The sequence below is a fragment of the Coregonus lavaretus genome (genome assembly GCF_964263955.1).
Source record: "Coregonus lavaretus genome assembly, chromosome: 4".
Taxonomy (NCBI): domain Eukaryota; kingdom Metazoa; phylum Chordata; class Actinopteri; order Salmoniformes; family Salmonidae; genus Coregonus; species Coregonus lavaretus.
In genome coordinates, this window is record NC_139991.1 from 21334629 (window position 1) to 21397764 (window position 63136).

Sequence of the window (63136 nt, forward strand, 5' to 3'; positions counted from 1 at the left end):
CCACAAATTCTGACAAACTCCAAGCATTGATTATGCAAGAATGGGCTTCCATCAGTCAGGATGTGGCCCAGAAGTTAATTGACAGCATGCCAGGGCGGATTGCAGAGGTCTTGAAAAAGAAGGGTCAACACTGCATATTTAGACTCTTTGCATAAACTTAATGTAATTGTCAATAAAAGCCTTTGACACTTATGGAATGCTTGTAATTATACTTCAGTATACCATAGTAACATCTGACAAAAATATCTCATAACACTGAAGCAGCAAACTTTGTGAAGACCAATACTTGTGTCATTCTCAAAACCTTTGACCACGACTGTAGGCCTACCTGTCACAAGAAAAAAAGTTACCATTATGAGATGATACTCTAGGTCTACATGCATTCTGAACTGTGCTCCATACTGAGATGGGCTGTCTGTCCCCACCCTGAGCATTGATTCATAATGCAGAAACCCGATTTTGACATCACATATAGCCTAATTTAGCAGTTCCATTTCATGCCATGCTGTTCATATAAATAAGTTATTATAATTTACCAGTACTCGTAGTTATCCCGGGAAAAGGGAGTGGTTTTGGGCGGTAAATCCCGGTAACCGGGTTCCCGCCATTCAACCCTAGTTAAGATGTGGTTGGAAAAACTCAAACTGGTACCCATGGTTGCAGAGTGGTCACTAGCTGGTACATCCACAATGTCATAAAATCAGATGTTAAACCTAACCTTAACCCTAACCTTAACCACACTGCTAACCCTAATGCCTTACCCTAACCTTAAAATAAAGACCAAAAAACACATTTTTGTTTTTGTTAATTGTTACAATATAGGCAATTTTGACTTTGCAACTGGCCCATCTAGTGGAAATCGCTCAGTTATGCCGCAAGGACAAGACTCATCCCAATAAACGTCAACCTGCTTAAGAGGCATTAGAAGAAGACAATAATGAATATTACCAATTGAACTACATCTATTGCAGGATAAATCAATGTTAGAGTTTACATAACTGGCCATAAGTGGTGTTGCATTTTACTTTATGGGTTGGTTATGTTGGCTTCTTCTAACCCATTGTTTTCTACTACAGATAATAATATGATTAGGCTATATCTTTACATAAAGAAACAAAGTCTGTCAGATTTTCAGTCATTCCAATAAATGTAATACTCCTTGATATTCAAGAATAGGACTTGGAAATATGGAAATATAGATTAGCCAAATTGTTTTACCTGAATATAACCCAAAAACAAAGGACTTACTAGCCTATTCTGTTGTCACTGAGGACTGATTGGGCTCATTGCTTCGAGTTTAAAAAGAAATGCTGCTCTCGGAATGGCATGCTTTGAGTACTACCGAAAAGTGCTACTGTATTTCATGTGAAAAATGTATGGCATATGCTGCATTTGCTACAGGCCTATATATTGTTTTCACTTTTGTTGGTGTCACTATAATATCTTAATATTTTGCAGGTGTTAAGTCTATCAAAAGTGTGTGAGTTAGAGCATGTGTCCATTCCCACTGGGCAAAAACTGGTTGAATCAACATTGTTTACATGTCATTCCAACCAAAAAATTCAATGTGATGATGTTGAATCAACATGGAAAACTGATTGAATTTGCAAAAAGGCATGAATGTAATGGAATTTAGCCTTTTTTTCACCTAACTTTTAACCTAACTCCAATGACATGGTGAATTTTGGGGTTGATTTGACATTGAATTCACGTTAGTTGACAACTCAACCAAATGTAAATCACAACTAGACGTTGAACTGACGTCAGTGGGTTAGGCCTACAGTATAAAAATAAAACAATTCAGCATGCATTAGGTTGAGCAATAAAGCCCCATTCGTGGTCTTCTTAAATTAAACTTGTTTTTGACAGTATGGAGCAAAATACCACGGGGGAGGTTAAAAGAGAGGAACTCCCTCAAACTTTATTTAGGCTGGGATCCGCATTATGCAGCTGTTGCAAGAGCTGTTTACAATTCAACCACTATTGGGTTAAAATACACATTGTGAACAGCCATCCACAACAACCACAATCCATAAGGTGCAAATAGATAAATGAGAGAGCAGCAGTGTGATTCACATTAATGCACTATGTAGCCTAGATATCAATAATAAGTGAAATCCGTATCGCCCGTAGGCTACACCACTGCTGTCGTCATTACCTCCAAGTGTTTATTCAAGTTGGATAATCTTTGGATGCCGACAGCTGTCGCACCATTGGAAGACATATGGACTATAGCCTACCAAAGCTTATTCCTGCTCTTTTCCCGTGATCCATCAAACACATTTGGTGTGGTCTCTAACTTGTGGTCCGACTAGCTCAGGCAGAACAAATTTAAATTAGCGAGATAAACAAATTATGCTGATTTCAATGTCATTGAGAAAACAGAAAGGTGTCAAACATCCTTTCAGAATGTTTAAGTAATCCTAGAAGTAATCATCTAGTTTTTCAAAAGTGTCTGTAATCTGATTACAATATTGAGAATCCGGGAATCCAAGTAATCAAAACAAAGAGAAACAGAGCTGTCTTACTCTAATATGGGGTTTAGGGGAACATCTGCCCCAGCCCTGGCAGTCCCTCTGCCAAGTTGTGCCAACCCATTGACAACCCATGTCAATGTACCTAATTTGATGATCTTAGGTCAGGTTATACCCAGTGTCTGTGTGACTCTCCAATCCACTCTCCCTCTTCCTCCCCTCCTTTTACTTCCATCCTCAGTAAACATGACCCCATTGGCCAAATGTATTTGTATTTATTAAAGATCCCCATTAGCTGCTGCCAAGGCAGCAGCTACTCTTCCTGGAGTCCAGCAACATTAAGGCAGTTATTTACAATAAAAATATATTACATGACATTACATTTCACAACACTTTTAAGGCAGTTATTTACAATAAAAAATATATTACATGACATTACATTTCACAACACTTTTCACAACACATTAAGTGTGTGCCCTCAGGCCACTACTCTACTACCACATATCTACAAAATCAATGTGTACGTGTGTGTAGAGTGCGTGTGTTAGCATGTGTATGTGTAGGCGTGTGTCTGTGCCTGTGTGTGTGTGTCTCTTCACAGTCCCCGCTGTTCCATAAGGTGTATTTGTATCTGTTTTATTTATTCTGATTCTACTGCTTGCATCAGTTACCTGATGTGGAATAGAGTTCCATGTAGCCATGGCTCTATGTAGTACTGTGCGCCTCCCATAGTCTGTTCTGGAGTTGGGGATTGTGAAGAGACCTCTGGTGGCATGTCTTATGGGGTATGCATGGGTGTCCAAGCTGTGTGCTAGCAGTTTAAACAGACAGCTCGGTGCATTCAGCATGTCAATACTTCTTACAAAAACAAGTAGTGGTGAAGTCAATCTCTCCTCCACTTTGAGCCATCAGCGATTGACGTGCATATTATTAATGTTAGCTCTCCGTGTACATTTAAGGGGCAGCATTGCTGCCCTGTTCTGAGCCAATTGTAATTTTCAAGTTCCTCTTTGTCGCACCTGAGCACACGACTGGACAGTAGTCCAGGTGAAATAAAACTAGAGCCTGTAGGACCTGCCTCGTTAATAGTGTTGTTAAAAAGGCAGAGCGGCGCTTTATTATTGACAGACAGTGTTATGAAATGTAATGTCATGTAATATCTGTAATTGTATACAACTGCCTTAATGTTGCTGGACACCAGGAAGAGTAGCTGCTGCCTTAGCATCAGCTAATGGGGATCCTTAATAAATACAAATACTGTTGTATCGACATGTTTTGACCATGACAGTTTACAATCCAGGGTACTCCAAGCAGTGTACTCACCTTAATTTCCACATTATTCATTACAAGATTTAGTTAAGGTTTAGGTTTAGTGAATGATTTGTCCCAAATGCAATGCTTTTAATTTTTTTAATATTTAGGACTTATTTCATGCCACCCATTCTGAAACTGACTGCAGCTCTTTGTTAAGTGTTGCAGTGATTTCACTCACTGTAGTAGCTGACGTGTATAGTGTTGAGTAATCCACATACATACTGTAGATACCAGAGATGTTCACAAGTCTTTGGGGTAGAGTCCAAGTCAAGTCTCAAGTCTTTTAGGGCCAAGTCTAAGTCAAGTCACAAGTCCCTTTTGGCAATGGCTTTCTGCTTGCTGTGGGTTAGGTCTATAAACCTTGTAAATTATTTGAAGAGACTCCCTTCATTAGTCCATACTTGTATGAAAGAAAGCACATCAGGCACTATTTAAATCAAAATAAATTTTCTTTTAAAATGTAGACAGTTTACATGAATAAAAGTAACTGTACCGGATATGAAAAAAAGCTAACATAACATTTTAAAGTACATGGTATTTTGTGGTAGACATTGTCTATATTTCACTTCAGTCTGTCACACAAACAGAACATCTGTAGGTGAGGGAAGATAAATGACAAGTGTAAATGTAAACTAAAATGACTGACAACTGTTCAATAACTGCACTACTAAAGTGTTCTATATATCTAAAATATACTTACTGACCTGGACACTTAACAACAGAAACACCATTTCCTGTAACAAGTAGCAAATTACATCCTGTGCCCTAAGACAGAGAACATTTCTGTTGCAGACAGGTTACATTTCAGAAAGATCAAATCTGTCAGCGTTCTTGCGCTGAGCCTGGCACGATGAGGGCGCATGATGAGGCCTCCATGACTAAACACTCTCTCCACAGGGGCACTGGTGGCAGGCACAGCCAACACTGTCATTGCTACCTGCTTGAGCCTTGGAAAGTATTTTGCATGGATTCTCCAAAAAATCCAACAATCAACTTCATTTTCATCAGAAGATACTTGAATGTAGCGAATAATCTCTGCTCTGACAGATGACTGTATGTCTCCTTTCTTCTTGCTGATCTTGTTGCGGTAGCCAGAGAACAGTCTGGAGGTGTTGGCAGGTGGTTGTTCTTCTTCTTCTCCACTACTGCTCTATGTAACAGTGACTTTCCGTGCCTCAGTGAAAACAAGGTCTGAAAAAAATTCATAAAATGATGTATATAATCAAGAATATAACAGGATACATTATACATGAAAACAAATCATTATTATTTGAATGCAAGTGGCATAGATAACGTTGCATGTTGCAATGCATTGTACCTACCAATCAGACTCTCCTTCAATTCAGCTTCATCTTCATGTGGTATGAGGACATCATGATCAAGCCAGAACAGGCAGAAAGATGGGTCCAGCAGTGCAGCCATTATGTATACATTGTCACCAAACTGAAGTTTTGTTGCCTGTTCATCCGAGTGCTCTATTCTGACATTCACAAACACCCCATGGAATCGACGTTTGAGGGACTGCTGCAGTGCTTTTACTAGACTGACTAGGTGACGACTTGTGCTCAGTATACTTTGCAGATGATAGTTGAGTGACAGTACACAAGGAAGGGCAGCACTGAGAGTCACCACTTTCTCCCCTTGAGTAAGGTCGGTGGCCTGCACAAAAGGGTCCAAAATGTCCACTAGCTCCAATAGCTGGCTCCATTCCCTTGGTGATAAGCAGAGCTCCTTGTGTCCTTGGGCCTCAAGTAGAGTATTGAGGCTTTGTTGATTCAGATTGGTGAGTGTTTTAACAAGCCGGAGGATGGATTTCCATCTGGTAGACACAGCAGCAGGGATACTACGATTGGCTCCGAACTCAGCTTCAAATGCTTCTTTCAGACCACAGGTAGTATGTAGTAAGCTGCAAAGTTTAGTTACCTTAGCCATCACACTGTTTATGATTTTTGTTTCCTTTAGTCCATCTCTAATCACCAGTTGTAATGAATGGGCAAAGCACTGTAAGCGCTGTTGCCTGCAGTTGGTTTGGATAGCTTCAACATCAGCATTGTACTCTTCACCAAATTCTTCCCATAGGCTGGGGTTATCCACATCATCATCATCATCATCATCATCATGATCATTGCTTGCTTTGGGGAAACAAACTGTAAAGGCCATTTTCATATTTGCAGCGTTATCACATATGAAATAATCTAATTTATGTTTTATGCCAATATTATCACATATTACTTCAAATCTATCACTGATTCTTTCCCCAGTGTGTGACCCTGTGAACCTATCACATCTCAACAGAACTGACTCCAGTCTGGGAGTAATTTTCTCTTCCATGGCCATGTAATGGGCCGTTACTCCCATGAAGCCCCTCATGGTCCTGTCAGTCCATATATCTACAGTGACAGACACTGATTCTGTCTTCTCTAGGGCACTTTTGATTGTAGCCTCTTTGTTCAGTGTTAAGTCATGTAGGCGCCTGGTCAACGTGGGCCTACTTACTGGTCTATATTTGTCATCTACCACTGACATGAAATGCCTAAAATGAGGGTTGTCCACTAAGGACATAGGCAGGTTGCAGGAAATGATCAGGTCTTGCAGTATAGCCTCTGTTATGGCCTTCTGCCTGGGGTGGCCCTGGCTGTACACATGGATACCTGTGGTGGTCAAGAATGAGTCAATGCTGCTCTGTCCTTCTGTCCCTGTGCTGGCCACCTTTGCTTTGCAGAATTCAGTGAACCTGCAGATGAACAACATGATGGATAGTTGTTGCTGACTTGAGATGGAAGTACAAGGACACAAACAAATATATATGGTCTATGGGACATTTCTGCAGAAATGTCCAAGAAGCTGCATGCTTTGAACTCTCGTTTTATACTAAGTTACTTCCTAGGACCATGCTACAACAGAAAGTATATTCAATCCCATAGTGATATGCATATCGCTGAGATGTAATTTAATAATCTCTGCTAACAAGTAGGCCTAGCTATCTGACAACCCACCTCTTAACCATCCGAGAAATATTAGACAGTAATACATTTCCAGTTAGCTACAAGATGACACACAAGAAAGCTAGCTATATCAAGCTGGCATCTGCTAAACAGGCTATTATTAGTCTAACCACATTGTAACGTTGTTAGCTAGCTAGCCTAACTGACATTTCGCGGTGAGTTTTCAAATGTTAGATGAAGTTAGATGTAGTTGCACCAGCATCTTTAATGTTAATTCCACAAGTTTTGCAAACAGCATTTCGTTTTTTGCCACTGGCATTATACTGCAGGTTCTTGTAACCAAATTTAATAACGAAAGCCTCACCACCTGATGACATTGTTTCTGATTACAATTGTTTAGCTGTAGTACTACAGTAACGTACAAATGACGCAGCCGTTCTAGAACGCATTCAGCCCTCTGTATTAAACTACTATCTCTATGTTACAATGCCACCTGTTCCATGTTATCTGACAGAATGCACAACAAAAACTCATCCCAGTACAGACTTGCATTGTTCACGAGTCTCTCATCTAGAGTCCAAGTCAAGTTGAAGATATGGCAAATAGGAGTGGCAATATCGTCCACTATTATCCTCAGTCATTTTTCATCCAAGTTGTCAGACCCAGATGGCTTGTCATTGTTGATAGACAACAATACTTTTTTCACCTCTTCCACACACAATGCTTATCTTTCATAATTTGGTCAGTTATACTTAGATGTGTAGGGTCGGCATTTGTTGCTGGCATGCCATGCCTAAATATGCTAATCTTGCCAATTAAAAAAACATTAAAGTATTTGGCAATATCAGTGGGTTTTGTGATGAATGAGCCATCTGATTCAATGAATGATGAAGCTGAGTTTGCCTTTTTCCCAACATTTAATTTAAGGTGCTCCAAATCTTATTACTATCATTCTTTATATCATTTATCTTTGTTTCATAGTATAGTTGCTTGTCACATGATTTCTCAATTTTCAGTACTTTTGCCAATCGGTTGTGCAACCAGACTTATTTGCCATTCCCTCACAATCATAACATTTTTCTAATCCTTATCAATCCATTCATTTTCATTATGGGTGCATGCTTATTACTAACTGGAATAAGCAATTTTATAAATGGGTCAGGTGCAGCATCTGGTTGCTCCTCATTACACACCACAGACCAGCAAATATTATTTACATCATCAACACAGGAATCAATACAAAACGTATTGTATGGCTTCTTATGCTCTATTCTAGGCCCAGCCTTCGGAACTTTGGTTTTCCGAGATATGGCTACTATATTGTTATCACTACATGGATTTGGATACTGCTTTAAAGCATATTTCTGTAGCATTAGTAAAGATGTGATCAATACATGTGGATGATTTCATTCCTGGGCTGTCTGTAAATACCCTGGTAGGTTGACTGATAACTTGAACCAGGTTGCAGGCACTGGTTACAGTTTGAAGCTTTTTCTTGAGTCGGAAGCTTGATGAAAGCCAGTCAATATTTAGGTCACCCAGAAAATATACCTCTCTGTTGATATCACATACATTATCAAGCATTTCTTACATATTATTCAGATACTGACTGTTAGCACTTGGTGGTCTATAGCAGCTTCCCACAAGAATGTGCTTTAGGTGAGGCAGGTGAACCTGTAGCCATATTACTTCAACAGTATTTGACATGAGATCCTCTCTAAGCTTTACAGGAATGTGGCATTGAATATAGACAACAACACCACCCCCAGTGGCATTCCTGTCTTTTATGTAGATGTTATAACCATGTATTGCTACCACTGTGTCATCAAAGTGGGTATTCAATGGGCAAGGTGGGCACAGTAGCCCACACCAAGCCCAAACCAGCCCAACATGGACTAGCCCACAACAAGCCCAACACAGGTTAGTCCAGATCAGCCCAACACAGGCCAGCCCACACCAGCCCAACAAGGGATAGCGTACACCAACCCATCACAGGCTAGCCCACACCAGCCCAAGATGGGCCAGCCCACACCAAGCCCAATGCGGGTTAGCCCACACCAAGCTCACACCAGCCCGACACGGGTTAGCCTAGAATAGCCAAACACAGGCTAGCCCATATCAGCCCTACACAGGCCAGCCCACACCAAGCCCAACAGGTGCTAGCCCAGACCAAGCCTAGCACAGGATAGCCCACACCAAGCCCAGCTAGAGGCGGGCGCTCATTCAAATTTTGGGGGGTGTGGTTGCACACAGTTATTTTTGTGCAACCATTACTGAGAATGTCGTTCCAGTTTTTGTATTTTGTGATCCCCATTTGTTTACATTTTTAAAAACTCAACAGTTTCAGTAAAAATGTATAATAGTAACAACTTGGTTGTCTTTCTGATACAATGTATCAAATTCCCTAAATACCTTTAAGGCTTGAAAATTATGCAATTTATGCATTGAATTAAATTGTAATGAACAAATTCTAAATAAATAAGTTCCTATTAAATAGACAAAAGCTCATTGGCCCAAAGTGAGCAGTATACATAAGGCCAATATTTAGCCTGCATTGGGCCCACATCGTGCCAATGTGGGTATGTCTTTTGGGCTTATTTCAGTTAAAGTGAGGGTTGCCCACCAGATATGGGTTGCCCACACTGAGCAAATGGCTTGGTTGCCAACGTGGAGCCGATGCGCAAAGGCGCATTGGCCCAATGTTGGCAGCCTACATGGGGCCAATATTTTAGCCCACATCGTGCCAATGTGGGCATGTTTGCTGGGATCCCTTCCCTCGCTCTCTCCCCCTCTCTCCCTGTCCCCTCTATTCCTATCCTCCTGTCTTTCTTCTTTAGTCTCCCTCTCGTCTCTCTTTCTTCCTCATCACTCTCTCTCCCCTACTCTCTTTCCCCCCTCCTCTCTATATCTAGGGCAAATGCCTAACTAGTAACTGTATTTTTATCCCAGTGTCTCTGCAGTCATAATGATTGTCTACCTGGTTTGGCAGAGTTGAGAGGAGCAGGGCCCAGATTAAATTAGGCTAGCAGCTATAATGAGATTAGGAGGCATCAGGGGCGTCTCTCTCTCTCTCGCTCTCGCTCTCACTCTCGCTCTCGCTCTCGCTCTCGCTCTCGCTCTCACTCTCACTCTCTCTCTCTCTCCCCCCCCCCCCCCCCCCAAGTGAACGTGGTGCCTGTGGTTACTGTTGCCATGGTTTTACTCACACACAGATCTGGAATCTCTGAATGGATGAGGTTTCCATGGTTACTAGACCAAATTCACACCGTCACAACTGTATTGTGTTATACTGTTGTGTGTGTGTGTTAGAGCACAGATATAAACTCAGTCTTTCAAAGATAATTAGTACAAATCCAAATAACTTCACAAATCTTCATTGTAAAGGGTTTAAACACTGTTTCCCATGCTTGTTCAATGAACCATAAACAATTAATTAACATGCACCTGTGGAACGGTCATTAAGACACTAACAGTTTACAGACGGTAGGCAATTAAGGTCACAGTTATGAAAACGTAGGACACTAAAGAGGCCTTTCTACTGACTCTGAAAAACACCAAAAGAAAGATGCCCAGGGTCCCTGCTCATCTGCGTGAACGTGCCTTAGGCATGCTGCAAGGAGGCATGAGGACTGCAGATGTGGCCAGGGCAATAGATTGTAATATCCGTACTGTGAGACACCTAAGACAGCGCTACAGGGAGACAGGATGGACAGCTGATCGTCCTCGCAATGGCATCCCACGTGTAACAACACCTGCACATGATCGGTACATCCGAACATCACACCTGCGGGACAGGTACAGGATGGCAACAACAACTGCCTGAGTTACACCAGGAACGCACAATCCCTCCATCAGTGCTCAGACTGTCCGCAATAGGCTGTGAGAGGCTGGACTGAGGGCTTGTAGGCCTGTTGTAAGGCAGGTCCTCACCAGACATCACCGGCAACAACGTCGCCTATGGGCACAAACCCACCGTCGCTGGACCAGACAGGAATGGCAAAAAGTGCTCTTCACTGACGAGTCGCGGTTTTGTCTCACCAGGGGTGATGGTCGGATTCGCGTTTATCGTCGAAGGAATGAGCGTTACACCGAAGCCTGTACTCTGGAGCGGGATGGATTTGGAGGTGGAGGGTCCGTCATGGTCTGGGGCAGTGTGTCACTGCATCATCGGACTGAGCTTGTTGTCATTGCGTTACAGGGAAGACATCCTCCTCCCTCATGTGGTACCCTTCCTGCAGGCTCATCCTGACATGACCCTCCAGCATGACAATGCCACCAGCCATACTGCTCATTCTGTGCATGTTTTCCTGCAAGACAGGAATGTCAGTGTTCTGCCATGGGCAGCGAAGAGCACGGATCTCAATCCCATTGAGCACGTCTCGGACCGGTTGGACCGGAGGGTGAGGGCTAGGGCCATTCCCCTCAGAAATGTCCAGGAGCTTGCAGGTGCCTTGGTGGAAGAGTGGGGTAACATCTCACAGCAAGAACTGGCAAATCTGGTACAGTCCATGAGGAGGAGATGCACAGAAGTACTTAATGCAGCTGGTGGCCACACCAGATACTAACTGTTACTTTTGATTTTGACCTCCCCTTTGTTCAGGGACACATTATTCCATTTCTGTTAGTCACATGTCTGTGGAACCTGTTCAGTTTATGTCTCAGTTGTTGAGTCTTATTATGTTCATACAAATATTTACACATGTTAAGTTTGCTGAAAATAAACGCAGTTGACAGTGAGAGGATGTTTCTTTTTTTGCTGAGTTTATAAATATGTGTATTGTAAGAGTGTGTGTTGTGTGTGTTGTTAGGTGAACCAGGAGAATGTGGTGAAGGTGGGCCACAGGCAGGTGGTCAACATGATCCGTCATGCAGGGAACAGCCTCATCATCAAAGTGGTAACGGTCAGCAGGAATATGGACCCTGAGGATACCGCACGCAAAAAAGGTACTACACCCCTACACCACGTTATGGTAGAAAAAGGTACGCACCACCTCGGTAGTAGCACAATGCTGCCCCAACAACCAACGCTATGCAAAAATGCTAAATGGATTTTGGGTGTTGAAATGTGCCAATAAAGGCCAAATTCCTTTGTTATGTCTCTGCCTCTCTCTCTCTTTATCTCTCTCTCACTCTCTCTCTGTCTCTCCATCTCGCTCTTTCTCTTAGCCCCCCCACCGCCAAAGAGAGCCCCCACCACCGCCCTGTCTATGCGCTCCAAGTCTATGACCTCTGAATTGGAAGAACTAGGTAAGGAGCAATCTGATAGGCTCTCACAAGCCTCTCTAACCACGCCCTCTTATCGATCTTTCCCTTCTGTTCCTATTCGTTTGTTATTTAGTGGGAATCAGTAAAGGTAAGGAGTGGAGCTGAACATACAGTATGTCACATACTGGTGTGGGAAGTACATCTAATATTCAACTAATTCAACATGCTGATTCATTGACGTTTTATTCATCTTTTGAACCTGTGAAGCTAAGCTGTAGTGTCAAGCCCATTGGTTCAAACCAAGACATGCTGTTAATTATGTTAACCATGTATTATTTTAGATTGTCATATTTTTGCTATTATTTATTACGGATTTCTCCCAGTGATTTGCTGCGTCATTGCATGAGGAGTGGTCGTTTGTGAAAATACCTCCACAGATTTTTTTAGCGTAACTACCATGGAAACGAGGAGCTGGCTATTTGTAAAGATGGCATTAGAGTTGCATTAGTGTCTTCGAGTTAGAAACACAGACACGGTTGTGTGTGTGTGTGTGTGTATGTGTCTGTGTGTGAGAGCGTGCATCTGCGTGTGTGAATATGTGTCTGCGTTTGTGAGTGTGTGTATGCACGTGTGTATGGGTGAATGTGTGGTGGCCTAAGATCTTATTTGAGGGCCCATGTGTGGAATGGGAGTGCAGTGTGGTGGTAATGTGTTCTGACAGAGGGAACAGTCAGCGCTTCTGAGACGGGTTGCTCTAGAACACTGGTGAGAGGAGGAGAAACTGGTGGGCAGCTAGGGATGCACGCTACGCTATAGCACCACCCTGCTAACTCAGCTAGGGGAAAGAGAGACAGAGAAAGAAAAGGAGAAGGAGGAGGAAGAAAGAGAGAGGAACAGAGAGGGAAAATGGGAGGGAACCAGGGAGAGAGAAAAGAGAGCGAGAGGAGACCAGGAGGAAAGACAGGGCATAGGGAGAGAGAGAATCAGAGAGAGGGAGAATGGGGATGAAATTTGCAGTGTTAATTTTGGCCGCTATTTTAGATGTAGTTTTAGTCTTAAAATACCTTTTAGTCTTAGTCACGTTTGAGTCATTTCATCTTTCGTTAGTATTAGGTAAATTCGGGACAATTTTAGTGTAGTTTTAGTCACAGCCATTTTAGTCACATAATAGTCAGTGCATTTTTATCTATTAAAGCTACAATATGTAACTTTTTGGGTTACCTGACCAAATTCACATAGAAAACTGAGATATAGATCTGTCATTCGCTTTGAAAGCAAGTCTATGAAGCAGTAGATCTGTTCTGTGTGTGCTATTTCTATGCTTCCCGTTCTTAAGTTTAGTTTTTGCATCTTTTGCTTTCGGTTTTGTACACCAGCTTCAAACAGCTGAAAATACAATATTTTTGGTTATGGAAAATATATTTCACAGTGTTGTAGATGGTACAATGATTATCTATACTATACTTACTTGTTTTGTCACATAAAATGAAATTAGGCAAACTATTAGAATTTTAGCAACCAGGAAATGGCATAGTGCACCTTTAAATAATGAATATTGAGGCTACCTCTAACTTCCATCATGTGCACATGCAGATAGTCTTGTCCAACTAGGCCTACTATCCCCTTGTATAACTTAGCTGGCAACATTGATATTGTGGCAGATTGTAACCAATGCCATTCATAATTAACCATATAGGCTATAAAGCCTTGGCTACAGGTTTAACAATTTACAGCTCTGATTTTGTCTCCATCATAACTGTCAAGGGGGTAAATAACAGAGGTTTCCTTGAAAAGGGAAGAATGAGCTTTACAAAAATGCCAGAAGTATTACTGTACTCCTAATATTCAACAATTAGCATTTGTTTTTCCCATAGGAAAAAAGCAACCGCAACTCGCATTTGCGGACCGTGGCGCAAGAGCTGCAGCACAGATGAATGAATAACAGCGCACATGGGAAAATAGATCTTCTGATGTGATCAAAGCAAAAATAGTCTACATGAAAGTAAGAGAGAGAGTAAACATTGTTTCTAATTTAGGTTACTTACAAGTCAAGTGTCCTTGCTTCGCATCAGTTCAAAAGATTGACTAATGACTGAAGTGACCGCCTGGGAGCTGTGTGGGAGAGCCAGGCAGATCAGCTCAATCAGACCGGGCAACTGAAAGATGTCAATTCTACCAATGAGAGGATTGCATGAAATATGATGTATGCATGCATGCTTAGGATTGGACAAAACATACAGTATAAAACTGAACTTCATGTCAAAATAAATGTCCATTAGTCTCACGTGGAATTCTCATCTCGTCACATTTTCATTGACTAAAATGAAAAGTAACTTGTCATAGTTTTATTCCAGGGCCTCTTGTCTCGTTATTGTCATAGTTTTTGTCAGGAAAATAGGTAGTTGACAAGTGTTTTTCATCATAGTTATTGTTGACGAAATTAACACTATGTGCAAGGTAGGAAACAGGAGACACACTTTACACATCAATAACACTACTGAATGAACACAGTGGGAGGAAAAGAAGAGAGAGATCGAGAAAGAGAGGAGCAGATACATGAAGGGACAGGGGAGCTGTAGAGATAGAGAGAAGAGGAGAGGTGAAGAGAGAGCGAGAGAGAGAGAGAGAGAGAGAGAGCTCTTGCTGAACTGAAACGTGTCAGGCCAATGTCACTATTGTACATGTGTCCCTGATCTCAGTTGACACATGCATGAATTCGACTACTAATTTAGCTGTTTATTGCTGTCATGTCAGTGTATGGCTGCTCATTACAAATGTGGTATTTTGATTTTCATGCATATACATTTACAAAATGCTAATACTACATTTACAAAATGCTGCTCGACATTTACATATAACATGCTTGTCATGCAGATAATGTACACTATATGGCCAAAAGTATGTGGACACCTGTTCGTCGAACATCTCATTCCATAATCACGGGCATTAATATGGAGTTGGTCCCCCCTTTGCTGCTATAACAGCCTCCACTCTTCTGGGAAGGCTTTCCTCTAGATGTTTGAACATTGCTGCGGGGACTTGCTTCCATTCAGCCACAAGAGCATTAGTGAGGTTGGGCACTGATGTTGGGCGATTAGGCCTGGCTCGCAGTCGGCATTCCAATTAATCCCAAAGGTGTTCGATGGGGTTGAGGTCAGGGCTCTGTACAGGCCAGTCAAGTTCTTCCACACCAATCTCGACAAACCATTTCTGTATGGACTTCGCTTTGTGCACAGGGGCATTGTCATGCTGAAACAGGAAAGGGCCTTCCCCAAACTGTTGCCACAAAGTCACAGAATTGTCTAGAATGTAATTGTATGCTGTAGCGTTAAGGCCTAACCCGAACCATGAAAAACAATCCCAGGCCATTATTCCTCCTCCACCAAACTTTACAGTTGGCTCTATGCATTCGGGCAGATAGCGTTCTCCTGGCATCCACCAAACTCAGATTAGTCCGTCGGACTGCCAGATGGTGAAGCGTAATTCATCACTCCAGATAACGCGTTTCCACTGCTCCGGAGTCCAATGGCGGCGAGCTTTACACCACTCCAACCGACGCTTGGCATTGCGCATGGTGATCTTAGGCTTGTGTGCGGCTGCTCGGCCATGGAAACCCATTTCATGAAGCTCCCGACGAACAGTCCTTGTGCTGACGTTGCTTCCAAAGGCAGTTTGGAACTCGGTAGTGAGTGTTGCAACCGAGGACAGACATTTTTACGCACTATGCGCTTCAGCACTCAGCGGTCCCGTTCTCTGAGCTTGTGTGGCCTACCACTTCGCGGCTGAGCCGTTGTTGCTCCTAGACTTTTCCACTTCATAATAACAGCACTTACAGTTGCCCGGGGAAGCTCTAACAAGGTAGAAGTTTGACGAACTGACTTGTTGGAAAGGTGGCATCCAATGACGGTGCCACGTTGAAAGTCACTGAGCTCTTCAGTACAGGCCATTCTACTGCCAACGTTTGTCTATGGAGATTGCATGGCTATGTGCTCGATTTTATACACCTGTCAGCAACGGGTGTGGCTGAAATAGCCGAATCCACTAATTTGAAGGGGTGTCCACAAACTTTTGGCCATGTAGTGTACTTTTCATCAGACCCGAGTCTAATACACATATCAAATACAGAGCACTCTTTCTCTATCCCTCCCAAGCCACACTAAGGAAAAAGACAGGTGGTAAGTTACGTAGGCATGTTTCACACAAAGTCCAGTATGTTGGATGGATGACTTGAGCACTAACCCACAAATCACTGACTTGTGTCTTGGTTTTATTGACTGTATTAACAATATTTTGTTATTATATTTACAAAGTGTTTTTGTATAATTTACAAATGTGTTTTCCCCCTGAGAAAGATACCTACTCAGTATGTCATTGTCTGGTAATATTTGCATGATAAAGTTGGTACAACAAGCAGGGTTTGGTGTCAGTTCCATTCAAATTGTGCTAAACAAGTTAAATGTCTTATCTGTGATTCAATGTTTTCTGCACACATTGCAATGTGTAGCCTACTTGGACACCGCGTCTCCACATTTCCCACTGTCTATTTCCCTACGTGGGAGCATTACGAAACCGCAGGTCGGGATTTTTGACCTGGCTACATGTACTGTGAACAGCACAGCAGCTTTTCAGCATGTTTTGTTATTTCTGTATAACAAAAAATCAACATCGAAGCTGCCTCTTTTACAATGGGGGTCAATAGGAAAGAATGTTGGTTTACCCCAATTTGTGGCCGTGGTCGAGGGGAATTTCTGATTATTACGTGAATACCGACTGACTATTCAGAAAGTAAACTCAATTCCAATTCGGAATATCAGTGCACTTCCCGAATTGACTGGAAATTAAATGGACTTGACCCCAACCCTGACAACAAGTACTGTAACTTACAGTAGTAAGTTGATTTGTCATTGAATGGAGTTGTTTGCACCAATGAGAATGCATGATTTTATTCCAGTCTAATCTCTGTGCATATTGAATGGGCATCACAGACTCAATAACGTGATAACATGGTATTGTATTTCAAACATTGCTTATGTTTGAAATATGAATAGTCACATATGTGAAACATTGAACTTTGGTTTATTCAGGTAACTCAAGAACTATTAAAGGGATAGTTCACCCCAAAATCAAAGAGTGTCAGAGGTTTTCACATCTCAAACCTGGTCTGTAAAAACATGAGTTCATGCCATCTGTTTTGTTGATCCTGCAACATGAATTAGAATAAATCTGCAGTCTTCAATCCCATATGAATGGACAGATTGGCAACATATAGGCAATAATGTTATATAGCAGGATCTAGACGGCATAACAGATTGCATGGGGTATGGATGAAGTTAGAGTGGTTTCATTAACTGAAGTGGCATTGGAAACAGAACCTATACACATCATGCCTCAGAAAATAGAAGAAGTCACCCATAGTGTCAGAATATGTGTGTATGTTCGTATGATTCTGTGTGTGTGTGTGTGTGTGTGTGTTTGTGCGCATTTCTCTGTGTGTGTGTGTGTGTGTGTGTGTTAGAGGTTGTTACTAATATGTCCTGGTTAAGGCTGAATCCACTCTCTTCCCTCTGTGTGTAGATGGTCAGAAGAAGAGGATATGTTTTCAAGTCACTCTAAGTACAGTAACATCCCCAAATGCATGGAGGCTTTACAAAAACGAATACAACTAAATATTACATAATATAAGCTTAAAGGCTTGCACGGCTTCCAAGGCTGGCCTCTTCCCAAAATTACATGTTTTTTAATTTTATTTTATTGTGTTCCTTTTTTCTCCGTTTCAGCCTCAGTTTAGTTTAGAAATTGAGGAAGGTGTCATGAAAATGACTGGCTTGCGAACGCATTTTACCCATTACATTTTTAGGCTTAAGGAAGTCCCGCCCTATTTACCCTGTCACTCATAGAGGGTGGGGTTTGTCTTGCAGATAAAGTGGACGAGGTGTCACCTTCCCAGAAGGCCGTGGACATGAAGGTGGCCACCATTAAGCCACGCCCCTCCAGCCGCTGTTTGGTCACACCTACTGACATGAATGTGAGTTACTCCACACAGTATAATATATGCCATTTAGCAGACGTTTCTATCTAAAGCAATGTACAGTACGGAATTGGTCAATACTTATTGTTTTGTGGATATGTCAAACTCTAACCCTACCCAACTCTGGTTTACAGTCCATGAACGACCGCCAGGGTGGTGTGGCAGTGGTACCACCCACCGTGCCAGGCAGTCCTAGAGGGGGGGCATTACTGGGCATACTTGCCAAGGGTGGCACCATGAGGAGACAGAAGTCCATAGGTGTGTGTGTGTGTGTCTAATGTATGGCCCCACTTTACCATGATTACCGTTTCCAGAGAGTTCACTTCAGAGAGTAACTGGCTTCATTAAGTGTGATAATGGAGAAATTAGAGTGATCCACTTGCCAAATTGTGCTCTGAGGCGACAATATTATAACCCATTACCCATACACTGAAACCACAGTCTATGATGAAGCAATAGTATTTAATAGAAACTAATTATATTTATGGTCCATCCAATTCATCACGCCACTCAGAGCCAATAGTAGCCCAAAGGCAGGTCTGTGTGTTATGACTGCACTAGCTTCAGTAGATAGTAACTTCAGTATATGCAGTAGCTTGAGCATACTTTGTAATATCTGGAACATAGAAGGCAATCCTCACACCTGACCCATAGACAACTTCCTAAAACTGATTACAGAATTAAAAAGGTTAAGTGAACTATCCCCAAAATGTATCTCGATAAGAAAGGTGAAATGGAATAGAATCACACATGTAAAATTGACAGATATCTCTTTCTCTCTCTCTCCATCTCTCATTATCTCTCATTATTTCTCTCTCTCTCAGGTAGAACAGAAGAGGAGAAGACGCTCCTCACCCCTCCCCCGCTCAAGTTCACCCGCAGCCTCTCCATGCCAGACACGTCCGAGGACATCCCCCCTCCCCCGGCCATCTCCCCCCCGTCGCCCCCCTCCTCCTACAACTCTCCCTCCATCTCCCCCACGCCACGGGGCTACGGCACCACCCGACCGGGCCTCACCCTCAACTCCGCTGGAAAATGTTCCACTACCCTAGGCAACCGCACGTTAGATGTAGGGACGCTAAGGCGAGGTTATCACCGCCAGAGCTCAGAACAGTACGATAGTAGAAGCCGAGGACGGGCACCCGTGCCCGAGAACCCGTACTCGGAGGTTGGCAACAAGGCGCTGTACGTGCCCGCCAAGCCAGCGAGGAGGAAGGGCATGCTGGTCAAGCAGCCCAATGTGGAGGACAGCCCAGAGAAGACTTGCTGCGCCCCGCCCTCAGGCGCCGTTTCCATGCCGACCACACCCACTGAGAGGACCGTCTCGTCCATTCCCATCCCCACCATCATCGTCAAGGAGCCGTCCACCAGTAGCAGTGGAAAGAGCAGCCAGGGCAGCAGTATGGAGATCGAGCCCACCACACCCGAACACCCACCATTAACGCCTGGGGCAGGGGGCAGGGGGCTGAGGCCTGAAGACCCAATTGTCAACAACCCCTTTGCGGCTGCCATCGCAGGGGCAGTGAGGGACCGGGAGAAAAGGCTGGAGGCGCGGAGGAACTCGCCCAGCTTCCTCTCCACCGACATGGGGGATGAGGACTTGGGAGACCCTGCCCCGCGCCTACGCCAGTCCAAGTCCATCGATGAGGGGATGTTCAGCAACGACGAGCACCTGCGGAGGATAATGGCGCCCCCGCCGGCCGCCACCCTGCTGCGGTCCCAAGAAGGGGGTGACCGTGGGGGTAACGTGACAGACTTTAACACCCCTGAGCCCGGCCAGGTGGTGAGGGAGCCCCTGACCGCGCGTACCGGCCAGTACCCCAACCTGGACAGCCCCGTCAGTCTCCCGGCCACCTACAGCTCCAACGGAGGAGGGGGCTACATGCACCCCGTCACGGGTAAGGCCCTGGACCCTAACTCGCCCCTCGCCCTGGCGCTGGCGGCCCGGGACAGAGCCATGAAGGAGCAGACGCAAACGACCATGGCGACGCAAGCCCCACCCCCTTCTCAACCTCAACCGCATCCCAAGAGCGATGCCCCCCAGTCCCTCCCCCCCAACCCCCACAAACCTGGCCTCAATCAGCCCCTCTTCATCAATACCAAGCTCCGCTCCAGCATTGAGGCGGGCTTCGCCACCTCCACGACAACCCTGGGGCGAGGCAGAGGGGGGGGCCTGAGGAGGCAGATGACGGAGCAGAAGTACGAGTTGGACGGAGCGAGGGAGGAGAGGCAGCAGGCGGCGGAGGATGGGAAGAGCATACAGATCGACGTTGTGGACACGTCACAACCGCAGAAAGCGGCCGGGCTGCTGATGGTGCACACCAAAAACAGCCCAGAGGGGGACGACAGGGGGCAGGAGAACACACCAGCCCAGGACAACAGCATCCCCAGCGAACTGAGAGACCCCAACCAGCCAAACCCCTCCACCAACAGCCACAGTACCAAACCCCTGCCCCCCGTGCCGCGGGGGAAGAGCATCACGGCTGGGGGATCGGTGGACGAGCCAGTCAAGCTGCCCTTCCGCATGCCCCCTCCCCCACTGGCCTCGGTGGACATCGAAGAGGTGGAGGAGTTTGACTTCTCCGAGCCCCTGCCGCCGCCGCTGGAGTTCGCCAACAGCATTGACATCCCTGAGGACCAGGCAACGACCATCGCTGAGTTGCTCAAGCAACGGGACCAAGAGAGACGCAACGGGATGGGGGCCAGGGGGCCACATCCACCTTCCTACTACACCCACGCCCCGCCCCCTGTCGGCCAGTTCAGACGGGGGAGCGGGATATCCAACTGCGTGCCCCCACCCTCCTACCCCCCTCCGCCCCCCGATGGTGGCTTTGAGCAAGGTGTCACTGACTCAGGCATCGAGGAGGTAGACAGTCGCAGCAGTGGAGACCCCCATATGGAGACTACCAGCACCGTTTCCACAATTTCCAGCATCTCTATACTGTCGTCGGAGGGCGGGTACAACAACGCCCTGGAGAACACTTCTATGGTCTATACTGACGGCCAGGCTTACCTTGACGACCGACCACCAGTTCCCCCCAAGCCAAAAAACAAGCCTGTCATCAACAAGAACACTGCACTTTACCACGACGTCCTCATGGAGGAATCCCTGGACTCCTTCGGGGCGCCCCCTCCCCCTCCACCCGGGTCCATGTCCCCCCCGGACCTCCCCTGGACCCCCACCCATCGGTCGTCCAAGCTGTGGGGCGAACCCCCGGAGCTAAGGAGCCCACCCACGCCCGACCCCAAGGCCACGGTTATCAACGAGCTGAGCTCCATCTTATCACAGATGCACCGGCCCAAACCGGGGGACTCCCTGGACTCACCCACCACAGGGGCCAGGGGTGGCTTTGGAACCAGGTAACACATAAATCTACTTTACCTTTGACCTTTAGCACTTACACTGACACCTCTAACCTTTGACCTTTAAACAAACCCCTACCCTCCATCTCCAAAGAGCCAAGCTGCGGGCATTAAGAATGTTAGAATGTCTATATTTTCTCTTTTTATATATCCATTTGCTGATCAAATATTCCCTCTAAAACAGCAACCAACCAATAGTCATTTGGGAACATAAGCCTAGCTAGCTACTGTCATCTTATTAAAGTACTACTCTAGCCCAAGGTTTTCCAAACTCGGTCCTGGACTCCCCCTGGGTGCACGTTTTGGTTGTTTCCATAACACTACTCAGCTGATTCAAATAACCAACTCATCATCAAGCTTTGATTATTTGAATCAGCTGTGTAGTGCTAGGATAAAAACCAAAACGTGAACCCAGGGGGGGACACCAGGACCAGGTTTGGAATACCCTGCTCTAGCCCATCCTCTCGTAAATAATTCCACTTTCTGGTATATTTCCTCAGTTAGCCCTAATGATGCAGTTAGGGGACACCTAAGACACCTGCTACCGGGTCATTCCACCAATAGAGTGCCTTTTGGGTAGTGTAATTTGGTTAAAAAAAAGAAATAACGTTTTTATTACATTTGTATTTCTAATTCTAACATTCTGTCATAGCCCAAGGTGTTCAACTTCATAAAAAACATTCTAAAGAAAAAATAGATTAAAATTACTAGAGTAACTAAGTGCCAATTAAGTGCCAATTAAAGTAACATTGTTGACCGTAACTGGGTTACATATTTAGTCTTAAATCAGCTGTAAATCCCTTTGTGACAGAGGGAAGCTTGATGTGTGCTACAGGGAGGGGCAATTGAATGCAAGCATCACAAAAAATGAAATTGTGAAAACATTTCTAGCATTCAATTTTCTACCACAAAACTAAAAATGTTTGGGTTAAGTGGGTTGAAATCTTCCTAGAAGTCAGAAAAACATGACGGTGGACAATGCAGATTTTTTTGCAAGTCTTTATTCATATTATAAATCAGATGTATTACATTTTCCATGTGGTTTATATTAAAGGGCACTTTATTTAATGTAACAGGCTTTTAAAATTCAATATTGGTGCACATTTTTTACTTACAATATCAAAGGCATTCAAAATGCACTCGCTGTTATAGATGGTTTCAGCTGCAATACTAGCTAAGTCATCTGAATTTTGCATGTAACGTTAGCCACAATGCTACACTAGCTAAGTGCTAACTACATTGCGATGGAGCCACAATGATAGCTATGGCTAGCTTTATCCACAATGCTAGCTAAGCCTCTGACATTATGTTTATGCCATAGGTCATGCGTGCATTGTGTATGTTATGTTGGACCTCCATTAAGGGGTATTAGCCAAGTTAGAAAGACTCTGAGATGTCAATGGTCTTATTGAGGAGGGAGCATAAACATGCTGTGCCAGCTGGAGCTCTGGCCATTGCCAATACGGTTGATGCCGTAGTTGATGTAATGGTGGCAGTAGGCTTAGTAGTGCTAAATACTAGGCCTTCCACAGCAGAATCAGCCGAGGGTCATGCCATGGTGTGGATGCTGCTGAGTTTTACATTATCTTGGATGTTCTGTCCTGTTTTGTCAATTTGAGAGGGGAAGGTGTTTAGTAGACATCACAACAAGGTGATGAGACTGTGCGTGCATGCGTGTGTGCATCTCAGGGTTGTGGTCAATTCTAATTGAAAGCAGTCAATTCGAAAGTGATTTGAATTTTTTTTTTTTTATGGAAAAACTTTAAATAAATAGCTTCTCATTTTCATTTTATTGAGAAGTCATTGAAGATAGATGTCATTTTTTCAATGAATTAATACATTCAGTTTGCTTCCTGAATTGACAGCCTTCATTTCGAATTGACCCCAACCCTGGTGTGTGTGTGTGTGTGTGTGTGTGTGTGCATTCTTTCAGGTAGCTCATGCTTTTTAAAACTGTCCTTCCTCTTTCGTAATGAAGAATAAAAAAATATGTTAAATTATTCACGGGTCACATGCATTTTGTATGAAATGCACCATCCTTCATCGCTCAGGTGTAAAGGGGAGGAAAAAGAGAAATATATATGTCCTCCTCCTTTCTCTTTATCTCTGTCTCCTCTTCCCCCTGTCTGTATCTCATTAAGATGAGGATGGAAGGGGGTGGAAGTATTTAAGTAAGAGGGGTTGGCTCTTTGCTCTATTTCTAATAGGAGGTTAGCGGTGGGTTTCTGCTCTACTTGTGTTGACAGGAAATGGTTGCCTGACGACTTAAAATGAATTCTTCCACTGCTCTATGTTTGCTACATAATTCAGTCTGAGACTGCCATCATTGAAGCAAATGGTGACGTCAAAATGAGGGGTGTTGTACAAAACAAAGTCATCAACGATTGGATCGGCATCCAGAGGTTTAAGAGTAGAGGCAGCTGCACTTTGATAAATAGTATCACCATAATCAAGAACAGGTAGAAAGGTTGACTGCACAATCTGCTTCCTGCTGACTAGAGAGAGACAATATATTTTTCTGTTGCCTCTGAGAATTCCATTAAAATACATTTCAATTCAAGAAGCTTTATTTATTTATTGGCATGTGTTAGGTTTTTATTATGACAGATAAGACAAGAGGGTGCCCTGTAGCGTTGAGGTCTTTCTGGGAGCTGTTAGGTCTAATAGATTAAAGAGTCCTCAGTGTTTGACTATGGAATGTGTTAGAGAATGTGTTTTTGTCACCAAAGCCCCATATACTACCCACCACTGTGACCTGTACGCTCTTGTTGGCTGGTCCTCACTACATATTAGTCGCCAAACCCACTGGCTCCAGGCCATCTATAAATCACTGCTAGGCAAATCCCCACCTTATCTTAGCTCATTGGTCACCATAGCAACACCCACCCGTAGTATGCGCTCCAGCAGGTATATCTCACTGGCCATCCCCAAAGCCAACACCTCCTTTGGCCGCCTTTCCTTCCAGTTCTCTGCTGCAAATGACTGGAACGAACTGCAAAAATCTCTGAAGCTGGAGACTCTTATCTCCCTCACTAACTTTAAGCATCAGTTGTCAGAGCACCTTACCGATCACTGCACCTGTACACAGCCCATCTGAAATTAGCCCATCCAACTACCTCATCCCCATATTGTTATTTATTTTGCTCATTTGCACTCCAGTATCTCTATTTGCACATAATCTCTTGGACATCTATCATTCCAGTGTTAATACTAATTGTAATTATTTTGCACTATGGCCTATTTATTGCCTTACCTCCATAACTTGCTACATTTGCATACACTGTATATATATTTTCTATTTTCTGTTGTATTTTTGACTTTATGTTTTGTTTTACCCCATATGTAACTCTGTGTTGTTGTTTTTATCGCACTGCTTTGCTTTATCTTGGTTAGGTCGCAGTTGTAAATGAGAACTTGTTCTCAACTGGCTTACCTGGTTAAATAAAGGTGAAATAAAAAATAAATAAAAATAAATAAAGAGCCAGAAGGGAGAGAGTGGCCTATATAGCTACCTGGTTGAAAAAACACTCCCCCAGCCTAGTGCAGTTACTTCTCCAGTGTTTTAATTTTAAATTAAAGTTTTATTTTTAGGGGGTAGATCAGCTTTAATATTGCAGATAGACTGTGGCTTCTATCAATGTAATTGTCTGCATCATTTCCAATCCCACATATATATTGTTTTGTATATATACAGTACCAGTCAAAAGTTTGAACACACCTACTCATTCCAGGGTTTTTCTTTATTTTTACTATTTTCTACATTGTAGAATAATAGTGAATACATTTTTATTCATCACAATTTTCTTTAACCAATTTTGGTGTTTAATGCAGGTCTGACAGACAAGTTCCTTACCTTCTCCCCCTTCCACTTGCCTCCTCCATTTTTGCGGTAATGCTGCAATCAGTTGGTTGTAATTTTGGATAGAGCAGACATTTCCATATATTTATGCTAACTGCATGTGTGACATAACTCCACCAGTCCTATTTGTTGTAATATTTGTTCTGTCTTTTCTGGTGGATTAAAGGGAAATTGCAACCAGCTTTCTATGGCTTGTTTTAAAAATAGCAATATTTTGGAGATTATTTCATTTTCAAATAATCGAAAGTGAGAGGTTGTAATCTGAATAAAGGGGAAAAGGCCATTCTGATACACGGGGTAAGCCATTCTTACTGATCTGCTAGAGAACCATTTCGGATTTAAGTATAGCTTTTGTATGACTGAAGCCTTTAGTGAGAGGTACAATGCTTTCATATTTAATAATTTCTGCTCTCCGAGTTCATATTCATTATATAAATAGGCCTGTTTAGTTTTGTCTGGCTTGCTGTTCCAAATAAAGTGGAATATTTTTTGCTCATATAATTTAAAAAACAAGTCATTAGGTGTAGACAGGGCCATAAGTAAATAGGTATACTGGGATATGACTAAAGAGTTAATCAGGGTGATGTTTCCACAAATAGACAGGTATTGTCCTTTCCATGGTAGCAAGATCTTATCTATTTTTGCTAACTTTCTATTAAAATGTATTGTAGTGAGATTATTTATTTATTTCCGGATATTAATATTTATCCAGTGTTTGCAGATCTGTTTGTGGACTAGGTATGAGTAAATGATATGGTGATGGTTTACACTACACCTATCCTTCCAATGGACTGACCAGAGCTTCCTTCCGCTATATTGCTTACAGCTTTCTGGTTCCCCACAGATCTGCAAACACAGAAGAGAGAGGGGCTAAGGAAAGGTTGGAGGTGAGGGAAGAGTTAGGTGTTTGGGACTGGCATATTCTGTCCATTTCAAGCTGATTGATTAGAATAAGTTGGACCAATGATATTGACTGAGTCAGAGTCCACATGATTGGATAGAGGCGACAACGTGCCGTTTCACTGAGTAAAAAAAAAAAAAAAACTTGTTATTGAAAACCGATATACTACATATTGTAGGTTAAAGGGAAAGGTGGCACTGTACTGCATAGTACAGCCTGAGGGAAGGAGAGAGATCATATAGAACAGTTGAAGTGAGGAAGCGTGTGAGGGAGCAGGTAGCAGAAGGGGCAAGGTGCCCTGTATCTGAGCGCATGGAGCAGATGGATATGAAAGAGAGGGTGGCCTATATTATCTCTCTCTCTCTCTCTCTCTCTCTCTCTCTCTCTCTCTCTCTGTCTCTCTCTGTCTCTCTCTCTCTCTCTCTCTCTGTCTCTCTCTCGGGCCTTCCATCTCTCTTTATATCTCTGTATCTCTCTCTCTCTGTCTCTTTCTTTTTGTCTCAGTTCCCCTTCTCTCTCTCTCTCTCTCTCCCCCTCTCTCTCTCTGACTTAGACAGGGTCATAAGAAACAGTCTCTCTCCGTCTTAAGCGTTCAGCACAGCAGAACCAGCCCAGATTTGCACTTCCTCCTTTTTAGCATTCTTACATTTTTTTACCTTTCAATTTTATCCCTGTCTTTTAGGTTCACAGATTAGTGTGCCAGCGAACGAAAGGGGTTGCCTAGCAACGAGTTGATGAGAGCAGCCTTGAGGCTCGCCGGAGTGATGTCAGTCCGATTATAGTGTCGGGGGGGGGGGGGGGGCTAACTCTCAGTAGGGTTCAGTGTCATCACAGTGTGCACATCCACATCACGTGCAACCTCCTTTACTAGGCCACGGTTACATAACATATCGGAGTGTTTGTGAGACTAAGTGTGTGATTCTGTGTGTGAGTGCAGGCGTGCATGTGTGATGGTGTATGGTGAGATGGAGAAAGAGTCTCTTGACTGTTTTTGTGTGTGCATTCGTATGTGTATGCATGTGTACAGTACAGTATATCTATAATGGTTAAATTCACTGCACTATGGCCTCCCAAGTGGCACAGCTGTCTAAGGCACTGCATCGCAGTGCTAGAGGCGTCACTACAGATCCGGGTTCGATCCCAGGCTGTGTTGCAGCTGGCCGCGACTGGGAGATCCATGAGCCGGCTGGGATGTCCTTGTCCCATCGCGCTCTAACGACTCCTTGTGGCGGCCGGGCGCATGCACACTGACTTCGGTCGTCAGCTGTACGGTGTTTCCTCCGACACATTATTATGCTGGCTTCCGGGTTAAGCGAGCAGTGGGTCAAGAAACAGTGCGGCTTGGTGGGGTCGTGTTTCGGAGGACGCATGGCTCTCGACCTTCGCCTCTCTCGAGTCCGTACGGGAGTTGCAGCGATGGGACAAGACTGTAACTACCAATTGGATATCACGAAAAAGGGGTAAAAAGTACTAACTAAAAAATAAAATATCATTTCACTGCACTAATAAGTTCAAGCATCCAGTACTAACTCTGTAGAAAATGGCTCAGATGATGTTGTGTATGCTCTCTAATGACACAGTCAAAGCTGAGCCATTTATACACAGTAAAACCATTCAGCTTCTGGGCTGTTATATCTACTATGGAAGGTTGGAGCGAAAGCTTGGTCATTAAACTCGATAAGCAAGCAAGTCAGAAAATATAATTTCTGGTATCATTGCTGGATAATGTTTGGTGTGTGTGTGCGATGAGCGCACACATGCATATGTGTGTGGTGTGTCTGCATGTGTGTGTGCGTGCCCATGTGTGTGGTCAAGGATGTGTTTTGCTCTGGCACAGTAGGCTATTGACACCCTCATCCCACCTTGTCAGCCTGATGGTATTGATTGTGATCACAGGTTCAACAGCAAAGTATTGATCAGTTAGAAATGGATCAGTGGGTCAGATAACGAAGCATCAACTTTTTATTATGCAAAGCTGCTCAAGTGCATTCATGGGGCATATACAGTACAGGGGCATGCACAGTATATGTGAAATAGACCAGACTATGACTGTTAGAGGAAATTATGACTGTGAAGTGAATTTTTTGTTTCCCATCTACACAAGCAGGGAATCACATTGGCGTGAGTTAAAGGTCGCTGGTTCTAATCCCCGAGCCGACTAGGTGAAAAATCTGTCGATGTGCCCTTGAGCAAGGCACTTAACCCTAATTGCTCCTGTAAGTCGCTCTGGATAAGAGCGTCTGCTAAATGACCAAAAATAAAAAATAAATAAAAAAATTGTCAGTTTAGAAGGACGTATGTTTGTTCTTCACTGCATTTTGTCACATTTTCTTTCTCACTTTTTTCCCCTTTCTGTGTGTGTGTGTGTGTGTGTGTGCGTGCGTGATTGTGTCTCTCCATGTGTTTTGTCGTTGTGTCTCATCTTTTCATGTGTCCTCTGTTTCACTCAATCTCTCACTCCATCCTCCTTACTCCATCACGATGACTTCCTGTGGAAAAGCTGGTGCTGAAAAAACAAGCTGTAAGTTTTACCCATGGTGCAAAGTGCTACAGGTCCAGAGGAGGGACTGAGTGCTTTCACATTGGCCCAATTCCATTTGGGCCAAATAACGCCCTTTCCCAATTCACTTCCCCTCCCTAACTTCCCTCAGGGTTATCCATATAGTACGAGGGAAAGAGGGGACAACCAACCCGGTCGTCAAGGGCTGCTGTGTCTTCTGGTTTTGTCCATACTTAGGAGTGTAATTACAGTATATTAAATGACTTCTACACATATATTAGTCGATGAATTAGCAGGCATTGCAGCCCTTCAGAGCCCGATCAGTATGGAACCACAGAAGGAAGTTTAGAGGGGGAATTGAATGAGGGTGTTAATCTGAATGGAATGGAGCATAGTTGTGTGTTTTGGGGGGAGGTGATGGGTTTGCCCTGTGTGTCCCTGCTCTCACTCCATACGCCTCTTCATCCATCTCCCCATCGATCCATCACTCCATCTGGCGCTGCACAAATCTCTGTGGTCCGTGGGGGGCTGATATGTACACTACACACTACACTGTTCGTAAAAATTTTAAATTTACATTAGATTGCAAACCAGATCTAGGTTCTGTCTTCTCTCCCTCTTGTGTTGAGTCTCAAGCCCACTGCATGTTTGTGCTAGGTATATTTTTTTGTGAGTTGAGGATACTGTGATGCTGAAGCCAGATGGTCAAATGGTATTCTTCTGAAATGAACTGCTGGACATGAGAGTAATAATCACTTCATAATGATTATTCCCAGCTGAGCTGACCTCAAATACTGTATAATCCTCTTCCTCGATATGTTGCATTGTTGTTCTGTGTACAGTTCAACTACCAAAAGACTTGTATGAACGCATGCACATAGATGTACTCTCTAAACACGCACACACACACTCAGATATAGAGAGTGAATCACATTAGGACATGCTCTGTGGACTTAATGCTGCAAGCTTCCCTCCGGCCTCAGTGCTCTCTGAGTTTTTTTTTTCTACATGCAATGTATTGTGTGTGTGTGTGTTTGTGTGTGTTCGTGTGTGTTCCTGGTTGTCGGCATTCTTCTCGTAAACAGAATCCGTCACTGTTACTGTTACTGTTTTGTTAGACTTCAGTGCGGCTTTTGACATTATCAATCATAGTCTGCTGCTGGAAAAATGTATGTGTTATGCCTTTACACCCCCTGCTATATTGTGGATAAAGAGTTACCTGTCTAACAGAACACAGAGGGTGTTCTTTAATGGAAGCCTCTCCAACATAATCCAGGTAGAATCAGGAATTCCCCAGGGCAGCTGTCTAGGCCCCTTACTTTTTTCAATCTTTACTAACGACATGCCACTGGCTTTGAGTAAAGCCAGTGTGTCTATGTATGCGGATGACTCAACACTATACACGCCAGCTACTACAGCGACTGAAATGACTGCAACACTTAACAAAGAGCTGCAGTTAGTTTCAGAATAGGTGGCAAGGAATAAGATAGTCCTAAATATTTCAAAAACTAAAAGCATTGTATTTGGGACAAATCATTCACTAAACCCTAAACCTCAACTAAATCTTATAATGTGGAAATTGAGCAAGTTGAGGTGACTAAACTGCATGGAGTCACCCTGGATTGTAAACTGTCATGGTAAAAACATGTTGATACAACAGTTGCTAAGATGGGGAGAAGTCTGTCCATAATAAAGCGCTACTCTGCCTTCTTAACAACACTATCAACAAGGCAGGTCCTACAAGCCCTAGTTTTGTCGCACATGGACTACTGTTCAGTCGTGTGGTCAGGTGCCAGAAAGAGGCCCTTAAATGTACACAGAGAGCTAACATTAATAATATGCATGTCAATCTCTCATGACTGTGGAGAGAGAGTGGAGGAGAGATTGACTTCATTTTTGTAAGAAGTGTTGACAAGCTCGGACGCCAATGCATACCCCACAAGACATGCCACCAGAGGTCTCTTCACAGTCCCCAAGTCCAGAACAGACTATGGAAAGCGCACAGTACTACATAGAGCCATGAATACATGGAACTCTATTCCACATCAGGTAACTGATGCAAGCAGTAGAATCAGATTTAATAAACAGATAAAAATACACCTTATGGAACAGCGTGTACTGTGAAGAGACACACATACACAGGTACAGACACACGCATACGCACACAAACGCTAGCGCATGCACTCTACACACAAGTACAGTACATTGTAATATTGTTGTATGGTGGTATTATACATTTTGTATTGTAGATATGTAGTGGTGTAATAATGTTATATGATGTACTGTTTTATCCTTTGTTTTATGTGTGATGTAAGTGCCTTAATGTGTTTGGACCCCAGGAAGAGTAGTTGCTGCCTTGACAGTAGCTAATGCGGATCCCTAATAAATACAAATACATATACTGTATCGTGAACCTTAGAGGGAATGCCAGCTGAAATATGCTATGGTGAAAATCACATGAGATATAGGGTTATTTCAATTTAAATTAATTCCCCAGTCAAATACGCCACGTCCAAATGACAGTGTTTTTTTTACCAATGATGTATATAAACCCTGTATTGCAGATGCTATGTATTGGCCATTGAGAGGCTTTGAAGCCACCGGTCGGCCATATTGGCACTACCCAGAAGAAGCTGACTTCCATAGCAATTAATGGAATTCTACAGTTTTTCAATTCATGGTTTCAAGGACAAAATTACAGTGAGTGAAAAAAAGTATTTGATCCCCTGCTGATTTTGTACGTTTGCCCACTGACAAAGACATGATCTGTCTATAATTTTAATGGTAGGTTTATTTGAACAGTGAGAGACAGAATAACAACAAAAAAAATCCAGAAAATGCATGTCAAAAATGTTATAAATTGATTTGCATTTTAATGAGGGAAATAAGTATTTGACCCCTCTGCAAAACATGACTTAGTACTTGGTGGCAAAACCCTTGTTGGCAATCACAGAGGTCAGACGTTTCTTGTAGTTGGCCACCAGGTTTGCACACATCTCAAGAGGGATTTTGTCCCACTCCTCTTTGCAGATCTTCTCCAAGTCATTAAGGTTTCGAGGCTGATGTTTGGGAACTAGGCCACTCCAGGACCTTAATGTGCTTTTTCTTGAGCCACTCCTTTGTTGCCTTGGCCGTGTGTTTTGGGTCATTGTCATGCTGGAATACCCATCCACGACCCATTTTCAATGCCCTGGCTGAGGGAAGGAGGTTCTCACCCAAGATTTGACGGTACATGGCCCCGTTCATCGTCCCTTTGATGCGGTGAAGTTGTCCTGTCCCCTTAGCAGAAAAACACCCCCAAAGCATAATGTTTCCACCTCCATGTTTGACGGTGGGGATGGTGTTCTTGGGGTCATAGGCAGCATTCCTCCTCCTCCAAACATGGCGAGTTGAGTTGATGCCAAAGAGCTCCATTTTGGTCTCATCTGACCACAACACTTTCACCCAGTTCTCCTCTGAATCATTCAGATGTTCATTGGCAAACTTCAGACGGCCATGTATATGTGCTTTCTTGACCAGGGGGACCTTGCGGGCGCTGCAGGATTTCAGTCCTTCACGGCGTAGTGTGTTACCAATTGTTTTTTTGGTGACTATGGTCCCAGCTGCCTTGAGATCATTGACAAGATCCTCCCGTGTAGTTCTGGGCTGATTCCTCACCGTTCTCATGATCATTGCAACTCCACGAGGTGAGATCTTGCATGGAGCCCCAGGCCGAGGGAGATTGACAGTTATTTAGTTTCTTCCATTTGCGAATATTCGCACCACCTGTTGTCACCTTCTCACCAAGCTGCTTTGCGATGGTCTTGTAGCCCATTCCAGCCTTGTGTAGGTCTACAATCTTGTCCCCAACATTCTTGGAGAGCTCTTTGGTCTTGGCCATGGTGGAGAGTTTGGAATCTGATTGATTGATTGCTTCTGTGGACAGGTGTCTTTTATACAGGTAACAAGCTGAGATTAGGAGCACTCCCTTTAAGAGTGTGCTCCTAATCTCAGCTCGTTACCTGTATAAAAGACACCTGGGAGCCAGAAATCTTTCTGAATGAGAGGGGGTCAAATACTTATTTCCCTCATTAAAATGCAAATCAATTTATAACATTTTTGACATGCGTTTTTCTGGATTTCTTTGTTGTTATTCTGTCTCTCACTGTTCAAATAAACCTACCATTAAAATTATAGACTGATCATTTCTTTGTCAGTGGGCAAACGTACAAAATCAGCAGGGGATCAAATACTTTTTTCCCTCACTGTACTGGGGACAGTAACATTAGCAATCTCAAAAACTATACTTTAAGGATTTTTTGTAAATATATTTTTTCATTGTTTACTATGTTACTTATGTTTAGCTCCCATAATATAATTAAAAAGTATGCATTAAGGTGTCTGTAATAGAATAAATGTGGCCAAAACGAATGTAGACATGAATAAATGTATTTATATAGCTTCAAAAAAAAAACATTTAATGATGAGGGAGTGCCAAGATGTAGGCACGGTGGCTTCAACAAAGCGCCGACTACAGTTGTCTAGTGCATTGGGAAAGTATTCAGACCCATTTACTTTTTCCACATTTTGTTACGTTACAGACGTAACATTTTTTCCTTATCAATCTACACACAATATCCCATAATGACAGAGCAAAAACAGGTTTTTAGACATTTTTGCAAATGTATTAAAAGTAAAAACAGAAAACCTTATTTACATAAGTATTCAGACCCTTTGCTCAGCTCACTGATCATCCTTGAGATGTTTCTACAACTTGATTGGAGTCCGCCTGTGGTAAATTCAATTGATTGCACATGATTTGGAAAGGCACACACCTGTCTATATAAGGTCCCACAGTTGACAGTGCATGTCAGAGCAAAAACCAAGCCATGTGGTTGAAAGAACTGTCCATAGAGCTCCGACACAGGATTGTGTCGAGGCACAGATCTGGGGAAGGGTACCAAAAAATTTCTGCAGCATTGAAGGTCCCCAAGAACACAGTGGCCTCCATCATTCTTAAATGGAAGAAGTTTGGAACCATCAAGACTCTTCCAAGAGCTGGCCGCCCGGCCAAACTGAGCAATCGTGGGAGAAGGGCCTTGGTCAGGGAGGTGACCAAGAACCCGATGGTCACTCTGACAGAGCTCCAGAGTTCCACTGTGGAGATGGGAGAACCTTCCAGAAGGACAACCATCTCTGCAGCACTCCACCAATCAGGCCTTTATGGTAGAGTGGCCAGACGGAAGCCACTCCTCAGTAAAAGGCACATGACAGCCCACTTGGAGTTTCCCAAAAGGCACCTAAAGGACTCTCAGACCATGAGAAACAAGATTCTCTAGTCTGATGAGACCAAGATTGAACTCTTTGGCCTGAATGCCAAGCGTCACGTCTGGAGGAAACCTGGCACCATCCCTACGGTGAAGCATTTTGGTGGCAGCATCGTGCTGTGGGGATGTTTTTCAGTGGCAGGGACTGAGAGACTAGTAAGGATCGAGGGAAATATTAATGGAGCAAAGTACAGAGATCCTTGATGAAAACCTGCTCCAGAGCACTCAGGACCTCAGACTGGGGTGAAGGTTCACCTTCCAACAGGACAACGACCCTAAGCACACAGCCAAGACAACGCAGGAGTGGCTTCGAGACAAGTCTCTGAATATTCTTGAGTGGCCTAGCCAGAGCCCGGACTTGAACCCGATCGAACATCTCTGGAGAGACCTGAAAATAGCTGTGCAGCGACACTCAACATCCAACCTGACAGAGCTTGAGAGGATCTGCAGAGAAGAATTGGAGAAACTCCCCAAATACAGGTGTGCGAAGTTTGTAGCGTCATACTCAAGAAGACTCAAGGCTGTAAACGCTGCCAAAGGTGCTTCAACAAAGTACTGAGTAAAGGGTCTGATTACTTATGTAAATGTAATATTTCATTTTTTTATTTTAATACATTTGCAAAAAAATATTCTGTTTCTTTAAAAGAATGACCACCTGTCAGGAGGATACAGACAGCTCAAGAGATATGCTTAGATATGCAGAAAAATTAACATATTTTTTACACAAAATTAAGCATATTGATTATGGCTCTAGATTTCAGGAAAAAGCTTTTTCAGGTGTTTGAAAAATGCTAAATATGGACCACCTACTTGGTAAATAGGAAACTGTTAAATTCCAGTGAAGTAAAGTAAGGTTTAGGTAAAAATCCACTGACAACACTGCACCCTAGTGGCTCTTTCAGGTATTTCATTATAATTCTGTGCTTAGATTAGTAAAATACTGTATGTTCATGAACTTCATGTTTATTTTGAAAGCTCTAGGCGATCCCCACTTCCACACCAAGCCTCAGCAGGTTTGCCACACGTCAAGGTCAGCGAACACTACATCCATTTTACACCAGCCAGGTCTGAACACACACACACCCACACACAAATGCTGTAGTTGGGGGTTGTGAGTCACATGTGGAGGGGGAGGAGTCTGCTTCTTGCCGGAGGTTTCTATCTGGCCAAGATTCTCTAGGTTGCCATGGTCCTCTTTGGTTGCCATGTTCTGATCATTATGGTCTGGATTAGTTTGGTACAGCCACTCTATACCATAGTTCATCACTGTGCCGTACAAATGGTAGGTTCTCATGATCTCTCTTTTCTCCCTCTATTTTTTCTTTCTCTTTCTCTCTCTCTTTCACTCTCTCTCTCTCTCGCTCTCTCCAGCTCTCCAGCCTCAGGAAGCCAGCGGAACTCCAGCGTGTCCTTTGGCCTGCCCCCCTCCTCCTGCACCCCTCCTTCCAGCCTGCCCCCTCACCTCTGCAGCCCCCCGGACACCTCGTCCCTCTCCTCGCCCCCCTGCCCCTCCTCTTTACCCCACTCTGCCTCGCCCAGCCTCAGCGACATCTTCGGTCTGCCCAACCCGCCCATGGGGAGTGCGAGTGGCATCGGCAGCATGGGCGGTAGCCTTGGTGGAGGGTCCTCGTGCGGTGGCTCACGCTCCCCCTCGCCGCTCACCCTAATGCAGGCCGTAGCCGCCTCGGGCAAGCCCTTCGCCTCCAAGCCCGTGGAGCTGTGGAGCAAGCTGGACGTGGCCGACTGGCTGGACAGCCTGAATCTGTCGGAGCATAAAGACGCCTTCCTGGACAACGAGATCGAGGGCGCCCACCTGCCCTCGCTGCAGAAAGAGGATCTGATTGACCTGGGGGTGACGCGGGTGGGCCACCGCATGAACATCGAGAGGGCCCTCAAAATGCTGCAGGACAGATAAAGCCATGGGGTGTGGATTTATCTGGAACACTCTCTCCTACCTGTTCTCCTTCTCAGTCTGGGACAGTCTGGGACGATTTAGGAATCGGCCTCTGACTCCTCCCTTCCTGCCTCTGTGTTTGTGTTTGATCGTTCCCATTCTGCTTCCAGAGTGTCAGGGGATGTTGGAATCCTAGAGGAACTGCTGGGAATAGCCTGGAGAAAGGCGGCATTCCCGAATCCAGAATGGAGAAAGAGTGGAAAAAATCCTGCATCTTTTTCGGGATGCTCATGTTACAAAAGACCACACTTTGGAATACTCTTGAAACGTAGCCCTCAAACACTTTAAAATACTGATAGAAATCCAACCCGGACATTGTTGGAATACTCAAGACTACAGCTCCCAGTCGCTTTGGAATACTCAATACTTTTTCAAGCTGCCCCAGTGTGGGTGTTTGAAACCAGCTGAGCTGGTTGGCGCTCCTTTTCTATCTTTGCTAGAGTTTCTTCAGAGAATATTTGTTCACTAGAGTAAAAGGGTTATGTTTATGAACGCATCTGACGTTTGAAAAACGGACATTTGAAAAACATTAGAAACGAGAACCTTTGTAGAAATGTTTAGATGAATCCTAAACCATATCACTCGCTGCAAGCAAATACACACACACATCCGGCGATGGCCTTCTTCTCCTGAGAGAGAAACATGATGATGTGTTGGTCACTCTAATGCATGGCTGGAGGGGCTCCACTGTAGCAGGCGCCACTGTCCCTTTCACATCCCTGTTCACAGTGGAAGGTGTGTGTATTTGGGTTTTGTCAGAGACATGTTTGTGAGGTGTACAGTCGTGGTCAAAAGTTTTGAGAATGACACAAATACTAATTTTCACAAAGTCTGCTGCCTCAGTTTTTATGATGGAATTTTGCATATACTCCAGAATGTTATGAAGAGTGATCAGATGAATTGCAATTAATTACAAAGTCCCTCTTTGCCATGAAAATGAACTTAATCCCCAAAAAACATTTCCACTGCATTTCAGCCCTGCCACAAAAGGACCAGCTGACATCATGTCAGTGATTCTCTCATTAACACAGGTGAGAGTGTTGATGAGGACAAGGCTGGAGATCACTCTGTCATGCTGATTGAGTTAGAATAACAGACTGGAAGCTTTAAAAGGAGGGTGAAATCATTGTTCTTCCTCTGTTAACCATGGTTACCTGCAAGGAAACATGTGCTGTCATCATTGCTTTGCACAAAAAGGGCTTCACAGGCAAGGATATTGCTGCTAGTAAGATTGCACCTAAATCAACCATTTATCGGATCATCAAGAACTTCAAGGAGAGAGGTTAAATTGTTGTGAAGAAGGCTTCAGGGCGCCCAAGAAAGTCCAGCAAGCGCCAGGACCGTCTCCTAAAGTTGATTCAGCTGCGGGATCGGGGCACCACCAGTGCAGAGCTTGCTCAGGAATGGCAGCAGGCAGGTGTGAGTGCATCTGCACGCACAGTGAGGCGAATACTTTTGGAGGATGGCCTGGTGTCAAGAAGGTCAGCGAGGAAGGCACTTCTCTCCAGGAAAAACATCAGGGACAGACTGATATTCTGCAAAGGTACAGGGATTGGACTGCTGAGGACTGGGGTAAAGTCATTTTCTCTGATGAATCCCCTTTCCGATTGTTTGGGGCATCCGGAAAAAAGCTTCTCCGGAGAAGACAAGGTGAGCACTACCATCAGTCCTGTGTCATGCCAACAGTAAAGCATTCTGAGACCATTCATGTGTGGGGTTGCTTCTCAGCCAAGGGAGAGGGCTCACTCACAATTTTGCCTAAGAACACAGCCATGAATAAAGAATGGTACCAACACATCCTCCGAGAGCAACTTATCCCAACCATCCAAAAACAGTTTGGTGACGAACAATGCCTTTTCCAGCATGATGGAGCACCTTGCCATAAGGCAAAAGTGGTAACTAAGTGGCTTGGGGAACAAAACATCGACATTTTGGGTCCATGGCCAGGAAACTCCCCAGACCTTAATTCCATTGAGAACTTGTGGTCAATCCTCAAGAGGCGGGTGGACATTGATTATGCAAGAATGGACTGCCATCAGTTAGGATGTGGCCCAGAAGTTAATTGACAGCATGCCAGGGTGGATTGCAGAGGTCTTGAAAAAGAAGGGTCAACACTGCAAATATTGACTCTTTGCATAAACTTAATGTAATTGTCAATAAAAGCCTTTGACAATTATGGAATGTTTGTAATTATACTTCAGTATACCATAGTAACATCTGACAAAAATATCTAAAAACACTGAAGCAGCAAACTTTGTGAAGACCAATACTTGTGTCATTCTCAAAACGTTTGACCACGACTGTATGTGCATGCTGTGGGAGGTTTGTTAAAGGTGTTTTAGAAAGACATGAGTGAGAGTGTAAGGCCTAGATTCAATCAGATCAAGCGTTAACCAGTGCTAGCCGACACCCGCATAGCTGATGTTTTGGCGATGTAGGAGGTGTAACTGTGTTGGAGCTGTCAAATCGGTGATCATTGTCACGAAGCCACACCCGTCCCTTTCATGTTAGAAGTTCAAAAAGAGAAACTGTATGCTATATAGAAATAATGACACTCAAATTGAAAATCATTAAACAAAATAATGAGGATTGCATCTCACATTCCAGTGTTCGAACTTGTAAACATGGCTGCATGGGATTTATCTTAATAAGACTCCGTGCAGCCAATGGGCAATGTCTGCATTAGGTATAATGCCGGGAGCCGCTTGTGGACTTGACAGCTCTAACACAGTTCCACCTCTGACACCGCCAAAACAATCTCTACGCGGGTTTTGGCTGGCGCGGATCTGATAGAATGTGCCCTAAGTGTTGGTGTCATGTGTGTTGTCATCGTCTTCCACACACTTGACAGTGTCCCGGACAGGAGTGGAATGCCACCCCCCTACTCCCTACCCCCCAACCCACCAATCTCCCTTCAGGCCTATCACAGAAATAATCCACCTATCACAACAACTTGGGGAAAAAAAATTTCTTCCATAATATCGCCATCTCTCTCCTCTTTGTTCAGCCATCTTTAATCATTTCTAATCACTGAGTGATTCCCTTCACAGATCAAACATTGTTTCTATATTAATACCAGTGTATGCTGTTGTGGTATAGGTGAGGGTTGATTTTTTTGGGGGACATAATGATTCTTGGCGAGTATTTGAAGACGACCATTTTGAAAGGATGAGAGCAAAACTGACATTACTTTGTGATCTGTGTTAGCGTAGGACACTGTGGTTGACCGTGTGCTTGTTTTTAGACAGCTCACCTATACTGTGTAGTGCAGGGGCCAAGAATACTAGGAATAATATTAATTCACTCAAATCTGCTACCCAGACATTCACACAATCACCAAAAAGGATTTAAAAAAGATTTATAGGAAAGTTGACAAAGTTTGTGTATAATCAGTGTTTGCATCGCCGATGTCATTATTGACAAGAAGAGGTGTTAGTCCTACCTGGTGTTTCCAGAGGGAAGAAAAGAGGTGTGACAGCAGCACCGACCAAGCAGCTATTAGAGGGGTATGGTTTGATCCAGCCGATAAAGGCTTTAGATTATGCATTTGGTCCCTGTTCATTTGAGAATGAGAGGGAGAGTCATCTGTAACACTTTACTTAAGCCTGCAGGTATAACCCTTTATAAAGCTTGCTTATAAAAAGTTATAAAGTATTATTACTACAGGCTTCAAGTAAAGTGTTACTGAGTCCTTTTCTCAACACCAGTGATAAGCTCTCACACCAATGAGCAGGTAGAACATGCTTATCTTCCAATCAGAGCTCCCATTAATTGTCCCCATCACTTTTCATGAAACACCATTACGTCAATGTTACTATGAGAACTGCTGATAGGTCAGTACCCAGGAAGTGTTTGGTGGCATTGATTTTAAGTAAATGGAATATATTTATTGTTTTGAATGTGTATAAAGGAATGATTTAAAGAAAATAGTATATCTATAGAATAATTATATGTATAATATTTTAAAAGGTTTAGAGAGAGAATTTATATGAAAGACTATGGCCATTGCATCCACCCTCAGAACTTATTTCCTTGTCACTCTATCCCTGTTTTATCTTTGGATAGCTCATTATTCTCTACATAGTGCCCCATTTCTGGCCTCTCTGCCTCTGACCTAGATTAGAACTACTCCAGAATGCACTGCAAAGAGAAGTGTGGAAGCCATGTATGCTACTGTATCCATATCACTAAAAAGTGAAAAGTATTTTGTGGTCATTCGAGACATTTCCAGGATTCTATCAGTTCACAGTGATGTTCTATGAACATAACCATGATTGTTTGGATTGTCTGCAATTTAGGGTCTCCTGTTGGACAAAAAAAAGCTACCTTGGTGAGATTCCTTCCTCTCTCTCCCTGTCCCTGAGTGCAACTGTATGATGATGAAGGGAAGACAAAGGGATGATTTAAAAAAAGGGAATACCAGGCCGACAGAAAGAGAGGACTTACAGGAGTTATAATGCTGCTATAATCCATTCATTTTTAAATATAATTTATTTTAAAAGAAACAACAAAAGAGTGACGTAGAAAAAAGCACAGTTTTTTATGATTTGTATAGAATTATATGGAATTTTATAAAAGACATTTGGACAAAATTGTTCAACTCTGAAGTGTGGTTTGCCAAAAAGTGAAGAAACAACAACAACAACAACAACTATATTATATATAAATATATATTAATAGAAATTAATATTATCAGATTTATGAGGAAACTAAGAAGCAATATTTATACTGAATGGATCTCCTTGGTTGTGGTTTATCCCAGTTTTAAGATGAACTATCATGATATATTATCACCTGTTGATGTTATGAACACTGATAGATGGAGTGGACAGAAGACATTTGTCCAATCAAAATATATTTTATATACTATCCTCTGGCCATCACCTGCCTATCTTGAATATTGTAATTTTTGACAATTCCAATCGCTTAGTCTGTGTATAATGTGTGTATAAATGACTGAATCGCTTTAAATTTATACATAACCTCACAGTCCACTGGATCGAAAACTGTCCCGATGAAACTTTAATTCTCAACGTATATAGAAATGTAAAAAGACTAGTTGTGACTGTTGACTTCATGGAAAAAACAACATATCACTAAGATAATTTATATGTGGAATCTTAGAACTGTGTAGTAGTATTAAGATGCTATACTAATCATCACTGTGTGACTATAAGGCTATGCTACATAAGGACTGGCATGGCTCACTATCCCCCCTACCATCACAACACAGTCCTTCACTTACTCATCGGAAACTACAGTGAGGGAAAAAAGTATTTGATCCCCTGCTGATTTTGTACGTTTGCCCACTGACAAAGACATGATCAGTCTATAATTTTAATGGTAGGTTTATTTGAACAGTGAGAGACAGAATAACAACATATACATCCAGAAAAATGCATGTCAAAAATGTTATAAATTAATTTGCATTTTAATGAGGGAAATAAGTATTTGACCCCTCTGCAAAACATGACTTAGTACTTGGTGGCAAAACCCTTGTTGGCAATCACAGAGGTCAGACGTTTCTTGTAGTTGGCCATCAGGTTTGCACACATCTCAGGAGGGATTTTGTCCAACTCCTCTTTGCAGATCTTCTCCAAGTCATTAAGGTTTCGAGTCTGACGTTTGGCAACTCGAACCTTCAGCTCCCTCCACAGATTTTCTATGGGATTAAGGTCTGGAGACTGGCTAGGCCACTCCAGGACCTTAATGTGCTTCTTCTTGAGCCACTCCTTTGTTGCCTTGGCCGTGTGTTTTGGGTCATTGTCATGCTGGAATACCCATCCACGACCCATTTTCAATGCCCTGGCTGAGGGAAGGAGGTTCTCACCCAAGATTTGACGGTACATGGCCCCGTCCATCGTCCCTTTGATGTGGTGAAGTTGTCCTGTCCCCTTAGCAGAAAAACACCCCCAAAGCATAATGTTTCCACCTCCATGTTTGACGGTGGGGATGGTGTTCTTGGGGTCATAGGCAGCATTCCTCCTCCTCCAAACACGGTGAGTTGAGTTGATGGAAAAGAGCTCGATTTTGGTCTCATCTGACCACAACACTTTCACCCAGTTCTCCTCTGAATCATTCAGATGTTCATTGGCAAACTTCAGACGGGCCTGTATATGTGCTTTCTTGAGCAGGGGGACCTTGCGGGCGCTGCAGGATTTCAGTCCTTCACAGTGTAGTGTGTTACCAATTGTTTTCTTGGTGACTATGGTCCCAGCTGCCTTAAGATCATTGACAAGATCCTCCTGTGTAGTTCTGGGCTGATTCCTCACCGTTCTCATGATCATTGCAACTCCACGAGGTGAGATCTTGCATGGAGCCCCAGGCCGAGGGAGATTGAGTTGTTTTGTGTTTCTTCCATTTGCGAATAATCGCACCAACTGTTGTCACCTTCTCACCAAGCTGCTTGGCGATGGTCTTGTAGCCCATTCCAGCCTTGTGTAGGTCTACAATGTTGTCCCTGACATCCTTGGAGAGCTCTTTGGTCTTGGCCATGGTGGAGAGTTTGGAATCTGATTGATTGATTGCTTCTGTGGACAGGTGTCTTTTATACAGGTAACAAGCTGAGATTAGGAGCACTCCTCCTCCCTTTAAGAGTGTGCTCCTAATCTCAGCTCGTTACCTGTATAAAAGACACCTGGGAGCCAGAAATCGTTCTGATTGAGAGGGGGTCAAATACTTATTTCCCTCATTAAAATGCAAATCAATTTATAACATTTTTGACATGCGTTTTTCTGGATTTTGTTGTTGTTATTCTGTCTCTCACTGTTCAAATAAACCTACCATTAAAAGTATAGACTGATCATGTCTTTGTCAGTGGGCAAACGTACAAAATCAGCAGGGGATCAAATACTTTTTTCCCTCACTGTATTTGGATACTTTTGGTACTTCTTTGGTTGAATTTTATTCTACATAAATACTAAGACGTTTCCGGCTCTTTTGTGTATATTTGTGTTCATGTTCTCTATGTTCTAATTCCTCATACTTAGAGTCGACTATCTAATTATCAAAATGAAAAAGAAAGAGAAGTTCCTTGTAACTGCACTCTTCCTTCCCCCAAAATCCTCAATACTTCTTGTATGGCAACCAAAAGTTACTGTAAGAAATAAATATAATATTGCACTATGGTTGTATTAATTTAATTCCTGATGTGCCTATTTTTGTGTTTCAAGCATCTTGCTTCTTTGGATACGTCTCGAAGGACCATGAAAAAGAGTGGCACCTCCTGAGTCCACTACAAGGTATCCCAGTCATGACACCACTGTAATGGGGGTCACGCTGCCGCTCAACAGTATAGCTTCCTTCCTCACAAGCCCTTACTACTACACGTGAACTCCCTCTCACTACACATGAACACCCTCTCGACAACCGCCTTAGCCAGCTAAGCCACCGAAAAGCTAGCAATTTGATGGCACGGGTGGTGGCATTGCAAGCTGAGGAGCGAGGTTAACCAATTCAACTCAGTTACACTAGCACTGTTTTTCAATAGTTGTTGGCAAACTGGACGTCCAATAGACTGATACTGCCAACATGTTGATACAAACTACAATAATGTTTGCTTAAACATTGCCTACAATGCCACTAGGGCCTGATTCCGACCCGAGCTAAGCGCTCGTAAATGTAACGTAATACCTCTCTATGCGTATTCTCACCTTGAACTTAAGCGTGAGAATGGGTGGAGATCGAATAAATGAAGGTGTGGCGGAGGTGTATCTATAGATATTCCATATTGACTTAATTTCCTAATAATTCCACCACCTTTAAATCAAAATCAAATCACATTTTATTGGTTGCATACACATATTTAGGAGATGTTATAGCGGGTGTAGTGAAATGCTTGTGTTCCTAGCTCCAACAGTGCAGTAATATCTAACAGTACACAACACTACACACAAATAAATAAAAAAGTAAAATAATGTAATTAAGAAATATAGAAATATTAGGAAGAGCAATGTCGGAGTCCGGAGTGTGCATTCGGAAAGTATTCTGACCCGTTTACTTTTTACACATTTTGTTACGTTTACAGTCTTATTCAAAAATTGATTCAATTGTTTGTTTTCCTCATCAATCTACACACAATACCCCATAATAACTAAGCAAAAACAGTTTTTTATAGATTTCTGCACATTTTATTACACATTTAAAAAACTTCAGAGCCTTTACTCAGTACTTTGTTGAAGCACCTTTGGCAGCGATTACAGCCTCGATTCTTCTTCGGTATGACGCTACAAACTTGGCACACCTGTATTAGAGGAGTTTCTCCAATTCTTCTCTGCATATCCTCTCTAGCTCTGTCACATTGGATGGGGAGCGTCGCTGCACAGCTATTTTCAGGTCTATCCAGAGGTGTTCAATCGGGTTCAAGTCCGGGCTCTGGCTGGGCCTCTCAAGGACATTCAGAGACTTGTCCCGAAGCCACTCCTGCGTTGTCTTGACTGTGGGCTTAGGGTCGTTGTCCTGTTGGAAGGTGAACCTTCACCCCAGTCTGAGGTCCTGAGCGCTCTGGAGCAAGTTTTTATCAAGGATCTCTCTGTACTTTGCTCCATTCATCTTTCCCTCAATTCTCACGGTCTGAGTCCTTTAGTTGCCTTTTGGCAAACCAAGCGGGCTGTCATGTGCCTTTTAGTGAGGAGTGGCTTCTGTCTGGCCACTCTACCATAAAGGACTGATTGGTGGATTGCTGCAGAGATGGTTGTCCTTCTGGAAGGTTATCCCATCTCCACAAAAGAACTCTGGAGCTCTGCCAGAGTGACCATCGGGTTCTTGGTCACCTACCTGACCAAGGCCCTTTTCCCCCGATTGCTCAGTTTGGTCTGGCGGCCAGCTCTAGGAAGAGTCTTGGTTCCAAACGTCTTCCATTTAAGAATGATGGAGGCCACTGTGTTCTTGGGGACCTTCAATGCTGCAGACATTTTTTGGTACCCTTCCACAGATCTGTGCCTCGACACAATCCTGTCTCGGACCTCTACGGAAAATGTCTTCGACCTCATGGCTTGATTTTTGCTCTGACATGCACTGTCAACTGTGGGACCTTATATAGACAGGTGTGTGCCTTTCCAAATCATGTCCAATCAATTGAATTTACCACAGGTGGACTCCAATCAAGTTGTTGAAACATCTTACAGATGATCAATGGAAACAGGATGCACCTGAGCTCAATTTTGAGTCTCATAGCAAAGGGTCTGAATGTTTACGTAAATAAGGTATTTCTGTTTTTTATTTTTCTCTAAATTTGCAAAAATTTCTAAAAACCTGTTTATTATTATGGGGTATTGTATGTAGATTGATGAGGAAAAATATTTATTTAATCAATTTTAGAATAAGGCTGTAACGTAACAAAATGTGGAAAAAGTCAAGGGGTCTGAATCCTTTCCGAATGCACTTTATATACACTACCAGTTTGGACACACCTACTCATTTCTTTATTTTTACTATTTTCTACATTGTAGAATAATAGTGAAGACATCAAAACTATGAAATGACACACATGGAATCATGTAGTAACCAAAAACGTGTTAAACAAATCAAAATATATTTTATATTTGAGATTCTTCAAAGTAGCCACTTTTGCCGTGATGACAGCTTTGCACACTCTTGGCATTCTCTCAATCAGCTTCATGAGGAATGCTTTTCCAACACTCTTGAAGGAGTTCCCACAAATGCTGAGCACTTGTTGGCTGCTTTTCCTTCACTCTGCGATCCAACTCATCCCAAACATCTCAATTGGGTTGAGGTCGGGTGATTGTCATCTGATGCAGCACTCCATCACTCTCCTTCTTGGTAAAATAGCCCTTACACAGCCTGGAGGTGTGTTTTAGGTCATTGTCCTGTTGAAAAACAAATGATTGTCTAACTAAGCGCAAACCAGATGGGATGGCGTATCGTTGCAGAATGCTGTGATAGCCATGCTGGTTAAGTGTGCCTTGAATTCTTAATAAATGTGTCACCAGCAAAGCACCCCCACACCATCACGTGGATTCCACGACTCGGTTAGCTTTAAACAGGTAGGACCGCTATTTCTTGTCCCGGAATCCCACTTAACAGAGACGCTAAGCTGCTAGCCATCAAGCTAATGAATTTGGCACCAGATGAGTTTTGCAATGGAGCCCTCTTTGTCTGGAGAACTAAATGAACTTGTTCCAGCACTGTAGGAACTGTATCTATTACGCTTTGATTCGGGACAAACCGGATCACTCGGAGTTCCAATGCGGCAATTGTTTACTTGCCGAGGATTATAGGCTTGAGGTGGCTTCCTTGATCACGCAGGTCGCCAGCCTACGTAAGAAATTGGGGGAAAAGCAGAGTAGAATGTTTACATTTTCTACACCGGTGGCTGGACGGCATTTGCGCTTGTTGGATGCATCGCCGCCATGTCGTTTGTCGTTATCCGAATGGCCGGTGTTGCCCGGAGCTCCCCCATCTGATAGCGGAGTCGAAGGAGCACAGCATGAGGAGAAAGGCAATCAACGATGGTCACATGTCATGAGCCATGGAAGCCGAAGACAGCGACCTGCCGCAAAGCAGTCTACACTCCCAACGAGAGGCCCGGCGCGGATACAATCAACAAATATTTTTGCCATCCTGGAGCCTGATCTTCCTGCACCTTCGCCGCAGTGCCTACTACTACGATTTCGAAGTCAACGTCGGCAACCTTCTGTCCCTGCTCTGGATCGAGTGGGGCTTCTCTGTCTGTCGGAGGCCTGCACCAGGCGCCGGGAGCAACGGGCTCAAGTTATCCTGCCTCTCACCCATCCATAAAGGGTTCTCCGAATCCTGTGAAGCATGGGAGTGGGCAGATTTTCTTGTCCTTCTCGCCAGCCGTGATTTTGGGCAGCTCCATGGTAAGAAATGTGACCGTTCCTGGTGCAAAAACAATGTCCTATCCCGGAGCTCAAGTAAATTACATTACTAAGCTGCTCCCGAATGTACTACATCAGGACATAGACATCGATTCTATCGTGGTCCATGTGGGTTTTAATGACAATATGAAGGGCAGCTCTGAACAGTTGAAACTGGATTTTAAAGAGCTGATTGACTCTCTGCTAGACACTAACAAAAAACCATCATATCTGGCCATGTGCCCTCTCTGAATCGTGGCATTGAACGCTTTGCAGGATTATTTCTCTTCACAACTGGCGTGATTATTGCAGCTCAATGGGTGTAACTTTTGTTGACAATCTCGATACCTTTTGGAAACAAAACATGTTTTATAAGGAAGATGGGATCCACCCAAATAATTTGGGTTCCTGGATCCTTTCACAGCATTATAAGGCTGCGTTGAGACCATGACTTATCAATGACCAAGCCCAGCTCAGCTAATACCTACCATTGTGACGCAGAGTTCTCATAATTCTTCAGCAAATGTACGTTACACCATGGGCGTCGGTAGACACAATATAAGTAACCTAATTTATGTCCCTCTAACTGCCCTGAATGCCTCTGCTGTTCCTACAGCTATTGTATGCAGTAATCATGTGCCTAAGAACCAGATGTACACTGTTAGCACTGAGCCAGTGTGCCCTAGGAGGAAGTCCACTGTGTGCAGCTCACCCTGCACTAACATAAAGAACATGACCACATCTACTGCTGCTAAGCTTCCCAGTAAAGCAACAAAAACAAGTAAGCATCCCAGAAGAAAAGTGCTCAAAATAGCCCACGTTAACATATGTAGCTTAAGAAACAAGGTTCATGAAATCAATAATTTGCCTGTAACAGATGACACTCATATTCTGACTATCTCTGAAACACTTAGATAATACCTTTGATGATACAGTGGTAGCAATACAAGATTATAACATTTACAGAAATATATGGAAATGCCAATGGTGGAGGTGTTGCTGTTTATATTCAGAACCACATTCCTGTGAAGATTAGAGAGGATCTCATGTTAAATACTGTTGAAGTAATATGGCTACAGGTTCATCTGCCTCACCTAAAGCCCATTCTGGTGGGAAGCTGCTATAGACCACCAAGTGCTAACAGTCATTATCTGGATAACATGTGTGAAATGCTTGAAAATGTATGTGATATCAATAGAGAGGTATACTTTCTGGGTGATTTAAATATTGACTGGCTTTCATCAGGCTGCCCACTCAAGAGAAAGCTTCAAACTGTAACCAGTGCCTGCAACCTGGTTCAGGTTATCAGTCAACCTACCAGGGTAGTTACTAACAGTACAGGAATGAGATCATCAACATGTATTGATAATATCTTTACTAATGCTGCAGATATTTTTTTGAAAGCAGTATCCAAATCCATTGGATGTAGTGATCACAATATAGCCATATCTAGGAAAACCAACGTTCCAAAGGCTGGGCCTAAAATGTGTGTATAAGAGGTCATACAATAAGTTTTGTAGTGATTCCTATGTTGTTGATGCAAATAATATATGTTGGTCCGTGGTGTGTAATGAGGAGCAAACAGACACTGCACTTGACACATTTATGAAATTGCTTATTCTAGTTACTAATAAGCAGGCACCCATTACGAAAATGACTGTAAACACTGTTAAATCCCCGTGGATTGATGAGGAATTGAAAAATTGTATGGTTGAGAGGGATGAGGCGAAAGGAATGGCAAATACGTCTGGCTGCACAACTGATTGGCAAACGTATTCCAAATTGAGAAATCATGTGAATAAAATGAATAAAAAGAAGAAGAAACTACACTATGAAACAAAGATAAATTACATAAATAATGATAGTAAAAAGCTTTGGAGCATCTTAAATGCAATTTTGGGAAAAAAGGCAAACTCAGCTCCATAATTCATTGAATCAGATGGCTCATTCATCACAAAACCCACTGATATTGCCAACTACTTTAGTGATTTTTTAATTGGCAAGATTAGCAAACTTGGGCATGACATGCCAGCAACAATTGCTGACACTACACATCCAAGTATATCTGACCAAATTATGAAAGACAAGCATTGTAATTTTGAATTCCGTAAAGTGAGTGTGGAAGAGGTGAAACAAGTATTGTTGTCTATCAACAATGACAAGCCCCCGGGGTCTGACAACTTGGATGGAAAAGTACTGAGGATAATAGCGGACAATATTGCCACTCCTATTTGCCATATTTTCAATTTCTACTAGAATGTGTGTTACCCCAGGCTTGGAGGGAAGCAAAAGTCATTCCGCTACCTAAGAATAGTAAAGCCCCCTTTACTGGCTCAAATTGCTGACCAATCAACCTGTTACCAACCCTTAGTAAACTATTGGAAAAAATGGTGTTTTACTAGATACAATGCTATTTTACAGTAAACAAATTGACAAAAAACTTTCAGCATGCTTATAGAGAAGGACATTCAACAAGCACAGCACTTACACAAATGACTGATGAATGGCTGAGAGAAATTGATGATAAAAAGATTGTGGGGGCTGTTTTGTTAGACTTCAGTGCGGCTTTTGACATTATCGATCATAGCCTGATGCTGTAAAAACATATGTGTTATGGCTTTACTCCCCCTGCTATATTGTGGATAAAGAGTTACCTGTCTAACAGAACACAGAGGGTGTTCTTTAATGGAAGCCTCTCCAACATAATCCAGGTAGAAAAAGGATTTCCCCAGGGCAGCTGTCTAGGTCCATTACTTTTTTCAATCTTTACTAATGACATGCCACTGGCTTTGCGTAAAGCCAGAGTGTCTATGTATGCGGATGACTCAACACTATACATGTCAGCTACTACAGCGACTGAAATGACTGCAACACTTAACAAAGAGTTGCAGTTAGTTTCAGAGTGGGTGGCAAGGAATAAGTTAGTCCTAAATATTTTGAAAAAAACTAAAAGCATTTGATTTGGGACAAATCATTCACTAAACCCTGAACCTCAACTAAATCTTGTAATAAATCATGTGGAAATTTAGCAAGTTGAGGTGACTAAACTGCTTGGAGTAACCCTGGATTGTAAACTGTCATGGTCAAAACATATTGATACAACAGTAGCTAAAATGGGGAGAAGTATGTCCATAATGAAGCACTGCTCTACCTTCTTAACAGCACTATCAACAAGGCAGGTCCTACAGGCCCTAGTTTTGTCACACCTGGACTACTGTTCAGTCGTGTGGTCAGGTGCCACAAAAAAGGACTTAGAAAAATTGCAATTGGCTCAGAACAGGGCAGAACGGCTGGCCCTTGGATTTACACATAGAGCTAATATTAATAATGTGCATGTCAATCTCCCCTGGCTCAAAGTGGAGGAGAGAATGACTTCATCACTAGTATTTATGAGAGGTATTGACATGCATTGAATGCACCGAGCTGTCTGTTTGAACTACTGGCGCACAGCTCGGACACCCATGCATACCCCACAAGACATGCCACCAGAGGTCTCTTCACAATCCCCAAGTTCAGAACAGACTGCCTACATGGAACTCTATTCCAGATCAAGTAACTAATGCCAGCAGGAAAATTAGATTTAAAAAACAGATAAAAATACACCGTATGGAACAACGGGCACTGTGAAGCAACACAAACATAGACACATGCATACAAACACACGATAACATACGCACTATACACACACGTACACATAGATTTTTTGTTATAGATATGTGGTAGTAGAGTAGAGGTCTGAGGGCACACACTTAATATGTTGTGAAATCTGTTATGAATGTATTGTAATGTTTTTAAAATGTATATGCCTTAATTTCGCTGGACCCCAGGAAGGGTATTTGTCAAAAGAGTCAAAAGTTTGGACACACCTACTCATTCCAGGGTTTTTCTTTATTTTTGCTATGTTCTACATTGTAGAATAATAGTGAAGACATCAAAACTCTGAAATAACACATATGGAATCATGTAGTAACCAAAAAAATTTTTTACAAATCTAAATATATGTTATATTTGAGATTCTTCAACGTAGCCACCCTTTGCCTTGATGACAACTTTGCACACTCTTGACATTCTCTCAACCAGCTTCATGAGGTAGTCACCTGGAATGCATTTCAATTAACAGGTGTGCCTTCTTAAAAGTTAATTTGTGGAATTTCTTTCCTTCTTAATGCGTTTGAGCCAATCACTGGTGGGAGGGGGGTTACAGAAGATAGCCCTATTTAGTAAAAGACCAAGTCCATATTATGGCAAGAACAGCTCAAATAAGCATAGAGAAACGACAGTCCATCCTTACTTTAAGACATGAAGGTCAGTCAATACGGAAAATGTCAAGAACTTTTAAAGTTTCTTCAAATGCAGTCGCAAAAACCATCAAGCACTATGATGAAACTGTCTCTCATGTGGACCGCCACAGGAATGGAAGACCCAGAGTTACCTCTGCTGCAGAGGATAAGTTAATTAGAGTTACCAGCCCAAATAAACGCTTCACAGAGTTCAAGTCACAGACACATCTCAACATCAACTGTTCAGAGGGGACTGTGTGAATCAGGCCTTCATGGTCCAAATTTGAGATTTTTGGTTAGAACCAAATCAAATCAAATCAAAACATGTATTTGTCACATACACGTGTTTAGCAGATGTTATTACGGGTGTAGCGAAATTCTTGTGCTTCTAGCTCCGACATTGCAGTAATATCTAGCAAGTAATATCTAACATTTTCACGACATATACCCAATACACACAAATCTAGTAAGGAATGGAATTTAAGAATATATACATATATGGACAAGGAATGACAGAGCGGCATGGACTAAAATATTATAACGAGATGAGTAGTGCAAGATATGTAAACATTATTAAAGTGACTAGTGTTCCATTTCTTTGTGAGACGCGGTGTGGGTGAACGGATGATCTCTGCATGTGTAGTTCCCACTATAAAGCATGGAGGAGGAGGTGTTTACATTTACATTTACGTCATTTAGCAGACGCTCTTATCCAGAGCGACTTACAAATTGGTGCATTCACCTTATAGCCAGTGGGATAACCACTTTACAATGTTTTTTTTGTTTTTGTTTTTGAGGGGGGGGGGTAGAAGGATTACTTTATCCTATCCCAGGTATTCCTTATGGTGTTATGGTGTGGGGGTGCTTTGCTGGTGACACTGTCTGTGATTCATTTAGAATTCAAGGCACACTTAACCAGCATGGCTACCACAGCATTCTGCAGCGATACGCCATCCCATCTGGTTTGGGCTTAGTGGGACTATCATTTGTTTTTCAACAGGGCAATGACCCAACACACCTCCAGGCTGTGTAAGGGCTATTTTACCAAGAAGGAGAGTGATGGAGTGCTAGATCAGATGATTTGGCCTCCACAATTCCCCGACTTCAACCCAATTGAGATGGTTTGGGATGAGTCGGACGGCAGAGTGAAGGAAAAGCAGCCAACAAGTGCTCAGCACATGTGAGAACTCCTCCAAGACTGTTGGAAAAGCATTCCAGGTGAAACTGGTTGAGAAAATGCCAAGAGTGTGCAAAGCTGTCATCAAGGCAAAGGGTGGCTATTTGAAGAATCTCAAATGGAAAATATATTTTGATTTGTTTAACACTTTTTGGTTACTACATGATTCCATATGTGTTATTTCATAGTTTTGATGTCTTCACTATTATTCTACAATGTAGAAAATAGTAAAAATAAAGAAAAACCCTTGAATGAGTAGGTGTGTCCAAACTTTTGACTGGTACTGTATGTATATACACTACCGTTCAAAAGTTTGGGGTCACTTTGAAATGTCCTTGTTTTCGAAAGAAAAGCTATTTTTTTGTCCATTAAAATAACATCAAATTCATCAGAAAAACTGTGTAGACATTGTTAATGTTGTAAATGGCTATTGTAGCTGGAAACGACTGTTCTTAATGGAATATCTACATAGGCGTACAGAGGCCCATTATCAGCAACCATCAGTCCTGTGTTCCAATGGCAAGTTGTGTTTGCTAATTCAAGTTGATCATTTTAAAAGGCTAATTGATCATTAGAAAACCCTTTTGCAATTATGTTAGCACAGCTGAAAACTGTTGTGCTGATTAAAGAAGCAATAAAACTGGCCTTCTTGAGACTAGTTGAGTATCTGGCGCATCAGCAATTGTGGGTTCGATTACAGGCTCAAAATGGCCAGAAACAAATAACTTTCTTCTGAAACTCGTCAGTCTAGTCTTGTTCTGAGATATGAAGGCCATTCCATGCGAGAAATTGCCAAGAAACTGAAGATCTTGTACAACGCTGTGTACTACTCCATTCACAGAACAGCGCAAACTGGCTCTAACCAGAATAGAAAGAGGAGTGGGAGGCCCCGGTGCACAACAGAGCAAGAGGACAAATATATTAGAGTGTCTAGTTTGAGAAACAGACGCCTCACAGGTCAACATTGAAGAGGCGACTCCGGGATGCTGACCTTCTAGGCAGAGTTGCAAAGAAAAAAGCCATATCTGGAGCAGCAGCATGACCAGGTGGACTGGGGACAGCAAGGAGTCATCAGGCCAGGTAGTCCTGAGGCATGCACCTAGGGCTCAGGTCCTCCGGGATGGGAGGGAGAGAGGGAGAGCATGACAGTCAAATGTATTTACACCCAGAAATTAGAGCCAGAAATTGGGGGATTTTTGTAGGGTGAATTATTATGTGGATTATAATAAATTGACATATCTGTAGGGGTTGTTGCATTTGTCATTGTATCTGGATGGCCAGGTACAAATTAGTTTAGATCACCTGTTTTGCATGTTATTTTGGCAGTAATACGTGTCACATATCAGTTTGCAAACAATGTAAAAAATAATAATAGAGTTAATAAAGCTGCATACAAACACAGTGTCTTTTTTGCTTTCTTGAATAAGGCAGCTCCAAAATACAGGTGTTTCAGCCTAGCTCAGTGTTTTCTGTGGTGGTGGGGTTTCCTACGGAGCGTAGGGGTTGGTAATGTTCTCTAGTTGCGCCGTGATTGGCTCAGTGTTCTGTCACTCATGTGGACACTACGTCACCGCAGAATCTACGGGGTGAGCTCGAAAATTCAAGCCCCTTAGGTGCTGCCATAGAGTTACATTAGAAGTGCCCATCCAAGAAGGCTCAAGGTCATTGGCCACAGCTAAAATGACGTCAAATCACGTTATATCTACCGTAGCTTTGATTGGACTGATCATGTCAACATCATACTTTTAAATTCTTAGCTAGCAAGCTAGACAACTAGTCATCATCATGAATCTACTGACAAATCCTTTTCAATCCTTGTCATATGAAGAGAAATTATAAATAAAACGTATCGGTGCTCATCGACCGTTGGACTTAAACATTACACAACAAGTTGGAAATCGCAAATTCAACAATGAGTGGTTTGGAAGGAACCAGTGGCTAACTGCAAGCTTTGCAAAGCAATCACTAGCCTGCTATTCAGTGGGGTGGGAAAATATGTTTTGAATGGTCATCCAACTCAGAATTCCAAGTCGGGAACTCGGGCCTCTTTCTAGAGCTCCAACCTGAAGATCACTGACGTCATGATTCGACCTTGTTTTTTTCTGAGTTCTGAAAGCACCATAAATCCAGAGAATTCCACTCTTTGATGACAAAGTTTGATGACAAAATTGGCCCACATGGACCGCCGCGTCACCTTCCTGTTCAAGGGCGCACAGCACAACAAGGTGATTCCAAAAATGTATTGTATGCTGCTGCATAAATGATGTAATATGGCAGGAAGATATGTACAGTATACTGTAGCTAAGAAATAAATAAGTGTATGTTGTGTAGTAAGCTGTTAGTAGCCCATGTGCCTCATCCTAATAATTTGGTCCCTTTCCCCCTCATTATTTAGCCTACTGTTCTGACTTGGTGCACATGTAGCCTATAACCTGTTTTAGAGAAATGTAATCATCGAATATTGTAAGAGCTTTCATTGTCTGCTTATATTCCCCCTGTATTTATCCTACGGTTCTGACTTGGTGTACAGGGAGAATACTGAAAGAATGGCCCATGTTCTGAATTCGGTCGCTGTACAGTGGTTCCTCAATTAAAGATTTTGAGATTATGCAGCGGGATTCAGAGGTAATTTGTGGTTTAGTACATTACTCTGCGTCACTGTTTCATTGCTCCAGACCACCGCAAGGGGGAGTTAGAGCGCTGATTGTGCTTTTGGGTCCCAAGGCGCTAATGTGTCTCTACCTGAATTAATGCTGTCAATGAATGGGCGATATAAACCAAATAGAAACGGATAATTGCCCATGACTTCAAAATTGAATTTAAATTAACTGAATGATGAGGATGAAGAAGAAGAACAGGGTGATTGCATTTAGAACAATAGTGTAAGAATTGCTATTCCTCTGTCCCGCACGCACACGTGAAAAAATACACTTTCTTTGTTTCTACTTTTGTTTCTACTTTGTCAGAAGAAGCTGTAACTGGACTGTAGCATATTACTTACTAAAACTGTTGTTACACTAAGGTTTTTATTCTAGTTTTTATTCTAGGTGAAACGAAAATGTTCAGTTATATTCCATGATATTCTTAAAATATGTGTTGATTGAATATAAGCAGCAAGTGATGTCTGCTAAATAAACAAGTTGATTGCGCAGTCATATAGCCTTGGCTACTAGGCACATATAAAATACAACTCCAAATACAGACTTGAGCTATTGAATTGATTTGTTTTATTTATCACATTTACTTGTGGAATGTTACCGAATAGATAACAACAATATAAATAAACATCTGGTGGAGCATGGAGTGAAAGTGTGCTGTGAGTACTCTACAATGCTGTGGGCCAGGTGGAAATGGTTTAGCAGCCTTTCCAATAAATTGGAATACAAAATAATAATAATAATAATATTATAATATTATTTTGCTCAATCGTGTACAGTATAGGCAACTCCAAACGCCCGCAGAGGTTGTGAACATACAGCATGAACACGAGACTCACGTGTTGCCTTTCATTTATTGTTTCATTATTCAAGGCTCCCTGTGTTATTTCGTTTTCGTTAAAATAAATATAATGCTTGAACGAATGAATGATATATATTGAAGTAGCAATTGAAAGAGAACACTTTGGAGATGATGGGGAAATTATCAGACCAAATGTGAAGACACAACAGTTCACCTGATACAAGACTAAAGTTAGAAATGTATCAATATCACAGACCTTATTTGCCCTAACGAAAATGGCATCATCCCTCTACAAATATGTCAATTTATTATAATCCACATAATAATCTAATCAACCTTATAATAGGTAATGATTTATATATTTCCAAAAGAAAGACACATATACAGTATTTGTTCATCAACATCTTTATGTTTTCTTAATAAATAATGATAAAAAAGACTTTCAAAATGCAGATGTTTATTTCAACTACATCTCAACTACATTTTAGTTGCACTTCCCCCCAGCTCCACGATCACGGGTCAAACCCTGCTGAGATGATCAATGTATTTGTTGCATTGTTGTGTCGTGAGTTTCTCAAGCCAAAACGTCTTGATGGCCTTCACCGGTTCATCTTTGCGTGTAAGATTGGCAAAGTTACGGATGAATGTTTTCAGTTGATGCCAAACAAGTTCGATCGGTTTTAAATCAGGAGACCTACGTGTAGATATACTGTAGGCCTACCGTAGGCGAGGTGAGGCTCTCATCTGCAATGCAAACCCTGGCGGCAGTGTGTTTTGGGTCATTGTCTGCATTTGAGAGAGATTGCTCATCATCATACAGTGAGGGAAACAAGTATTTGATTTATTTGAACAGTGAGAGACAGAATAACAACAAAAAAATCCATAAAAACGCATGTCAAAAATGTTATAAATTGATTTGCATTTTAATGAGGGAAATAAGTATTTGACCCCCTCTCAATCAGAAAGATTTCTGGATCCCAGGTGTCTTTTATACAGGTAACGAGCTGAGATTAGGAGCACACTCTTAAAGGGAGTGCTCCTAATCTCAGTTTGTTACCTGTATAAAAGACACCTGTCCACAGAAGCAATCAATCAATCAGATTCCAAACTCTCCACCATGGCCAAGACCAAAGAGCTATCCAAGGCTGTCAGGGACAAGATTGTAGACCTACACAAGGCTGGAATGGGCTACAAGACCATCGCCAAGCAGCTTGGTGCGATTATTCGCAAATGGAAGAAACACAAAATAACTGTCAATCTCCTTCGGCCTGGGGCTCCATGCAAGATCTCACCTCGTGGAGTTGCAATGATCATGAGAACGGTGAGGAATCAGCCCAGAACTACACGGGAGGATCTTGTCAATGATCTCAAGGCAGCTGGGACCATAGTCACCAAGAAAACAATTGGTAACACACTACGCCGTGAAGGACTGAAATCCTGCAGTGCCCACAAGGTCCCCCTGCTCAAGAAAGCACATATACAGGCCCGTCTGAAGTTTGCCAATGAACATCTGAATTATTCAGAGGAGAACTGGGTGAAAGTGTTGTGGTCAGATGAGACCAAAATCAAGCTCTTTCGCATCAACTCAACTCGCCGTGTTTGGAGGAGGAGGAATGCTGCCTATGACCCCAAGAACACCATCCCCACGTCAAACATGGAGGTGGAAACATTATGCTTTGGGGGTGTTTTTCTGCTAAGGGGACAGGACAACTTCACTGCATCAAAGGGATGATGGACGGGGCAATGTACCGTCAAATCTTGGGTGAGAACCTCCTTCCCTCAGCCAGGGCATTGAAAATGGGTCGTGGATGGGTATTCCCGCATGACAATGACCCAAAACACACGGCCAAGGCAACAAAGGAGTGGCTCAAGAAGAAGCACATTAAGGTCCTGGAGTGGCCTAGCCAGTATCCAGACCTTAATCCCATAGAAAATCTGTGGAGGGAGCTTAAGGTTCGAGTTGCCAAACGTCAGCCTCGAAACCTTAATGACTTGGAGAAGATCTGCAAAGAGGAGTGGAACAAAATCCCTCCTGAGATGTGTGCAAACCTGGTGGCCAACTACAAGAAACATCTGACCTCTGTGATTGCCAACAAGGGTTTTGCCACCAAGTACTAAATCATATTTTGCAGAGGGGTCAAATACTTATTTCCCTTATTAAAATGCAAATCAATTTATAACATTTTTGACATGCGTTTTTCTGGATTTTTTGTTGTTATTCTGTCTCTCACTGTTCAAATAAACCTACCATTAAAATTATAGACTGATCATGTATTTGTCAGTGGGCAAACATACTAAATCAGCAAGGGATCAAATACTTATTTCCCTCACTGTAGCTACAGTATGTGTCACAGCATAATCAAAGTGAGGACAGTGGGTGGTCTGCTGTATACTTATGGCCTATTGTAACCTGGAGTCCCACCTTTCCAGTACTCATCACCCCACCATAAACTCCGCCCTTAACACAGTTACCATTCAAAAATGATATTTTTATCTCAGAATGTTTTCATTGAGACCAAAGAGAACAGACGGAATGGACGTAGTTTTCAGCAAGCCAGCTTCTTTCTATGGTGCTACCCGTTCCAGAGATACAGGCGATACGGAGAGTCAGTCAGGAGAATGACGCGCTGAAGAGGGTGAGGGACGAGATAATGGAGTCACAATCCATGCCAGGCATACCTGTGAGCTCTGGAACTCCACCTCCGACAGGCAGAGGCAACAATCGCGGCGGGTTCGTCAGGTCGTTGGTTCACCCTGACCTTTCTATTCCTCTTCTGACACCAGAACTTGATGAACTGCTCACCACAAGTGATACCACGAGTGGACACAACTGGGATGGATCCAGAGGCAAATTTGGCTTACCAGTGAACCTCCGAGTATTCTTCATGAATAGTGTGTCTCAGAAGTTTCTGTCCATGAGTGATGCAACCCGAAAAAGCATTAAAAGACAAAGTTAATGAATACTTGAGGTTGCCGAGAAAGTCTGGACATGGCCTGCTCTCCCTTATCTAAGGAATTAAGCATACAGTATATGTAGGCTACAGTAAACATATCATTGTCCTGTTGGTTTTTGGCACACTGCACGGTAGCCTAACAAACATATGCATTTTGAAACAGTTTTTAAAATAAAAAATCTAATTCAATAATATATTTCTACCACTGTAGATGCTGTGTTTTTATTTTTAGAATACAGTTCTCGGCTTACAGTAGTGATGGACATTGGTCACAGTTCACGCATTGACGAGCCATTAAATTGGACAATAGCCAGCCGAAACCCTCATAATAGCAAATTGGTGATCTAAACTAATTTGTATCTGGCCATCAGATACAATGACAAATGCAACAACCCCTACAGATATGTCAATTTATTATGATCCATATAATTATTCACCCTACAAAAATCCCCCAATTTCTGGCTCTAATTTCTGGGTGTAAATACATTTCACTGTCATGCTCTCCCTCTCTCCCTCCCATCCCAGAGGACCTGGGGCCTCATGTATCAATCTTGCGTACGCACGAAAACACGGCGTACGCCAGCTTTCACGTTCACGGTCAGATGTACTAACAGTGAAATTAACGTAAGAATGTGCGTTCTTCCACGTAAACTTCAGGCCTGGCGTACGTACATTTTTGTGATGTTTGTCCGTTGGCGACTCATAGAGGCAATAAAGTGAAGTGCAAACATTACACTACGAACTGTTCTATCGCACCTGCCAGATATTGCTTATAATTTGTAATTGATAAATTATTTGCCATATTATTGTCACACGAGTCTTATTAGAATATTCTATTAATTATGCAATTAAGTAAGAACATATATAAAGGATGTGAAAATTGATACAACCCGTCTAGCAATGGCAGCTTTGGCTTTATTAGAAGACATTTTCAATGGACAAATCCGGAGAGAACGAGTTTTTAGGGACCACGGTGATTTTCTGGCCCACGACGATGACTGGCTCATCAGCCGTTTCAGATTTCCAAGGGCTATACTCTTGGAGCTCTGCGCTGAGTTGGGTCCGAATTTGGAAAGAGAGACAGTGAGGAGCCACGCATTACCCGTTCCTTTACAGGTGCTTACTACACTTGGTTTCCTAGCAACCGGTTCTTTCCAAAGAGAACTGGCAGACCGCTCAGGAATAAGCCAGTCGTGTTTGAGCCGTGCAATGCCACCTGTATGGGACGGCATCATCCGCTTGTCTACCAGGTATATAACGTTCCCATACGATGCAGGTGACCAGCCAAACATCAAAGCGCAATTTGCAGCGATAGCCGGTTTTCCTAATGTAATCGGAGCGATCGACTGCACACATATTGCTATAAAGGCGCCATCTGAAGACGAATTTGCATATGTGAATCGGAAACATTTCCATTCAATAAATGTGCAGATTATATGTGATGCACAAATGCGCCTAACAAATATTGTGGCAAGGTGGCCTGGGTCAACCCATGATTCATATATCCTTACAAACAGCATGGTTGGGATGAGACTCCAAGCTGGCAGGGTGCGCGATGGGTGGCTACTTGGTAAGTTATGCATTTAAATGTATGGTTCTATCTAAAAGTAAAATGTTTGTGTCTGTAATTATTATTACTGCCCATCAGGAGACAGTGGTTATCCACTAAAGACGTGGCTGTTAACCCCCCTCACCAACCCACAAACTGACCGAGAGCGCAGATACAATGATGCCCATTCCCGCACTCGGTCAGTTGTGGAGCAGGCGATTGGGCAGCTGAAATGTCGGTGGCGCTGCCTTGACAGGACCGGGGGGATGCTGTTATACCGCCCTGACAAGGTTTGCCGCATCATACTGGCCTGTGGAGTGCTGCACAATGTCGCGCACAGGCATGGCATACCCCTTGGTGAGGTGGGGGCACCGCCAGATGACCCTGACCCAGGACCAGTATATGTGCAGCACAATCAACAAGCCATTCAGGCCCGTCAACGTGTAATTGCGACAATATAAATGGTACTCAGACACAAAGTTCATTTTTTGACCAATTCTTTTAATGAATGGCTTATTTCTGTGAGTGCGTCAGTGACATTTTTAAGGTGACTGTTCATTTCTTCAATGGCCCTAACAATTTGTTGTTGTGACTCCAGAACAGCATGCGTCAAGACACGGCCAGATGGACGGGCTTCAGCACTGGGGGGAACATTAGAGACACGGGAGACGCTGGACTGAATGGGCTCTGGCTGCTCAGGTGGTGCGGACTCTGAGTGCGTGCCAGTGGACGTTCCTGCGGTTCCTAAGTCCAATTAAACACAGGCACATCTTAACAGTAATTTGAGTCTGTTCCTTATTAATGGGTACACGCATTTGCAATAAAAGCAGTGGATACGTGAAATCTCTGGTGTACCTTTTGCTATATTGCATGCATTTTAAAATTAAACGGTGGCTGGCTATGTATATCAAAGTTAAGGAAATAAATCTGAGTCACCTTGCTGGCAGTCCTGTAGTATATCCGAGTCTCCTACATCAGCGGATACGATTCCAGAGATTAACGTGTCTCCTACAATAGAGGCAACTCTCTGATCAAAGGGTGCAAGTTCATCGGTCCCTGTACCACCGCCTGTTCTGCCCACACTTTGTCGGTGCGCAGCAGTTCTCCGCTTAACTTCCACCTTTATGTCTGACCATTTCTTCTTCAGTTCATTTACGGTGCGACTCTCAGATCCCACCGCGTTGACGGCATCAGACAAACTCGCCCACTCTTTTTTCTTTCTTTTGTTATTAATTCCAGAGGACAGATTTCCAAATAAAATATTTTTTCTTGTTTCTACCTCTGATAGTAGCACCTCTAATTCGTTTTCAGTGAAATTTAGTTTCTTGCTTGCTTTAGCCATGTTCTTGCAGGTTTCTTTTGCCAAATTGGACTAATTACCATATTTAAATTGATTTAATTGAGGGAGGAGACAGGGTGTGGTGTGGTGCTCGTGCATGTGCGCTCAATTTCGCGTTGATTGGGATGTACAAAGAGAATGTATGTGGAATGCTGCGTACGCAGAGATTCATACATCAGATTTTTTTGGTGCGTACGCACATTTATGGCTTTGTCCGTACGCAATGTTTTAGTATGAATTCAACGCAAGTCTTTGTACATGAGGCCCCTGAGCCCTAGAAGCATGCCTCAGGACTACCTGGCCTGATGACTCCTTGCTGTCCCCAGTCCACCTGGTCATGCTGCTGCTCCAGTTTCCACTCTTCTGCCTGTGGCTATGGAACCCTGACCTGTTCACCGGACGTGCTACCTTGTCCCAGACCTGCTGTTTTCAACGCTCTCTACCGCACCTGCTATTTCAACCTCTAAAAGACCGGCTATGAAAAGCCAAGTGACATTTACTCCTGATGTACTGACCTGTTGCAACCTCTACAACCACTGTGATTATTATTTGACCCTGCTGGTTATCTATGAACGTTTGAACATCTTGGAGAAAAATCTGGCCTTAATGACCATGTACTGTTATAATCTCCACCCGGCACAGCCAGAAGGGGACTGGCATCCCCTCAGAGCCTGGTTCCTCTCTAGGTTTCTTCCTAGGTTTCTGCCTTTCTAGGGAGTTTTTCCTAGCCACCGTGCTTCTACATCTGCATTGCTTGCTGTTTGGGGTTTTAGGCTGGGTTTCTGTATAGCACTTTGTGACATCTGCTGATGTAAAAAGCTTTATAAATAAATAAAATGTGATTGATTGATGCTTCAAGTGCAGGCAACAGGCTATCAGCACATCACCCACCACTTTACAATGTGAGCTGGAGGCATTTTGAAAACATGTTTTCAAACACTTGTTTTTCACAACTGTAGCAGGTTGTGAACTCTGCAAACAATGTTTCCACTCCAAGAATGAGAATGGTAAATTACTACTTAATACATTCATTCAATACATTGGAATACAAAAGAAGCCATCTACCCATTGTGGGCTATTAGCAGGACAATAGACTCTTGCCAAGTTGATATCTATTTTTAGGGACTTGAAATGTATTAATGGATGTTTAATGGATGTTTGCCTACTAATTATAATGACGTGAAGGACATCAAGGAGGGTAGGAGGAGCAAGCTCTGCATGCTTATTACAGTATGTGTGATTAATCTTTTTTCTGACCATTCTGAGCAGTGTAAAAAACATAACAAATACAATAATAATTTACAACAAATTAAAATCAATCCCATATGGTCTGTTCTAACAAAAAAGGTTTCAAAGTCTTTAGTACAGCCAAGATTAAAAACAGTTGAATTAATTCCTGAATTCATGTTGAGGTTTATTTATTGTTTAATTATTCAAGGCTCCTTTCTCTTCTCTGTGCTGGAGTTATTTTAAGAACTTGATGGTTTAGCGATAGCCGAATAAACTTGACATGAACTTGAATCTTCTCTCTTCATTTTACCCTCAAACAAAATCACTAATAGTATAGTATAGTCTAGTCCCATGTAGCTCAGTTGGTAGAGCATGGAGCTTGCAACGCCAGGGTTGTGGGTTTGATTCCCACGGGGACAAATATGAAGAAAAAAATACAGTGGTGAAAGAAAGTATTTAGT

General features: G+C 42.9%; 1 protein-coding gene across 1 annotated transcript; it reads left to right on the top strand.

Moving 5' to 3' along the window:
- Window positions 1–8574: 8574 nt before the first annotated feature.
- LOC311128589 (SH3 and multiple ankyrin repeat domains protein 2-like) lies at window positions 8575–35810 on the top strand (the record flags this gene model as incomplete). Its single annotated transcript, XM_084160776.1, has 8 exons — window positions 8575–8653; window positions 11078–11133; window positions 11542–11677; window positions 11900–11980; window positions 17803–17963; window positions 18101–18228; window positions 18795–21326; window positions 35267–35810. The coding sequence occupies 8 exons, from the start codon at window positions 8575–8577 to the stop codon at window positions 35808–35810; spliced, it is 3717 nt and encodes a 1238-aa protein (XP_084016902.1).
- Between the last annotated feature and the right edge of the window lie 27326 nt (window positions 35811–63136).